This window comes from Bidens hawaiensis, unplaced genomic scaffold (assembly GCF_021521415.1).
Source record: "Bidens hawaiensis isolate Kalapana, Puna unplaced genomic scaffold, B.hawaiensis_p1.1 tig00009327_1, whole genome shotgun sequence".
Lineage (NCBI taxonomy): Eukaryota > Viridiplantae > Streptophyta > Magnoliopsida > Asterales > Asteraceae > Bidens > Bidens hawaiensis.
The window spans coordinates 879,014-951,102 of record NW_027491688.1 but is presented as its reverse complement, the minus strand read 5'-3'; the positions used below and the strand labels follow the sequence as shown (position 1 = coordinate 951,102).

General features: G+C 38.6%; 3 protein-coding genes and 2 pseudogenes across 4 annotated transcripts; 2 read left to right on the top strand and 3 right to left on the bottom strand.

Moving 5' to 3' along the window:
- Window positions 1-525: 525 nt before the first annotated feature.
- On the top strand, window positions 526-4,051 carry LOC143532023 (uncharacterized). Its single transcript, XM_077027180.1, has 6 exons — window positions 526-658; window positions 2,310-2,451; window positions 3,006-3,182; window positions 3,267-3,365; window positions 3,448-3,693; window positions 3,776-4,051. Exons 2-6 carry the CDS (start codon window positions 2,371-2,373, stop codon window positions 4,034-4,036), a joined length of 864 nt encoding a protein of 287 aa, XP_076883295.1. The 5' UTR covers window positions 526-658; window positions 2,310-2,370; the 3' UTR covers window positions 4,037-4,051.
- A 34,615-nt stretch (window positions 4,052-38,666) lies between these two features.
- On the top strand, window positions 38,667-39,915 carry LOC143531997 (uncharacterized; annotated as a pseudogene).
- A 17-nt stretch (window positions 39,916-39,932) lies between these two features.
- Window positions 39,933-41,834, bottom strand: LOC143532022 (uncharacterized). Its single transcript, XM_077027179.1, has 6 exons — window positions 41,618-41,834; window positions 41,424-41,534; window positions 41,225-41,355; window positions 41,056-41,156; window positions 40,192-40,251; window positions 39,933-40,080 (listed from the first exon to the last, which is right to left on the bottom strand). The coding sequence occupies exons 1-6, from the start codon at window positions 41,805-41,807 to the stop codon at window positions 39,996-39,998; spliced, it is 678 nt and encodes a 225-aa protein (XP_076883294.1). The 5' UTR covers window positions 41,808-41,834; the 3' UTR covers window positions 39,933-39,995.
- A 12,670-nt stretch (window positions 41,835-54,504) lies between these two features.
- LOC143532034 (putative LRR receptor-like serine/threonine-protein kinase At2g16250) lies at window positions 54,505-63,420 on the bottom strand (annotated as a pseudogene). Its single transcript, XR_013135108.1, has 5 exons — window positions 62,578-63,420; window positions 55,918-57,092; window positions 55,710-55,838; window positions 55,586-55,608; window positions 54,505-55,492 (listed from the first exon to the last, which is right to left on the bottom strand). The product of XR_013135108.1 is annotated as a putative LRR receptor-like serine/threonine-protein kinase At2g16250 (transcript).
- Window positions 63,421-66,799: 3,379 nt separating this feature from the next.
- LOC143531996 (uncharacterized) lies at window positions 66,800-67,216 on the bottom strand. The gene has a single exon (XM_077027161.1). The coding sequence runs from the start codon at window positions 67,214-67,216 to the stop codon at window positions 66,800-66,802; it is 417 nt and encodes a 138-aa protein (XP_076883276.1).
- Between the last annotated feature and the right edge of the window lie 4,873 nt (window positions 67,217-72,089).

Sequence of the window (72,089 nt, the reverse complement as noted above, 5' to 3'; positions counted from 1 at the left end):
AGTTATTTGTACGCTTGATAGCTCAATATTATTTGTACATGATATGTATATGTGTGTCAAATTCACAATAAAAAAGGTATAAAAACATAAAAAAACACGTCTAGTCCACATCTACATCATAAAAATATCATTATTTAAAGTTTAAATTAAAATACCCAAAATTCACACACTGAAAAATTATATAATCATAAAAAATGTTGTCATATCTTTTACATCCAAAACTCCCTCCTGCCCCCATCTCCATCTCTTTTTTTTCTAGTTTTTATCCAAGAACTTCTTTTAAAAACGAGTCATAAAAATCATGCTTATAATAGATAAAAACTAATGACATGTAAACACACCGTGACACAAAACTTAAAAACTAATAATTTTCTAAAAACGACGTACTTTACCACGTTGGAGTTTGTAATTAGTATGCACATATTATGCGTATTTAGTGATTGTTTATTCTCAACTCTTAGAATATATATTTGCCACGCTAAATTGAGAAAAGGATACCCACAATTTCAACGCTTTCATTTATAAATTGTGAAAGAAAAAGCTCTTTCGTCTCCTTGTCTAAAGAGTGCTAGCTCCAACAAACAAACAGAAATCGATATTACATCTCTCTCCACTTCTGCTAGCTCTTAAGGTTGACTTTCACAATCAACTGATCAAGGTACGATTTTCGTTATAACAATCGTGTGTGTCTCGTTTTTATTATACGTGTCTAGCTACTCGATCGATCTTTATGAATCTGTTAAATCAGTGTTTGATGATGATCCCATTGATATATATCATCCATGATTCATGGGAAATCAACCAGTTAGACAAAGTTTGCATGACCGTCCGTGATTATTATTATTATTATTATTATTATTATTATATTTATATTTCCTTTCAATTCGATATTTAATTCTGGTTAGATCAAGACGGCAAACATTTTAATATGTTTATTAAATATTTATTTATTAATTTGTTTATTTTCTTATGTTAAGTCAAGTCCGGTGGCCTCGAGGCAGACTCTATAGACTATATATAGGCAGGCCATTCATATATATGATTCATATATAGGACGTTGGCGAACAACCCTAGTTTGTAACGACTCCGTTAATCAATCTTGTTAAACAGTTAAGCAATATAATCTAGAAGATACATTAGTTAAATGTGTTATTCATGTAAACCTATATAAGAGTTAAATGTGTTATTCGGGTTAATCTATTTAGGCATGTCATGACTAGTGTGATACTGTGATGTTATCAAAAAATTAGTATCAACTAATATATAAGTATAAGATAAGTTAATATGCAAATTTTTGAGTTTTTATTAAGTGAAACTGAATTTATAATTTGCTTTAAATTTTTCGTGGTATTTCAAACCAACTTGTAACCGGTTTATTAAACGGGTAGCTATATTAACTTATTTGTGAACCTAGAGCAGTTGTGTTAACTCGTTTTTGAACCTAGGGTAGTTGTGTTAACTAGTTTACGGACGTAACACTCTAAACCTCAACCTCAACCATAATAAGTTAAAAATATATACAATGTTGTTTTGAAAATGAACGCCTGTTAACACTTTAAACCTCAACCGTAACAAGTTAAATATATATTCAATGTTGTGTTGAAAGTTAACGCCCTAAGTAATACTGTAACAGTAAATTTGACTTATGTTAACACTTTAAAGTTTAAACCTTATATTCAGTGTGTGTTGAAAATTAATGTCCTAAGTAATGGTAAATTTGACTTATGTTTTAAATAAATTTAGTCACGGTCTTAATTTTGTGCAATCTGTCATGATAATAATTTTAAAATAGTAGATTTAATGTTATATCGACGACTAATTAAATCAGTTTAACGGGTTAAAATTAGAAAGTAAACCGTCAAAATAAAATATAATTACAAATCAAAATAATATAATAATTAATTGGTAAATAATTCTAACATGTAGCTTTGTTTGTTTGTTTTTGTCAATAATTCACACCATCGTATGAGTTGGGTGCAATAAACTTTATTTGCTGTCATCATCTTACCTAATATCTATTAGTCATAGTAATGTTTAAAATAATTTATTTTAATTTTATTGGAGTCGTTTGTAAAGACTAAAGACCATAAGAAACAGTTTTCCAAGTATCATATTTTTCCACATTGTTTTTCGGTCATTTGGTCAACTTCGGTATGCTTCACCACCTTCCTAAGACTTTCTTGTCCACGTGACCGTTGCCGGATATTACTATTAAATAAACTTTGGTTACATAATATAACTTCCTAAACCCTATGTGCTATTTTGTTGCTATTGTTGGGTGTTTTAACAAAAAATTTTCATCCGTTTAGTTATTTGGTTTTTCAAGGTGATTTGTTCGTTCGTTCATTAGTTGCAGCAACATTATTCATCATGTCCATGTTTCGTCTTCGTGGGTCTCGCCGACAACAACAACAAGAACAAGAGCATCATGAGCAGCATCCCGAGTCTAAGGTACTATATGTTGTCATTGGTTCGTATGTACAAGTCTCGTAGCTAATTTATTTGTTATGAATCATAGCAAATACCTGTTTGTGTAGATCATATATTCCCAGAGTTATCGTGACCACGTTGGTTTCTAAATATCTTTCATTTCTAAGGATAAACTAGGAATGACAAATATATCCGTAACCAACGAGAAAACTCTAAAGATATGGGAGGAGGATTCAAGTATAAGACCGCATACGAGGGTTTTGATAACTTATTAATAACCGAACTTGTTTCTTCGGATATATTAAAATATTTTTATAACTTTAAAAGATATAATAATTAATAAATAGTATATTTAACTTTTAGAAATTTTCATAGTTACTATAAACTAGTACACCACTTGTTGTCACATAGCATCCTTGGCTTTTCTAAGGATGTGCATTACAAATAATCTAATTATGCTGTCAATAAGACACGTTATATGAATCGAATACAATTCGATTCTTGCGTATATAAGCGAATCGGACTCGTTAGTACCCATCCAATATTTGCTCTCATTGTTGAATCTATGGTTGCAGATAAATGAGCTTAAATCAGCTCTCGGTCCCCTCTCCGGACGCAGTTCACAATACTGCACTGATGCATGCTTAAAAAGATATCTGGAAGCTCGAAACTGGAACGTAGACAAATCCAAAAAGATGTTGGAAGAAACACTTCTATGGAGATCAACCTACAAACCCGAAGAAATCCGTTGGGTAGTTAGTTCATCATTCCTCTATATTTAAATCATGTTGTTAAATCAACTCAATACTAAAATATCATATCATTCATCTTGTCAGCCCGAGATTGCTGTCGAAGGTGAAACCGGGAAAGTGTTCAGATCAAACTTTCGTGACCGTTTTGGACGGACTGTTTTGATAATGAGACCCGGAATGCAGGTGATCAATTGATAACCCGAGCTTCTAAGTATCTACACGCGTTTTCTTCTTTGTAACTAATTATTAAACCGAATGTTTTCAGAACACAAAAGAAATGGACAACCAGATTAGACATCTGGTGTACTTGATAGAAAACGCGATCCTTAATCTTCCGGAAGGTCAGGAAGAAATGGTGTGGCTCATAGATTTCACTGGATTGTCTTTAAGCACCAACGTGTCGGTTAAAACAGCCCGTGAAACGATCAGCATATTACAGAACCACTATCCACAGAGGCTAGCCGTAGCGTTTCTCTACAACCCACCACGGATTTTTTACGCGTTTTGGAGGGTTTGTACTTTATATCATTGCTGTTTATGATTGAATACAACCGGAAGTTGAATAACATGATTAATATTATCATATTATGCAGATTGTCAAGTACTTCTTGGACCCGAAAACAATCCAAAAGGTGAAGTTTGTGTACCCGAAGAATAAAGAAAGTGTGGAGCTCATGCAATCATGTTTTGATGTGGATAATCTTCCATCCGAGTTTGGTGGGAAGGCGACTATGAAGTACGACCATGAAGAATTTTCAAGATTAATGGTTCAGGACGATGCCAAAACCGCTAAATACTGGGGTGGTGTGGACCAAAAGACTAATGGGGCTGCACACGAGCCCGGGACATGCTAACCAGGGTCCAACCATGGCTAGCCTCGACGCTCGTTTTAATCTTCTTGAATTTTGTTTACTCCTTGTATTATATGCGGTTAAGTATGATACGTTTACTCTTCCTAGTCGACCTTTGTACTCGTTTAAAGTACCACAAGTATTACTGATTCGGAATTATGATAAGTAATTTTCTTATTTTCTACATTGTTTATAACATATATGAGCTAAAGGTAAAATGAGGAATTATTAAAAGCGTCTTGTAAAGGTTCGGGTGGTGGATTGGTATGTCCGAACAAGAAGACCGACTCCAAACCCGACCCCAAGACAAACACCGAGCCGTTCCCAACACCCACCCGAACACCAGCATTGAACCACACGAGTGCACACCATCTTCACCTTCCATGTATTCTGCCTCATAATATTCTCATTTTCAGGTTTATAATTGTAACTGCTATATCCCATCTTCAGAGTCTCAAAACATATACAATTAGATTCCAAGATTTATAAGATCTTGACCATCAAAAACCTCAAATTTTACACTACCAGATCGACAACCTTATACTGTCCATATATACTAACAAATGTAGCTTCTTCGAATTGCTTGTCTACTTGATCGGTTTCTTCTTAGTTCTTAGACAACAAGAACCACCCTTTGATTGCAGGGTGCATCTTTTACCATTTACTTCAATAGGAAAGTGGTACCCTGCCACCTCACCATAACACATGATCTGAGATGCAATTTTAAAATTTGTAGGATGTCCATGGTGGCTCTACACTAGGTTTAGTAATGGGTTTGGTGGTGAGGTTATGGATTGATTTCTGGTTTTATATAAAATGGACTCAAAATTTAATACATTTATGCATAAATTTTGTGTTAACAACTTATTAGTTTACTATTATTATATTTTGGCTTAGTGAGTTAGTGGTAGGATGTTTGGGTTCTCCAATAAAGACCTAAGTTTTATCCCTATCTATGCCACTTTGGGTGTATATTGACAACAAAGAATTTGAGCTAGACATTGCGAGGTTGTCAGTTCGAATCCCAAGCCCACCCGGGTTTTAGTCTCACCGTGTGGTACACCAGAGAGTTATGCTCCTTTGGTGGCACAACAACTGTCAAGTGGCAGCCGATGATATGGTTTCCTGGGGGAACGCACAAGCAAAACTCTGAAACCAAAATATGTCCGGTTATGACAATATAGTCTAGCCAGAGTAGGACAACGATACTCTAAATTTAAGAGTACGATAACCTAACACACAAAAAAAGTCCTAGTTCAAAAAAGAATTACACATATCAAAAATTTAGTGTTACACTTATGATATATTACTTGGCATTAGAAAAATCATATAATAACAAATATAATAAAATATTTTATCCACACATTTAAATCAAAAAGTTAATCGAATAACAAATGTTCAAACAAAACTTAAAAGTACTTTCAAACAAACTTAATCTAGCAAAATATGCCTTTGCAATTTTTGTATTTGATCATGATCACAATTCTGTCTTTCATTTAAAGAATCTTTTGCACAGTTTTTTCTCATTAACAAATCTAAAAAAAAACATTAAAATTTAAGTATAAATAAATCATATTATACAAAAATGAAAACATATTTATCTAAAAAAATATATACATTAACATTTTTAATATTTAAGTAAAACTAAATCATATATTTCAAAACTGAAAACATATTTATCATCTTCTAAAAAGGCATATTTTTTCACTAAATATGTAAAGAGACAAAAAAAACACCCTATACTTATTGGACATAACTAGATTTAACGGACAAATCTAATGTTCGTTAGACCTAAGGTCGAACATTATCTAATATAAGTAAAATAGACAGTCGGCGCCACAAGAAAGAAATTTAAGATTTTTTATTATTGTTTTTTTTTTATTTTTTGCAATTTGACTATTTTACTGTTATTTTTCCTTTCTGTATATATTATATATTGAGTAAATAAGACCCAGTGCCACAAGATCAATTGTAAACTCTTATTATTTTTTCTGATTTTTGAAATTTGACTGTTATTGTATTTTGTTTCTTTTACCGACCGATGTCGTGTAGACTAGCCGCTTTAACGTCGGTCCGAAAATGCTCGGGTTACACCAACACCCTTTTTTGTGTTTTTATTCTGGCACTGAAATTGTCGCGTAGCCTAACCGCTTCAACGTCCGGGGCCGATAATGCTCGAGTTTTACCAACACCCGAGTTTCATTGACTGATGTCCCCCCATTGGGCCACCTCAATGTTTTTTTGTTTTTTGTTTTTTTTATGTTTTAGTTCCAAAACCGTAACAAACGTGAACGAAATCGACTGATTTCAGACAATGTTGGTGTCGCAGGCCCGTGATTGGGCCAAGTGACGGTACCACATTAGTCTATTAATTTTGTTTATTTTTTTTATGTTTTTAGTTTTAATACCATAGGAACGTAGAGGTAATCGACCTAACACCAAAAGAATATTTAGTTCCGGTAGCGTAACTAACGTATATGAAGTCAACCGAAACTTTAACGAACATGATGGAAATGCCCGGGTTTTACCAACACCCGAGTTTTATCGACCAACGTCACCCTAGTGGTCCACCTCAATTTTTATACTTTTTTTTTGTTTTTGTTTTATTTCCGATATCGTAACGAGCGTAATCGAGACATACCGAATTCACGTCGAATTACCGCCTCGACGCTCGGCCGCGAGCCTGTGATTGGGCTAGGTGGCGGGACTACAATTAAATTTGTTTTTTTTTTAATTTTGATGTCGTACTAAACGTAACGGTAACCGACTAAACACCAGTTAATTTTTTTTTGTTTTAGTTTCGGTACCATAACTAACATAACTTAAACCGGCCAAAACTGTAACGAACATGACGGAAACACCCGGGTTTTACCAACACACGAGTTTTATCTACCGATGACAACCCTATTTGGTCCACCTCGATTTTTTTACTTTATTTTTGTTTTTGATTTAATTCTGATATCGTAAAGAACGTAAACGCAACCGACCGAATTAACGCAAAATTACCACCTCGACGCTCGGGAACAACGCTTTGGTTTTACCACCGCCCGGTAACTGACTGAATAAATGTCGTTTTAAATATTTAATTTTATATATGTTAATTTGATGAATTTAGTTGGGTTTCAACGCTTGGGGTTTACCAACATTGTCTATATTGTAACGAACGTAACCAATAACGACCGAATTCATGTTGATTCACTGTTGTAACGCTCGGGTTTTACCAATGCCAAGGAACTAACGACCCGCTTTACCGACCGAAAATATATGCTAATTTTTTGTATGATAGGCTATACAAGTGCCGCTATTTCTTTTCTTTTTTTTTAGTTTAAACATGTTAACTTGACGACTTTATATTTTATGTTTAATTCGGGTACCGTAACGAATGTAACAAATACTGTCTGAATTCGCGTTAACACGCCGGTATCACACCCGGATTTACCGACAAATTTCACCGCGCAACGCGCGGGTAAATTACTAGTTGTTACAATATATGAAGTTTAGGGACGATCAATGTACTTACTAAAGTAAACAAGGAAACAAAGTAATATGTAGCATACTCTTTCAGAAAACCATAACCAAATCATCAACAACAGACCGAACTTCATTTGTCCACTCAACATAGTGGATACAAGGAACGTACTGGACTTTATGTCTTTTTATAAAGTTAATCATTAAGATAATTCTACTTAATGAATATTGATATTTTTAACCTTGTGAGGGTCAGAGTGATCCTATTATAACTATTGATGTCTTTTAACTCATAAAAGATCATGTACTGCATTAATTGTGTGTTTTTCCTTAGTATTCATTCTTGGTAAAATATATAAATTAGAAAATTATATGTGTAAGTTCTACGTGGGTCTAATTGTAGGCTTACTTAGGTTTCTTGTGTACATCTAATTATCATTTTGTTTTTTGAAAACTTGAGAAGATTAGAAGAAGTTCGATAGTCGGAGACAAGCACCTGGATTTTTAATGTGTATATATATATATAAGGCCATAAGTATCTTTTAATACTCGACCCGAAACCTAAAAACGAATCATAGTTCATTATTTCCGTTCTAGAGCGGCTTTGGATGGTGTTTGGATGGCTGTTACTTATTTAAGAAAATCAGAACAAGGATTATTAATTTTTAAACTATATAATACTATTATTATTATTATTATTAATGCACTTTTTATTTAGTTATAGACTTGTATACAAAGTACACAAAGCTTAAATTTTAAAAAAGAAAAAGAGAAGCTGAGTGTTTTATACTTTTCTCCACTTTCCCATGAGTATTCTGACCGGCCCAGAATGAATCACATGCTCCAAATAACATCTTGTACATCATACACCAAATAATCACCGTACGATTATAATATCCAAACCTAGGGTACGCAGTTGCATGGAATCTACGGCTGAGAAACGAGGAAGGCATGGCACACGTAGGAGATAGTGCGCCAACTCAGCCACAGCTATACGGACTGGCGACGCGACAACAGAAAACGTTATACTGAGACACTGACTGCTGTCACTCCTTCCTATTTTACATATTGACCCCTTCTAGTTCGGATATTTGTTGAAAACTATCACTATTATAACAAAGTTATGACAAAATAAGGCTCTTTGGCCATGCGATATACTTACCGTTTCATCATGTTTGTGCCTACGTGGAGGGAGGGCCGCCATAGGCACAAATCCATGATGAATACTGAAGCTAGTCATCGTCAAATCAAATCCAAGTGGTGTGAAGAGAACAAGAGAGTCGTGAAGTTTAACGGTGCCTATTGTAATACCTTGAAAATTTCATACCAAATTAATAACTTTGGAAGTAGAATGACCATTTGGTCATTTAGCCGAAGTTAAAGTTCAGGGTCCAATATGAAGTTTTACTAAATTTGATGATAAACCACATATGAAGCGGACCATTGCATCTAAATTAACCCAATTTTCCGCCGCTTATCCCCAAAGAAAACAATCAAAACTTGAAACGTGGTTGAAAACTAATTGGCAAAGACTGATACTCGTAAATTGAAAAGTGATGCAGATAATCCGCTGGTGGCTTGAGTTATCCGATGTCATAGGAGATGGGTTGAGAATGCTCTAACATAACACTACAATTATCAACTCTGATGTGTTACAAATCAACACCGGTAAAGTCATACTATATAAATTGATCTTTGTTAATAGTACACTTTGAACGACACATATAGTCATATGAATCACGAGAAACACTTAAATAATCAAAATAATCCAACAAACACGATTGCATTCAAGTCTACACAGGTCGAAACTCAAATTAAACAACTAATATAAATCCCATGCTTGTTAATTAGATAATTATAAACATTATTATTATTATTATTATTATTATATTTAGTTTATTATTGTAACAAACTTATGAATATTATTATTAGATAAGACTTAAGGTTATTTGAGATATTATTAATAAACAGAAAACCGTCATTAACGGTTTTACCTGTTTAACTGTCATCTCTCTTTAGCCCTAGTCTATATAAGATCAAAACTTTGTACGATGTAAATCACCAAGATTGATCTTACTTTGATTAATCCAAGAAACTATTGTTTATCAATTTATTGTTTATATTCTCGTGTGTGTGTTCTTTGATTCCAATAAACTAGTATCAGAGCCACGCTTTCATTCGATTCTCAAAATACAAAATTGATACAGATACTACACAATCCTCAAATATGAAATCCTGCCAACACTGCATAATGGAACAACAGAAGATTAAACGAAGAAGGAACAAGAAGGATCAACGCCGATGCTATTACTGTGAAGACACTGGACATTTAATTGCCCACTGCCCAATTAAAGAAGATGATGAAGCCGCTCAATTAGTTCGACAGTCCTTGACAATTGAAAAGCATAATCAATTCACTACAGACTACCATTATGATGATCTATTAGTTGCTGGGTCAGACAAAGGCTTATGGGCAAGCATGTGGTACATAAGTTACAATTCCAAACATCATGTATCGGGTAACTTGTCTATGTTTAAGTACATTAAAAATTCATATGGTGTAGAAACATGTTTAGAGAATACAAGAACCATGTTTATAAGGGGTATAGGAACTGTGATTGTTGACACAAATCAAGAAAACTTGTTTATCCCCGATGTATTTTATATCCCCATCATTGATAGAAACATTCTAAGTTATGATCAATTAATTTTTCAAGGATATGTTAAAAGAAAAGAAGGTTGTATAGGTTATATACATCATATGTTTAGAGCATCAAATCCCAATCAAAATTTGAGTACAAAAGAGGGCAATAAGACTGAAAAGGTTATCCGGGATGAAGGGAACAAAGTAGTCAATCAAGACTATATTGACAATTGTAATAAAGATTATGAGAATTTTTTAAAGATAGAAAAAGCAAAGTTTGTGAAGGATAAAGATGATAATGTGTTAGAAGAATATATGGAAAGTATAAGTCAAGATCGTGAAAGCTTTGATTGGAATAAAGCAATAATACTTGCCTTAGAGTTTAACAAATTTAAAGATTGTATTGCCCTCATAAGTTTACTTGATGATACCGAGTATATACATGTTCATAGGAATCTTTTAAGAAATAAATTTGAAGAAATGATACATTGGTTTCTGAAGAAACACTAAGTGAACCCTGGACAGATTATAGATAATCTGGGGGTTAAGTAATGTTTCCCACGAGGATGAGGTCTAGCAGAGAAAGCTGTTCTTCAGGGGACCTGCAAAACAGACACCGTAAGCTCGTCACTGAGAAGGGGGGGGGGGTTCCTCCTTGTGACCACCCTCCGGCGTGAGAATCATACTAGATTGCTCTGAATATAAGTGTATATTAAGAGATTGCTAGATAAGATTGAGATATCAGATGATGTCCTTACCATTCCAAGGTGTTGGAGTATTTATAGCCGAAGGTAGGTTTCCTAGAAGGTACAGCCGGCTGAATAGTATTCCTGTTCCACCAACAGTGGACTACGCACAGGCCATACTGGTTGGTGGATAGGCTACGGCCAACAGTAAAGGTCGGCTGTATACTGTTCCTTTACTGCCGGCTACGCACTGTTCCACCAACTGTAGGCTGCGCACGTCCCATCGTAAGGGTTGGTGAGTAGGCAGCGGCTAATAGTGACAAACAGTACTAGAGGGTGCTCCTCCTCGTATTGTTGTCGGTGAGCTGTCACCCTGTGATTGGTTCATGGGCTGCTCTGGTCAATTTGTCTGTTCCGCCCATACCTTAGTAGGTATAGTACGAAAGACCTTCCAGAAGCATACGGACTGGCTCATTTAGGCGAGAGTGTTCCCGCCTTGCTCATTCCTTCATGTGACTACTGAAGTAACTAATGCCTTGTGCGTGTAGCCTTGCTGTTAGTGCGGGTAGCCTTCCCTGATGGCTTGTATCCGCAGCTGCGGGAACAGGCGGGGTACTTCACCATTGGGAGGCTTTCCCTGCGGGTACAGCTGGCGTACTGCGCGTAAGGTTCTTTGAGCATAGTGGGTCCTGCTGGAGCAGTTGGTCATTGCGCAGACGTCCCTGTTCATGGTGAGTCTTGCGGGTCCAACTGGGCTCTGCTGGGACCTACCTCTTCAAGTCCCCCAAGTCCAATGTTCTTCTCATGAATTATTAATAAGTGAGGTGAACTTTTGGACTTAGCAAGGGGTTTTGAAAAGGGTTTAGTTTTTAGGTTTTCCGTGGTGATTCTTCCCGCGGTTTTCCTGATGTCACGCAGAAATTCCCGACTTTTCCGCTTGATCTTTGGGTGTGAAGCGGGTAGGTTTGTAACCTCCTCGCACGTCAGGAGCGTGGAGTCCCACTTGTGTGGATTCTCCATGGGGTCTTTGGTAGTTTTCAACATAGTGATCAATTATGCTAAAACCACCAATTCCATCTTGGAGTTTCAAACAATATAGTTCTCGACGTTCCTTCATGCGGGGATGTTATTCCCGTTTCCGCAAGCATGGCCCAGAAGATCCTTCTTGGTTTGAATTCCCTGCAGAGTGCTAAGTATGTGAAAGGTTTTGCCTTGACACTGTACCCGCACTTGTCTTACGGTTACTTTACTTCCAAGGTATTCCTGGCGTCAATTCCCTGCGGGTGCTAAGTATGTGAAGGGTTTTGCCTTGACACTGTACCCGCACCCGTCTTATGGTTACTTGGTTGCCAAGGTAAGGGGTATTTTCCCGCTTACTTTTGAATCTTTTTGAATTTTTAATTTCGAAATTCGAAGAGTTGGTGGAAAGATAAGAACAGTCCAAACATCTGAAACGTCGTGCGACGGTTTCTTCTGACTGTGTCAGGACGTGCAGGAAGTTATGGTGACGTGACAGTACATGGTCATTCCAGACGCTTTTTCAGGCGCGTGGGCGCGATTTTTCGGGCGCGTGGCCGCGAAATTAATGGTATGCGTCCTGTCAACAGCTGTTGCCAGCTTGTTTTTTGCCACGTGTCATAGTTTCGTTGCACCTTCGTTTTCTCTCTCTTCCGCATTAATTTCATCGCATTAATTGCGATTAGTATATAAAGGGGGAGAGGGTTCTTTATAATCCACACTTTCACTCTTCTCTTCATCTTTTAAGCGATTTCCGGCGAATACTCCCCTTTTCAGGCAAGCATTCTCTCGAAATCGCTTTCTTCTTTCCTTTGCAAGATGTCGTCTCGTGATCTTGATTCTACAGCCGATGACAAGAGTACTGCTGGCGAGTGCCAGTGTGCTCTGCCTGGCGATCTGTATCGGTACGTCGTCAGGAAGTTCATGCTCGAGTCTCTCGAGCCTGAGTTTCCTGAACCCCACCAGACGGTGTACGATGCCCCCAGAGGCAAGATCGGGGTTTATGCTGCATTCTTTGTTTATGGAAATCTTAGGTTCCCATTGACAAAGTTTGTTTACCGTGTCCTTGAAAGGCACGGTGTTCATTTGACCGAGTTGCACCCCATGGCGATCGCCAAGATTCGCCACTTTGAGTGGGTGTGCCGGATTTTGGGCGTTGAGCCCTATGTTGACCGCCTGATGACCTTCTACACTTGGAGGTGCATCCAGGGGTGGTATACCCTGATAACCCGAATCAAGGGTTTGAAGATTTGCGCGACCGAGCGCAGTCTTCGCGCGTGGAAGCGGGAGTTCTTCTTCATATCCGCTCGCGCCATCCCCCTTGCCATGAAGTTTAAGAACGGGCAAGCTCTTCCCAGCCTTCACGCCTCCAACTACGAGGAGGCGGAATGGTTTTTGAGGATTTCCCGGGTCCAATCTCCGGTTTACCGGTTTGCGGAGTCCGGGATGGTGATGTTGGGGATGAGCCGGGTGTGGAAGGCGGCGGATGCGCAAAAGGTTCCGATCGTCCTCGAATACGGTTCGAACTCTGTTCCTTACGGTATGCTTTGTTTCCTTTTGTTGATTCTGAATTTCTTCTAACTTTTTTCCTGTTTATTTCAGAGGGGAACGACCTACAGTCGCTCCTGAACCCGCGGGAGGCTGACGGTCCCGCTCGGATGGGTACTCGCGCTCTAGACGAGAACGAGTTGCCCATCCTAGAACAAACTGCGGATCGGTTCGTGGAGGTCTACCCGCTAGGCCACGAGATCCTGAGCGCCAGGCGGCCAGGTAAGGCGCTCTTCAACCCTCGACCCCTCAATGTTGAAACCTCTGCTGGAATTCCTCTAATCGTATGTTCTGATGAGGAATCCGCTGATGGTCCTCCGTTGGTGCGGAAGAAGAAGGCTGCCGGCGGGAAGGGAAAGGAGGTGGCCTCCACTGCTGATCCGGCGCCTCGGTCTGATTCGGAGACCGAGAGCGAAGAGGTGGCGGGGAATCCCGGTGGTGATAAGACCACCGCTCCGGAGGCTGCGACTGTCACCTCCGGAGAGCCCAAGAAGACGACGGTAACCGGCGCAAAGAGGCCGGCTCCACCGGGTTCGTCCCCGCCTCTCCGTACCTTTAGGCTCAAGAAAACCCGTAAGTACAAACTTCGTCTTTTAACTTCATAGCTTAATATCATTTAACACTTATCTTCTTTACGCAGGCGTGGATGTTGACGCATTCCAGGGTGGAGCGCAGAGGAGTACCTCCCCGCCAATGACGGTAGGCTTGGTCAGCCTACCTGAGGCGTCGACCCAGGCGCCTGCGCCTGCTTCCGCTGGTTCAGTTGCTCACTCCTTTGAGCCGACTGTTCCAGCTGAGATGACGTCACCGCCGGCTGTGAGTGCGATTTTTACAGCATCTTTCACGGAGCCGGCGGTTACTATTGCTGCAAATTCCGCGGCGGCGACTGCGGCGGCTGCTACCATGCCCCCGTCATCGACGGCCGATCCATCAGGTACGCATGGGGCTTCACGCCAATCTCTGCCACCTTCCCATCTGCCTGACCTCTTGGATGGATTTCCCTTGGGTTCAGGTGATGGGTTCGGCGGCTATCGGCCTGTTATTGACCCTACAGGTGCGTAGGGTTTTTTTGGCCCTTTTCATATAATTTTTTTTTCTTTTCTTTTTTTTCTTTTCTTTTTTTATATATTATCTTTTCCTAACTGCTTCATGTTTTTTGCAGTGTCGGATTCCAATGAAGTGTATGTTCCACGATGGAACATTCCCCGAGGAACAACCCTTCGCACCCCTGTGGAGTGCGTGGAATGGGCTCGTCACGCTGCTCCCAGTGGTGCGTTGGGGGAAGCCATGGCTAGCTACCAGGAGGGTAGGCTAACCAATGAGCTTCGGGTTCTCCTGGCCCGGATGCAGCCGCGCGTCGAGCTGCTTTGTCGTGAAAACGACAAGTTAAAAGCAGCTCGCCTTAAAGAAGTGGCTCAGGCGCGGGCTGTCCTGGAGGAGAACCAAAGGCTTTCCGCAGTGGCTGCGGTAAAGGAGAAGGCCTTCAAGGCCCTCGAGGTTGAAGTTCAGGCTCGACTCGAGGCCCGTTCCAAGGCTGCCCAAGCTGTTAATGAACAGCTTCGGCTGGCTAAGGAAACTGCGAGGAACGCAACCGAGAGGGCCACAAAGGCTGAAGCTGTTGCTGAGCCTCTACGCGTGGAGAATGAAGAGCTTAAAGCCAAATTAGAGGCTCTCCAGCAGGCTCATGATGCCTTGGCGAAGGAAGACGCCAAAAAGCTCCAGGAGATCTTGGACCAGAGGGGGGTGCTTGACCATACTGAGCGGAAGCTAAAGGGCGTCGAAGAGGCTGCGGCTAAAGAAGTGTTGCTTGCCAACCTCAACAAGAGTGAAGCCGAACGCGCCCGTAACGAAGCTCAAGCTGCCCTCCAAGAAGCTCTGGTTGCCAAGGAATGGCTTCTTCGAGAAGCGTTGTCTCAGGTAAGCTTTCATGTCTTTACGCTTTTCTTTGTAAATAAAAAGGGTTCTGATACTTGTATATTTCCTTGTAGGTTGTGCATCGGGTCTTCTCAGAGACGTCTTATGACGATGCTATGAGCGCAGCCCTCAACGCTTCTCATGAGGATGGGGAAAAGGCCGGCTTCCTGCTTGGTCTAAGGTTCGTTGAGAAAGGCATCCCGCCTTCCAACTTCCCTTTGTATGATGTGGATACTGAAGCTGTTTATGACCAAGCAGTGAACCAGTATGCCGCCTTCCCGCATCCGGTGGTGGAGAAGGTGAACGAAGTCGCTGCTGCTGATGATGGGCTTGCTATCCTTAAAGCTTTCCTTGAACCACCACGCTCTACTGATGGAGCGGGTCCAAGCGGAAGTGGTCCTGAAGCTTGATTCTGAAGATCCCTTTCCACCACTAGCGTAGATTTTTACTTTTGTATAGCTCTTTGTAATATTTGAATTCTGATGAAATAAAGATTGTGTTTGTTCTTTGCCTTGTTTATTTTACGCATGTTTTGATCTAACTTAGCAATTTCTTTAGTACTTAGATAAGTTAACTTTTTAACGTGGTAAATTATAAGTTTGTTTCGCTTCCTCTTTCATGATTGTGCGGGTATGACCGTCACTTACACTTAGTAGGATGGCTTAACTTTACTTATATCTGACCTGCGTGGAAGTTTTCCTCATCCTTTCCTTTGAAATTTTCTAAGTGTTCAGAATAAGTTAACCTTTGAACGTGGTAGATGATAGGTTGAAGTTTTGCTTCCTTGTTCGTGATTGTGCGGGTAAGACCGTCACTTGCACTTACAAGGATGGCTAAACTTTACTTACATCCGACCTGCGTGTAGGTTTTCCTTAAAACTTTAACATTTTTAGCGTTGTGTTTATGCGGGTTTTGCCGCCTTCCACACGTAACGACTTACTTCTTCCCCCATTTATGCGGTGAATACCGGCACAATAGTGTGGGAAGTTCATAAGTATAAAGGTAAGGCTATCAACACATTGTGAAAGGAGAATCATTTTCATTAGAAGTGGCTCTAGGCCTTTTCTTTACAAGTTTGGAATTGATCTACATATAACATTTGCGTAATTGAGCTCCATTCCATGTTCTTGGGATGGGAGTGCCATCGAGCCTTTCGAGCCGGTATGCGCCCTTTCCCAGGACTTCATTGATGATGTATGGCCCTTCCCAGACCGGGGCCAACTTTCCTGGGCGTTCTTGGTTCGAAGCCTCGTTGTTACGCAGTATGTAGTCTCCTATTTTGAAGTTGCAGAGTTTTACCCGCGTGTTGTAGTACTTTTGCATTTGTCGCTTGTAGTTCTCTTCACGCACTGCGGCTAAGTCTCTGCGTTCCTCGGTTAGCATAAGGTCTAACCGTCTTTCCGCATCATTGTCTTCTGGCTGAATCAAGACCCTTGGTGAGGGTAAACCAATTTCGACCGGGACCATGGCTTCAGTGCCATAAGTGAGACTGAACGGGGTTTCTCCCGTACTGGCCTTCTTCAGCGTTCTGTTTGCCCAAAGGACGTGCGGAAGCTCGTCCACCCAGCCGGATCTGTGTTCCAAGAGTCTTCTCTTGATGCCTTCGACGATGCTCTTATTTGCTCTTTCCACCTCACCATTACCTTGCGGGTGTGCCACTGAGGTAAAGGTGTGGGTGATTTGAAGTTCTTTCAGCCACTGTTGTAGCTTCTTGTCAGCAAAGTTGGTGCCGTTATCGCTCACCAAATTCTGTGGAAGTCCAAAACGACAAATAATAAATTCCCAAATAAATTTTTTGATATGTTTTGCGGTTGTTTGGGCTAAGGGTTTTGCTTCTATCCACTTGGTGAAGTAGTCGATGGCTACCACTAAGAACTGAACATTTCCTGCTGCTGTAGGAAATGGGCCTGTCACATCGATGGCCCACTTCTGAAATGGCCATGAAGAAGTGACTGGAACAAGTTCATTCTTCGGGCGGTGCGTGTTGGGTGCGTAAAGCTGGCAAGACCTGCATTTTCTGATGTATGCCAGTGCATCCGTATGCATCCCCGGCCAAAAGTATCCCGCGTTGTTTAGCTTAGCTACAACAGCGCGGGGACCTGCGTGTACTCCACATATGCCTTCGTGTACTTCCCTTAGGAGGTAGTCAGCATCTTGGTTGTCCACGCATCTTAAGAGTGGGCCAAGAAAGTTACGTCTGTAAAGGATGTCATCGATGAGTTGATAATTTAGCGCTTTACAGCGTAGTTTTCTTGCCTGTGTTTTTGATTCCGGTAGGGTACCTGTCGCAAGGTATTTTATTATTGGTGTCATCCACGTTTCCGTGCCGGTTTGGATGACACAAATTTCCTTGTGCGGGACCGAAGGTGCCTCGAGGAGTTCAATGCGGATATCTTTTCCTAAGTGGGTGAAGGCTAATGATGCAAGCTTGCTTAACGCATCCGCAGATTTGTTTTCACTTCGCTTGACGTGTATGACTTTGCAGTCATTGAAATCGCGCATAAGGGATTTTGCTTGTGCGAGGTACAGGGCCATTGTGTCGTTCACGGCCGTGTACGTCCCGTTGATTTGATTGGCTACCAACATGGAATCCACGTGGGCTTCCAAGTTTTTTACCCCCATCTTACGCGCAATTCTCAGCCCAGCCAAGAATGCCACATACTCGGCTTCGTTATTCGTACTTGTAAAATCCAGTCGAATAGCGTAAGTGTATTCTTGGCCTGCTGAGTTGGTTAGTTTCAGCCCTGCGCCTGAACCCTCGTTACTGGCTGCTCCATCAGTGTAGAGTCGCCAGACGTCATTGATGTCTTGTGCCTGAGAGGGTTGAGCCTCTTCCTGGCACTCTTTTTCCCGCGATGCAGGCACTTCTGCAATAAAGTCGGCCAGAACCTGGCCTTTTATGGCTGGTCTTGGCTTATACTTTATCGCGTATTCCCCCACTCGATTGCCCATTTGGCTAGGCGTCCCGATAACTCGGGTTTGCCTAGGACGTTTGCAAGTTTGAAGTTGGAGAAAATGGTGATTGGGTGACCCTGGAAATATCGTCTTAACCTGCGTGAAGCATGTATAAGTGCTAAGACTAATTTTTCGAGGGTAGAGTACCGGGTTTCTACGTCTGTTAGGATACGGCTGACATAATAGATTGGCATCTGGATGCCTTTTCGCTCTACTAGCAGTACTGCCCCGGTTGCTCTATCTGTTGCGGAAAGGTATAGGATTAACTCCTCTCCCGCTTTAGGCGCTGTGAGCGTTGGGAGTTCGATCAAGCGTGACCGAATCTTCTGAAAAGCTGCTTCCGCTTCTGGTGTCCAGCGGAAGTGCGTTTTCTTTAAACAGTTTCTCAACGTTGACACGAAAGGAAACGACTTTTCTGCGTGGTTTGCCAAAAAGCGATTAAGTGCCACTAGTCGTCCATTCAGTGTCTGAGCCTGTTTGATGGTAGTAGGTGATTCCATTTTGATAATGGCTTCGACCTTTTCAGGGTTCGCTCTAAAGCCATCTTTAGTGACGATGACCCCCAAGAACTTCCCTTCTTCCATTCCAAAGGCACACTTGCTCGGGTTGAGCTTCATGTTTATCTTCCTGAGCGTGTTGAAAGTCTCTTCGATGTCTATCAACATCGCTTCTGGGTCAGGGCTTTTGATGACCAAGTCATCCATGTAGACTTCCAAGTTCCTCCCAATTTGGGCATGAAACTGGTTGTCCATCAGGCGTTGGTATGTGGACCCGGCATTCTTAAGTTCGAATGGCATCATTTGGTAACAAAATGTGCCATCGGGCGTCCGAAATGCGGTTTTGTCCTGATCATCAACGGCCATGTGGATTTGATGGTACCCCTTATACGCGTCCAGGAAGCATTTAAGGCGGAACGGTGCCAATGAGTCCACCTTAAGATCAATTTCGGGTAACGGATAACAATCTTTGGGGCATGCTTTGTTCAAGTCCTTGAAATCTATGCACATGCGCCATTGTTTGTTATTCTTCGGTACCATAACGGGATTTGCAACCCAAGTTTGATATCTACTAACGCGTACGATGCCTGCGTCAAGGAGTTCCTTGACTTGGGTTCTACACGCGTTAGTTTGTTCTGGCCCCATTACTCTGCGCTTTTGTACGATCGGCGTAACAGCCGGATCGCATTTGAGCTTATGCTCTGCCTTACTTCGGGGTACACCAGTCATGTCAGCTGGTGTCCACGCGAAGATGTCAGCGTTTTTTTGTAATAAGCGCTTGAGTAGGGTGCGTGTGGGATCAACAATTGTCGGGCCAATGGTGACGGCCTGGTCAGGGTACTTGCCATTGAAGGCCCATCTTTCTGGTTCAGTGATGGTTGGTTTAGCCATCTTTGGTTTGGGTTTAGATGAGACAGATGCGATGCATACCTGGGGAATGCCGGTGATCATCGCTACACCCTCAGCTGTTGGCCATCCCATCATGCCGTGGACTGATGATACCACGGCGTTGAATCTTGCCATCCCGTCTCTTCCGAAGAGAATGTCGTATGTGTGGTATGGCTTCCTTATCACGACAAAGTCCACATCTTCTGTGCGGGAGTGTTTCCCATCCGTAAGAGTGACGGGGAACGATAGGATACCCAGGGGGGTGTTTGTGCTGCCATCAAACCCTTCCATCGAGGCGCAGATCGTTTCCAGGCGTTCCTTGTCTTCGTCATCTAGCTTGTCAAAGAACTGCCTGTACATCACCGTTGACGAGGCGCCGTTGTCAGCAAGAGTGCGAGAAGTGATGTAGTGCCCCAGCTGGCTTTTGATGACGATAGGGCCTTCTTTGCTGGGTCCTCCTGGCACTCGCGGGAAGCGCACCTCAGCTTCCTTCCACGCGCATGGTTCTGTTGTTCGCCTTTTTCTTCCTCTGATCTTACCATGAACCATGTTGATGCTGATGTCAACGGGCTTTCGTCCGTTGCCTCGGTACCGGTTGTCATTTCTTCATCCCTTCTTGATTGATGCCACCAGGTGTGCCAGTCTTCCATCCTTGACGAATGCTTCAATAATATCCTTCAAGGATGTACACTCTTCCGTACCATGACCTTTTGTTCCGTGGAAGTCACAGGATTTACTCTGATCCGCATTAGGTCGCTGCCGGATCATTGGAGCCTTTGGCCATGGTAGCTTTTCAGTGGCAAATATCTCCGTGACGCTTTTGGTGAGTGGCGTCCACCGGTGCTTTTGGCTTGAGGGGTGTGTGATTTCTTCCGCCAACAAGAGGGTGAGAGCTGGATGAGGTGTCAAAGTTTACCCTTGACTGCCAGATACCTAGCTTCCTCTTTTTGTTCTGCCGGGCAATCCGAACATTGTTCTCTCTTGTCCTCTGCGTGTAGAGGTGTGTACTCTGGGGAAGGTCCCTTCCCAGTTGCTTCTCCGTCTCGGCAAAGCGCTTTGCCGCCGTCATGATGGCATCCCATGTTGATGGCATGCCATCCTTACCCGTCAATGTGCGGATAAGCTCTGGGTATTCGGCGCCTTGGATGAAAGCGACGCGAACAAGATCTTCACTTATGTTGCCGAGACTTAGCTTTTTGGAGTTGAAGCGGGTGATGAAGTCTAGTAAAGATTCATCCTCCTCTCTAACGCAGTTGAGGATCGTCCACTGTTCTTCAGTATATTTCCTCTGCTGGCTGAAGTGCTGGCTGAACTTATTCTGAAAGTCCGCCCAATCATAAATGTGGTGGACCGGTAAACGGTCGAACCATGCCCTGGCCGCTCCAACCAGAGTCATCTGGAACATATAACACCACGTGGGTTCCGTCCAGTTACTGACGGTTGCCCCCGCAATGAATCTGTTCAAGTGGTCGTCCGGGTCGGATAGACCATCATAAGTGCCAATGTTGGACATTTGTTTGGCACTTCTCGGGGCGATTGCTTCCGCAATGTCCCTTGCGAACTTTGACTTTCCTGCATTTTTAGCAGTTGGTCTAAAGGTTTTGGAGAAGTCACGCGGGTTTCTCTCCGCATTTGTTGGTTTAAAAGCTTCCCCAAAATTCCTTTTTGGTTGGAAGTCCGTTTCCTTACGCTTCCCTTTCGCCTTATGGCGAGGGTTTGCCTCGGTATCGGATTCTTCCCTCTCGTCGTCTGAGTACTCGCACTCACTGTTCATATTGAGATGTTGGCGAGTACTGCCGAATTCGTCAGCCTGTTGAACTGAACGCAAGCGTTCATCCAATTCAGCTTGGAACTCTCTCTGACGTGCTTCGGCCCACGCCTTCACTTGATCTAGTGTTTGGCGAGGGACCCTCGTTCGTTTTTCCAACTGGGCATCAGTGAACCCCAGTGGAATATTTACTGCACTTGCCCCGGCTTGGGTAGCCGGGGTAGTGTTCGTAAGATTTGTATAACCGCCGGTGTTCCCCGTTACTGGGGTTGTGGTCACCGGGGTTTCTTGGTCACTTACTGGTCTTGGGACCGGAGTAACGTTAACCATTTCTTCAGAAACTTTGAAAAAACTAAGAATTAGTTCTAGCTTTTATGCACGGATGGCGCCAATGAAGAAACACTAAGTGAACCCTGGACAGATTATAGATAATCTGGGGGTTAAGTAATGTTTCCCACGAGGATGAGGTCTAGCAGAGAAAGCTGTTCTTCAGGGGACCTGCAAAACAGACACCGTAAGCTCGTCACTGAGAAGGGGGGGGGGGGTCCTTCTTGTGACCACCCTCCGGCATCAAATCCCAATCAAAATTTGAGTACAAAAGAGGGCAATAAGACTGAAAAGGTTATCCGGGATGAAGGGAACAAAGTAGTCAATCAAGACTATATTGACAATTGTAATAAAGATTATGAGAATTTTTTAAAGATAGAAAAAGCAAAGTTTGTGAAGGATAAAGATGATAATGTGTTAGAAGAATATATGGAAAGTATAAGTCAAGATCGTGAAAGCTTTGATTGGAATAAAGCAATAATACTTGACTTAGAGTTTAACAAATTTAAAGATTGTATTGCCCTCATAAGTTTACTTGATGATACCGAGTATATACATGTTCATAGGAATCTTTTAAGAAATAAATTTGAAGAAATGATACATTGGTTTCTCAATAATCATCTCTCCTTGAATCGTCTGGTACCCCCATACAATAATCAAAACAAGAAGATTGAATTACTAGATCAATACATATTGGTGAACACAAAAGGAGGACATGAAAGAGTGGAAGAAAAGGGTCTATGGATAATAATAGCCAAAGACATGGGGTTCGACTGGTTTGAAGGACATATTATGAAACTAATCTATGCAAGATACTTGGATGTGTTTGAGTTTGAATACAGGTTATATAAACGTGATCTAGAATCATGAGCAGAAGGAAGCATTGAAAGAAAAGATGGTACAAGTACATTACAATCGGAAACAAATGATCAAGAATGTAAAGATGCTATGGAACCCAATTCGGAGATTGATAAGAGACTACGAGAAGCACATGAATATGCTTTGTTTATGGGGAATGATTGGATTGGTGCAAAAAGAATGTTCAAGAAAAGAAATGAAGAACACAAGAAACGGAAAATCGACTTCAATGCTGCAAAGATTGCTCTTGAATAATCATTTCACAGTTCTCCAAAGACGAAGAACTCTCTTAAACCTAACTATGTTTGAAAGAGTTTATCCAAGAACCCTCTTGGACTTAATAATGTTTAATGGGGAATATTAGATAATTATAAACATTATTATTATTGTATTTAGTTTATTATTGTAACAAACTTATGAATATTATTATTAGATAGGACTTAGGGTTATTTGAGATATTGTTAATAAACAGAAAACCGTCATTAACGGTTTTACCTGTTTAATCGTCATCTCTCTTTAGCCCTAGTCTATATAAGAACAAAACTTTGTACGATGTAAATCACCAAGATTGATCTTACTTTGATTAATCCAAGAAACTATTGTTTATCAATTCATTGTTTATATTCTCGTGTGTGTGTTCTTTGATTATAGTCATATGAATCACGAGAAACACTTAAATAATCAAAATAATCCAACAAACACGATTGCATTCAAGTCTACACAGGTCGAAACTCAAATTAAACAACTAATATAAATCCCATGCTCAGCTATGGTCACGCCCTGACGGGTGATTTAGCCCCACATAGTTATGAGTTAACTTTAAAAAAAGTTAATAACTCTTGGTTATCTAATTCAGCTAATATATACATTTCAAGATGTTATAAAGAAATACATATAACACAGATGGCCACATATACAAACATGAACAAATTTTGTGGACTAGTATTGAAATTTCAAAGGGACAAAACAAAAAAGTAAAGTAAAAGAGACACTAAATCAAGACTAATAACCAATAAGGACATTGGATGGGATGATATATCATAGTCTTCTCACTATCTCCACTTTATCATATCGTTCTTTTTCAACTTCAGCTTCTCTTCTCTCTCTTAACCTGTCTTCTCCTTCAACTTCAAACCATTATTGCTTTACAACACATGCATGTTTATTAGTTCAAGATTCTCTTGGTGTCACTAAAAGGTGAAGGCTTCCCATACATATTTAAAAAGATTGAATCTTTCATCTGGGATTGTGTTTTCTTGAAGATCAATGGTTTTGTTTTGAATAAAAGATTTAGGAGATGGGAAAGAAGAAGATACCCAAGAAAGTAAATGAAATAGTAGTACCAGTAGCTGAGTCATCAGCACCAGTAGTTGAAGAACAAATTAGTCCCAGAAAGAGAGGCAGGCCAAGAAAGATTGTGGAGAAAAAGGAAGAGCTGGTCAAAGAGTCAAAAGAAGAAAGTCAACAAGATTCAGATGAAGAGCATGAGTCAAAGAAGCAAAAGTCAAATGAAGAAGTGGTTAAAGTAGAAGCAAGATCTTCTACTTCTGGTACTAGTATTATTAGTCAAGATCAACTAAGAAGAAGTAGAAGAAAAAGCAAGCCTAGAAAGAGCAGCTAAAAAAAAAGGTAATTTTGATTCATTTTGTGGTTGGGATGATTGGAAAATGGAAAATTATTGTTTTTTTAGGTTAATTTGTAGGATTTATTTGATGATGAATGGAACATAATTTGGTTTGATTTATGAAGATTTTGGTGTCTCTTGAATTTATTATTTATGGAATTCTATGTTTTCTGATTTTGTAAACTACAAAAATAGATGAAACCATGTTCTTAGGAACAATACTGTTGACCTATATTTGCATTAGTCATTAATTGCAAATATTTAAAATTAAAAACATAGATGGTGATTGGTGAATCTGGGTTATAAATTAATAGGAAAATAAGAGACCCATATTGAATTTATGATGAGATTTCATAATTGACTTATGACAAAAGGTTTAGGTTGGCTTGTGTTTCGAAATATATTATCAGTTATTTTATTACTTATGATATTTTACTATACATTCAAGCATTAAGTGTTTGTTCTAACTTGCTTTGTGTGTTGGCCGGGTCACATCTACTAAGCAGCCACCGTTACAACTCATTAGATATTTTCGAAAATCGACACCAGTAAAATTTTGTTTTTGTCATGTGTTCGTTTATTTATGTTTCAGGGCATGGCGAAGCATAATGAGGGCCGGGGTGGCCCCGCGCCCTCTGTTTTCTCGCGCAGTAGTGTAAATTTAATCAATTTTCGCTTAAAATTTTTTATGTTTAGTGTAAATTTACCATTTTTGACGAAAAACTTGAGCCACCCCCCCCCCCCCCCGTTCCCCCCGTTTATGGTTTTTTTAAATACATTTTAAGCCCCTGCTCGTTTTTCATCATTGATATGCTCCATGGGACCCAGTCGGCCCAGATTGAGTTATCTGGCAAGCCCAATCATGCAAATCCATTAATCCCATTAAACGGACACATTACATAAAGTCCCATGGAGGCTCCTGCGTTGGAAAAACACACGACTTTGAGCATTGCACACTCCCAAAGATTCAAGCTGCTAATTCCTGAGTTCACATCCACTTGTTTTAACTTTGAAGCCCAATAGCATCAGCTCAATCCAATCCCAATCGCCAGAACAAGCACACTAAAGTAACCAAACACGTGAGGACGCGTGGACTAAACTTGGTAGCCCAAGCGCTGATTTTAAGAACATTGGTCAAATACTGGCCGTTGATTCACATGTGTGCAATGCACTCACAATTCCAAATTACGCGAGACATTTGCATACATCACCCCCATCATATCCCTTGGCACGATAGGACAACGAAACCGTACGGGAAATATCCCACTACCCATGCACCACAATTTCATCCCCTTTGGAACTACAATGTCTTGTTGGAATTCTATTGTCCCGAATACGATAGGATCTCACCTTTCCAACTACATTCTCTTTAGGGTCGTTAGTCATACCAAACCGATCGAACACAACAAAGGAGATCAAGGTCACTCGGATCACTTCTTCATTTCTTTTTGTTTTCTCTTTAAACAAATTGATATAAAATTTTAAATGCTTAGATCTTCGACTTCCATTGAATTCATATGTATTTATCATAACGTACGACATACTTTATTCTTTAAACCAACCCGATTCCACTCCGTATACTTTATTCAGCACATCACGATGACACGTTGACTCAACTTCTCTGAAGCCCTTCCAGCCCAACTCGTTATTGTTGTTGACTTAGGTGCTGTTTGTTTTTGAAGACAAAAATTGTCTGCAATATGATTTCATCTGATTTAATGTATGCAACTGAAGATGTGGTCTGAAGGTCTGCAATCTGAAAATATAATACTGTTTGTTTTATAAACTGGATATCGTCTGCATAAGCTGAAAAGTAGTTACCTGAAACAGGATCAAATACATTTTATTCTTAACATGAAAACGGTGAGAACCAATTTGTTGTTATGATTAGGTTTATTTTTATAGGTGCTTGCTGCTATTTTTTGTTCATATTTGCTAATTTTCGATTATGAGACGTTATAAGTATTTGTTTATTTATATTTTGTTGTTATTATTCGATGTTTTCTTTTGCTGTTATAAGTATTTGTTGATATATGCTGTTATTATTTTGTTCTTGGTTTTGATTCTTTTGTTGTAGTTTTTAGGTTCTTTTCTTTGTTATTATAAGTCATTGTTTATGTATATTGGTATTGTAGTTGGTATTGTTTCTTACGTTCGCATTTTTAAATAAATTGGCATTATTTCCTACATACTCATGTTAAGATCAAAATGTACATGAACCTTCCCTGTAGTTACCTATCATATATATTACAGTAGATAAAAGTCATTTAACGTTTGTAGACTGCTAAAATAATTGGTAGTGGTGTAAGAACTATGGAAGTGGGTGATGGTAGACAATTGTGGTAGGCGGTGAACGGTGGGTGGTGGTGATGGACGGTTATGGTGGTGGGTGGTGTACCGTGATGGTGGCCGACAATGGGTGGTGTTGGTAATGAACGGTGGTGGTGGGTGGTGGTGGATGGTGGTGGTGGCGGACGATGGGTGGTGGCAACGGCGGGTGGTGGTGGCAGGTGGTGGTGGTGAGTGGTTGACAGTGGTGGTGGGTGGTGGTGGCGGCGGATGGTGGTGGTGGTGGCGGACGGTGGGTGGTGGTGGTGTTGGACATTGGGTGTTTGTACTTGGTATGATGTGAAGAAGTGTGAAGATGGTGAAAAAAAGCTTATTTTTCATAAAAAACAGTTTTCAGATATTTTTTTAAAAAAACATACAGTCTGTAAGAGCTTATGTCTGCGGGCAGGCTCATTGCAGACCTTATAAGCAAAAACAAACATAACCTTATTGAGCTATTTTTATCTTTTTTTTAAAGGCCGATTATTTTTTTTTAAAAAAGGACACCCAATAAAACATGGGAAAAGTTAACATACAAATTAAATTAACATACTAATTATACGAATCAAACAGTGTAATTTGTATATATAATTACACTACTTGATACACACATTTAACACGTTAATTTAATTTGTATTCGATCAAAGCCCATAAGACACATGGCCCCAAGTACAAAAGAAAACAAATATAGGGGGTTGTTCGGGAATCCTTATTTTTACCTCCTTAAAACTCTTAAGTTACAATAATGTAACTTATCAACTTATCCCCATACAAATCAAACAATCTCAAAAATTTTTTTTAACTTTTCATTAAGTTATAAGTCATAAGTTGACTACAATAAGCAATCCCAAGGACCCAAACACCCCATAACCCGGGAATCAAAAGCGAAATTGCAAACACTACAAATTAAACGAAACTCAAACTGCACCATACTTCATCTCCAAATGCTTATTCCGGCTAGTGATTCAAAGATATGGAGACGGGTTTATATCACCCACCAATTTGATTAAAATTAATGGTTTGTTAAAAGTTATATTGTTTCGAGCTTTCCAAATCATCCACCATGGCCCCTTTGGTAGATGCGGACAAACTAGTTTTATACTTCAACCCTTCAAGGTTTTAAGAATTATGGGTTACGGACTTAAGGTCGATGATTTTTCATATAAAAATTCAATTAAATAATTTCAACATGTCACTATATGAGTGCTGCATTATCCATTTTATAGACTTGTATAGGCTGCTATCCACTATTAATTAAATATTAATCATCTGCCCACAAATGGCCCGAACCGTGATTAGCTTTATACACCACCAAAATGGCAAAAAAATGGAAAGGAAAAACAAAACAAAACTACAAAACAGTACTTGAAAACCACAGGTACAACAACAGTTCACCATGAACAAAAACCACTCAATATATGATCTACAAAACCATATTATCCATAATCCATAAGTTGCATTATCTATGTGGGACATCTCAGCATCTTTTTGTTAACCTTAGGAAAAATTAAGTAAAGGAAATCACATGTAGACCTTCTCTGTTAATATTAATTAATCACATGGACCATATTTGCATAAAACTTAAATCACTTCCACGTATAAGCACAATCGTTTTAATCAGGGTGGTAAATGAGTTGGGTTGAGTCGAACGGGTCATAGCTCTAAACAACTTAGAGTCGGAATGAGTTTCGAGGTTTTTTTTATTTTATTTTTATGAACGAAGACAACGGAGGAAACATATTAATTTTTTTAGTTTTTTTTTTTGTTTTTGATTTATATTTTGAGTTATGATTTTTTTTATTTATTTTTAAAAATTTTTTGAGGGGTTTTCTATTAAGATAAAAAAACCCTACAAAATTTTTTTAGAAAAATTAATAAAAAAATCATAACTCAAAATAAAAATCAAAAGCAATAAAATAAAGCTAAAATATTTCATCCAACTGTCTTCGTTAAAAAAAACCCTCGAGAAATGAATTGAAACTGAAAAAATCGACGAAAACAAAATAAAAAACCAAAACCGAACCGAACCCATCCTGTGTGAAAATTCGTATCAGCTCGAAACCTGAAATGTTCCAATCCAAAACCTGTTTTGAGCGAAACCTGTCTCGTGTGGAAAACTGTGCCACTCGAAAATCCATTCCAACCCGAACATGCTACATTTCGTTAGGACACTAACCCAAATCGACCTATTTCTTAAATTTGTTGACCCATTTTGACCCGAAATAACAAGGTTTCCTTTAAGTGGCTTATATTGATCATTTTAGTTAAAGTATTTGAACCCAAATCAACTCATTTATTTTTTAAAGCAACAGGGTCAATATTACCACCTTTACTGAGAGGGTTGTCATACTCAAGTATCATGATTCATGAGTAGAGGTAGACGATCAGAACTGAGAAGGTTGTGATGAGTAATGAGATCTCTTGTTAATTTGTTGTAGGAAATAAGGCATTTGGGAGTGGTTGCAAAACAAGGGTGTGTGTCATGTCATGGTCAAGAACATAGGTTGGGTGATGATCCACAAGTTTTATTTTCAAAGTGCATGTTTATTGTTATCACATTTTATTTGAATAACCATTCTTTTAATGTCTAATTATTTTTTTATCTGTGTTGTGTTGTATTACTATTATCTTTATTTGAATTTTAGTTGTAGATAAATTCTAAGTATTACGACTCTACTTTCTCAAAAAGAATTCCACCTCGAAATTGTTAGCTTCGGATAAGAATGAGTATAAAATAGTGGTCACAAAATCTAACTTCCAGCTTCTCAACTAGGCCTGTTCACGAGCCGAGCCGAGCTCGAGCCAAGGCAAGCTCAAGCTCGGCTCGATAATCAATCGAGCTGGCTCGGCTCGAGCTCGAGCTCTTAATCGAGCTAAAAATTTGAGCTCAAGCTCGGCTCGGTTTTTATCGAGCCGAGCCCGAGCTCTTAATCGAGCTAAAAATTTGAGCTCAAGCTCGGCTCGGTTTTAAATCGAGTCGGCTCGGTTCAGTTCGATTTGGCTCGAGTTAACCTGTAATAATAAAACTTATATGCAACCATCAAGCTAAACTACATAAATATGACGTTAAGATCAACACCAACCAAATACAAACAAAATAAATACGTCTAATAACACCATCGAAAACAAAATATGTTCAACAAGTCTAAACCAAACCAAATACAAAATTAAGCAGAGAAGTATTATCTATGAGCGACGGCCGATGGCGGGGGTGAATATGAGCGGCTAGGGTTAGGGTGGAAAATGGAACGTATACTGATTATTGAGTGTGTGAACTATGAAGTCTCATCTCTCAGTTACTCAGTATATGGAATTATGAATATGAACTATGGAGTGAGAAAGGAAATTGGGCTGGATTAAAGGAAAGCCCATGTGTTAAAATAATCGGGCTCGATAATTATATGCATGTATGTGTGTGTATATATATATATAATAAATTAAAATATAATAGTTCGAGCCAATCGAGCGAGCTCGAGTCGAGCTGGGGCTAGCTCAGGCTCGGCTCGTTTAGAAATCGAGTCGAGCTAGGCTCGGCTCGTTTACAATCGAGCCGATTTCGAGCGAGCTTTCACCGAGCTTTTTTCGAGCGAGTTTCGAGCGAGCTTCGAGCCGTGAGCTTTTTGAACAGCCCTATTCTCAACTTAGATATGCGAAACTTTTAACATACTAGAGTAAGAAGTTTCTAATATAAAAGATAAATGATAACTAATCTGACAATAAAATCTGATAACTGATAACTAAAAACAATTATTGATATAAACATTTCACAAGTATTCTAATGATCATGTACTTAGTTTGAATCGACAACAAATCATGTACTTAGTTTGAATCTAATTGGGTTTCTACCGTAATACACGTAACAACTGAAATTTAATCTAACCTACCCATATGAAAACTAGCAGATAAAAATAATTTATATACTGCTTCAGCATCTGCTAGGATGGTCCACGCATAGGCTACTTAGTGTTGACCGGTGAGGATTCTTGCATTATATAAGACCTCTAATTGATCAAAATCTTTATAATACTTCATCAACATCCCATCCACACTAAAAAAAGACTTCAAACCTCCTGAAACTCAAATGCAAGAGACTTCACCTCATCCTCTTTCCACAATCCTTCTTCATCATACCTATAGTCCTATACCACCTCAGCAGCCCCTCATCATTCCTTGTCCTCTGGCACATGATGCATGTAACATCCATGAAGGTCAAGAACTCACTTAACCGTTTACCCTTTTATAACCAAATCATCAAGCTTCTCAACCACTTTTGTAGTGGTAGGCGTTTGGCAACGCGTCTCCAATGATACAGTGAGATATGTTAAGCACCTCAAGGTTCTTTAACCCGTCTAGGATAAGTAGAAGCGCGTCCAAGTAAACAAACGAACAACGAAGGCTTAACACTTTGAGGTTTGGGACACACCGTATGAGGGTCTGAACAAATAATATGTCACACGGGCCCATGATTTTAAGTTCTGAGAAGTTCTTGCAGTGTTTGGAAATCTTTTCCATGAAGTCATGTGGATTTAATATGCTTGGCATCGTGAGTGATTCTAGATCCTTCCACATGCTAATTATAGCCTTGCATATCCCCGTAATCCTATTTGATTCCATGCAGGTAATACCAGATGCTTGAGATTTGGGCACCTACGTTATTTACAAGCATAATAAATAATAAGTAAATCATAGGATGCGTGCATATAGGGGAGTAAACGAGCCGAGCCGAGCTCGACTGCATGTTATTAGGCCTGCAAACGAATTGAACGTTCGGTGAATTGTTCGTGAACCGTTCAACGAGAAGTTCGTTTATTTAAGAAACCAACGAACATGAACGAAAATTTGTGTTCGCTTATTAATTAAATGAACGGACATTAACACGTGTTTCGTTCGTTCATTTATGTTTGTGAACGTACGTTTGTGTTCGTTTTTTATGTTTGCCGTTTATTTATATTCATTTATGTTCGATTTATTAACGTTTTTTTAATATATTATGAAACCACAAATTGTTCAATTACAATGAGAGATATAAATACAATACAATAACTAATATGTATGGATACTATTAAATACAAATTATATGCAAGCTAATTGTGTGGAGACAATCACTCCAATATATTGACCAAACTAGATTTGCTCTTTCATAATCAATTGATTTGATCACAATCCTTAATACGATTATGTATTAATTGTATTAATAAAAATAATTAAATATTATCTAGATGAGTCATTTACTTCGTTTTTATATTTGTTCATTTGTGTTTATTTAAGCGTGTTCATTTATGTTTGTTTGTGTTCATTTACATTTGTTCACATATGTTCATTTATATATGTTTATCTTTGTTCAATTATGTACATTTATGTTAGTGAACTGTTCATTTATGTTCATGAACTAGTTTAGAGTTTAAACAAACGAACACCGACATTTTCATTTTCTTAAATAAAAAAATATGAACACAATATATGTGTTCGATTAAGTTTCCGTGTTCGTGTTAATTTAAAGTTAAGTGAACAAACATCCCCTTATTCATGTTCGTTCGGATCGTTTACAAGCTTACATTTTTCATGGACAACACCATAGACCTTCCAACCAGCATACGCCATTGCCATTGACCCGTCTTCATTTGGGTCAAAACACCCTCCATAGTGATAAATAGCTATGAACAATCGATATGTTATGAGCGCTTGATGTATGTGTTCTTTACTGCCCTGCATCATGAAACCGATTACAAGTAAGCCTACTATATTTGTAGAAGAAAATCGAAAACATATAATAAAATCATAACGGATTTCTCGCGCAGTTAATAACTCCAAAGAAGATAGAAAAGATACAAGTAACGAAACAAGAATTAAGGAATACTTACCCTGAAATGATATTTCTTTTCCTCTATCATTGTCAATTAATCTTTACCATTTAGGGTTGTAGACGACAGCGGCTATGGTACTAATAAACCATTGAATGGAGAATTAGGTTTATAATAGCGTGTTGAGTGTGGTGTGATATTTAATAGCTTATATTATGACCCACTAAAGTAAATTGGGCTTTTTTTTGGGCCTATACGGTCCATCCACTAAAATTAATACTAAAATGTATGAAAAGTAAGTGTGGGTGGAGGGTTTTGAACCAAGATCAAGAAGGCCATGGTCTAGAACGCTTCCAATAAACAACATTATTATCTATCAAATAATCAAGTTACATAATAATATCCTATTACATGTATATCTTTTACATGCGGCCCAAATTTTTATAAGCTTAGGATTTATCTATGTATCAAGTAAAAAAAATTACACTTTAATACATATGTAATTCATATGGACTTGTGTGTGTATACTACATGTTATGTACCATATATGTATCTATAAACAAATAAATGAACCTACGCCAGCAGAGATATATGCATGTTCGTGTATATATAGAGAAAGAGAGTTCAAGGATCAGTTAATGAATAATAGTGTAATTGTTGGTAAGACAAAACTCAAGGAAACCGGTATCGTCTCTATATTTATTTAATCAAATCTTACCCATTTTTTATATCACAAGACATCATTTATTGCTTAGTGACTTTACTTTTATATATAACTAGTTTTTATATTTGGCGCGTTGCGCCGGGGCAACTTGTAAAACCTAATCACTGAAACTCGAGCGTGGTAAAACTTGAGCGTTACGACGATGAGTCGACACGAATTCGGTCAGTATCGGCTGCGTTCGTTACGATATAGACACCATGGGTAAAATTTGATCATTAAAACCCAAAAGTTTAATTCGTAAAATTAACATATAAAAATATCAACATATAAGAAAACAAAATATTTAAGACGGTGTTTATTTGTTTGGCAAACATGGGCGGTGGTAAAGCCAAGTGTTGTCGGTCTCGAGCATTGAGGTGGTAACTTGATACTAATTCAGTCGACTTTGTTTATGTACGTTACAGTACCGGAACTTAAAAACGAAAACGTATAAATATTGAGGTGGACCAAGTAGTACCAACAACCAATTTGGGGGGGGGGGTCGGTAAATTTGAACACTGGTAAGACCTGAGCATTGACGGTCATGTGCTATAAATAAGGCTGCGAGTATGCACGAACTCGGTCGATTTGTTTCAGATTTGTTATGGTACAAGAACAAAAAAAAAGAAATTTAACCTTTGGTCAATTTGCATTACGTTTATTATGGTAACTGAACTAAAAAATAAGAAAAAAAAATCACCAACCAATACCAAAGTTGTTCTTTATATATATTAGTGACAGTAATAGTAATTTATATATATAGTAAATATTAATAGTAATGATATCCTTCCCGTACATTCATCATTACATATACATAATGGTGGTGCTACAAGAAAAAAATGTAACTACGGAAAAAGAATAACTATATTATCACTTCGAGGCTTTATTTTTTGCAGCTGAGGTTTGAATTTTATCCGAATATCTGGTTTAACCCGTACCGGTCTAACCTATATGTTTTTCTAAAAGCCATGGTTTAGAATTTTATCGAGTTCTGTATCATGATTTATTTGATTCAATGATATGAGATTGATGATTAAGGCTTGAGATCCGTGATATGAGATTGGTGGTGCTACAAGAAAAAATGTAACTACGGAAAAAGAATAACTATATTATCACTTCGAGGCTTTATTTTTTGCAGCTGAGGTTTGAACATTATCCGAATACCTGGTTTAACCCGCACCGGTCCAACCTATATGTTTTTTTAAAAGCCATGGTTTAGATTTTATCGAGTTCTGTATCATGATTTATTTGATTCAATGATATGAGATTGATGGTTAAGGCTTGAGATCCGTGTTACATACTAAGGACACCCGTAGTAGGCGTGGACTTTGGGCAAAAATGGGTGAATTCCGGCGAGAACACCCCCACTCCCCACCCCGGCGAATTGTGGGGCGATAGGGGAGGGGGGAGGGGTTATTATCGCCTGCTTGTTTGTTATTATTATTATTATATATCTATGTGTGTGTGATATCTATACTATATAATAAATAAAGGTTATTAATGCACATGACATCACATAAGATAACTTTTTACAAAAATTTCCCGCCTCTCTCTCTCTCTTATTAAATTCATTTCCCTTTTTATTAATATATATTTAACTCTTTTTTTCCTTCTTAATCAATTATTCTCTTTCTAATAATTAATTTTTAATTTAAAATTTTAATACAAACATAGATATATATTATTTAGTTTTATATAAATATGTTGTATTAGTTATTAATATTAAGCTTTTATAAGTAACAAATTTTCACCTTAATTTATATAAAATAATTAATTTCAAAATAAAGAAATTTTAACTTTGTCTTTGTTTTGCAATAAAGATTAATAAAAGCTAAAGTCAATCACTATAGATGGTTTGATTTGTTTTTGAGACAATCTGGTTTAACGTATTATAAGTGAGGTGTTTCATTATCTAAAGTTGAAATAAAAAACAAAACGAAATTAGTAATTTTGATATGTAGGAAAATTACAAATATATTTTGATATGTAGGTTAAAATTACAAATATTGTAAACAAAAAAATGTTTAGAGATTTATTAATTTTCAACAACTTTTTATTTCCGTATTGTGTAATATGCAATTTATTCTACCATATATTATATCTTTATATCATTTAACATATTACATTATGTTATTATCTAAACAAATTTATTTATTCTAACTCATGTTCTACACGGGTCTTAATGCCATATGCCATTACATATGAGTGATCCTTACAAAATTTTCTCATTTCTCTCATGTTAAATATATATTTCTTTTTCTTATTAATAGTTTCATATTTTATCTTTTTTTTTTCTTTTCAATCTATTATTATTGAGTGAAATGTGGTTTTCGTCCCTATGGTTTGTTGAAATCTGCGGTTTTAGTCCAATAGTTTTCTCCCGTCTCTATCACATTAACTACATTTCTCTTTTTAATATTTCATTTTCAATTTTTAATAATTCCATCATAATTTAAAAGAATTAATACCATCATAAATATGTTAATTGTTTAATATAAAATGTATTGCATTAGTTATTAATATTAGATTTTTATAAGTAACCAATACGAAACGGGTGAGTTTCTTTAACCGATAAAATATCAAACATTGTTTATATCAAAACAGTTTAAGATTAGAATGGGTTTTGATCCACGAGTTGGTTTTAAAAAGTTGTAATTTGGTTTTAAAAAGTTGTAATTTACAACTAAGTTTTGATATAGAAAATAACAAAGAGATAATTTATGATTTATGAATTTTTTAACAACTTTTTATTTCTAAATTGTGTAATGTGTAATTTTTTTACTGTATAATATATCTTTATATATGTGATACATATTTTTGTTGTATTTCACATTATATTATTATTTAAAAAAATTACTTATTCTAACATGTGTGCTACACGGGTAACTAACATAGTGTGTGTGTGTATATATATATATAGAGGAATGTTAACGTACAAATGAAATTAACGTACTAAACAATGAGAATCAAGTAGAGTAATTATATATACAAGTAGAGTAATTATCATGGAGTAGTTATGTAATTACTTTATGATAATTACTCTACTTGATTCTCACGTTTAGCACGTTAATTTCATTTGTGTATGATCCAAACCCATATATATATTGGGCTACAACACCATTACATCCCAAAAACAAAAACCTACCATTTACTGACTGGGCGCCACATGACGCAAATCGCCTCTTTTGTAGTCCCTCAAATACACATAGCCTAAATAGTAGAGGGATTGATCTTCGCTTGATTACCAGTTGTATCGTAACAATTTGTGAGATCACACTAGTTGGTTTCCTCCTTAATGGTGCTATAGGATGAATCAGTTATGGAGCGTCAAAATTAGTATGGACAGTTGATATCCCGTCACTAGAAAGCTCACTGATCGGGTGTTTGGGGTAGTTCCAAACGTTGTTAAAAAACCAAAAATAAATTGATTTCTCTTAAATGAATACATCTAATTGAACACTACGACATTATTTGTGTGCGTAGTAGGAAGCAACAATTAATGGGGAGCCAATATGTGCGGGTTCAAGAACAGCGGATGACGTGGTGGCCAGTGGTTGGTGCTCCGGCGGGTGGTTGCGGCATGCACAGCGGCGGACATACCATATATCCAGGGGTAACCTGGGTTACCTCTCAACTTTGTTGCGTAGTTCAAAATTTTATTTACTTTCTACCGTTTTATATATTGGGATACCCCTAAACGAAAATTAGGTTACCCCTGACTGAGCAAACATTGTATAATGCGAGAAAGTGAGAAACGCTTCATCGGAATTTTTTTTCCGGCGATACATAGTTGCAGGTTCATTAAAGTTAGGTAGAAGATGATAAGGTAGAAGATGATAGGCTGATAGGTTTTGTTTTGTAATTTTCTGAAGTTTTTTAAGTTAATCGAGGCAAATGAATATTAACAAGTACTATAACTCTTTCCTTCATGTCCACTCATTTGATCTTTATTAAATTAATATTTTTAATTGATAATAGAGAAAATTTATCTTGAATTTGGATTTCTCCTTATTATGTATTTATACACTTGTTAATATATTTATTTTAGTTAGTCTTATTTGCTTTATTTTTTTTTACTTTATTATTTTATTTATATATTTTTAATTCAGTAGAAGTGTTTATCACGTTGTAGCAAATATAAATAAATATATATCATGCTACTCTTGTTAAAAATTAATATTTTAGCCACAGTTTCGACACATTGATTTTATTGTTCTCTTGTAACTTTAAAACATAGTGTCTTCTATATTATGATATATATTGTTACGACGTGCTTATTTTTATATAAAACAATCCGGTCTGCATTTCAAGTTAAATGTTATTCAATTTATCAGTCGACCGGTTATTCATTCCATCTATTGAAACGTTTTTCAAACTTTTTTGATTGGGTTATGTGGTTTGCTATTTAACTTATGTAAGTTAAAACTTGAAGATGATACAGTATATATAGTTTTTTAGGCCAAATACTCGAAACCCAATTAACCCCTACTCATAAAACCCGAATCTGAATAACCCGAACCCGAATAACCCTGGGGAGATTAGGGTCAGGTATGAGTAATTGAAAAAAAAATTCTCGAACCTGAGGAACCCAACCCAAAAGTGCAACCCGAATAACACCCCTACGCGTACCGGCCTGAGAGTTTTTTTTTTTGAATTGTCATAAACGGTCTAGTATGAATGTATGGTATAAAAAAAACTAGGTTACCCCTGAATTATTTTTCTAGATCCGCCACTGGGCATGCATCCCCTCCACCCCAACTGGTTTTCCTTTGTAAGTGAAATATGCTATACGTGTAAAATTGAGAATTTGAAAAAATAAAATTAAAAAGCTATATTTAGTGAACTCATCTAGTAAAATGTTTATTCTTGTAGCATTCACAATGTCTTTTCTCTCTTCATCTCTGTTTTTTAGTTGATAACATACGTTTCTTTATATTTCATTACCATTTTAAAAATTTTCACGTCTCATCATTTATATTTATTTAATTCTATAAGTATTTCTTTATTATTTTTTATATTACTTTTAGTTTTCTTAATATCTATTCAATTCTATAAGTATTTCTTTATCATTTTTTATATTACTTTTGGTTTTCTTACATATACAATAACGAGTAACAATCAATGAATCGCTCATCAACATTTATACAGATGCTTATGAAGGATGAATACTGATCCCTTATATTTAAAGATACATTGTAACATCTCTCTCTCTCTCTATATTTTCTCTAAACTAGAGAATGAAATGTATGAATGATTTAGTTTATTTCTATAATCTCTTATTCTCTCTAATTATGGTAAGTTTATTTTAAAGATGGAGTATGAGATAAAGACCATGCAACATATTACTCAAATGGTCATTGACTCCTTAAACTTACCAAAATCTAAAGGCATAGATTATGATAAGCTTAAACCTTTTACTTCAAATGTGCTATTGGTTGACAAAAGTAGTATACTAAAGTGATATTTGACAAAAATGTTCCACGTGTCCAGTACTCATGAAGTCCCTTCTATTTAAAGATTAAATCTATAAATTTAAGAAAATGCAACTATTTTGATCAAAATGGCTATTGATGTGATTTTCCCTCAACAAAATTGGGTGGTCATCGTGGACTCCTTCACTACCCTATGAGAAGAACATGGATACGGTTGGTTCCTTATCACATAAAACTATTCATTTCAACAAAATCAACCCCACTTATAATTCATATTATAAATGCATTACCCTCTTTCTTCTTCATATTCATCTCCATCTCCTATTTACTCCTTCAAAACCCATCAAATTAAACCAAGCACAACTTTAATCATGAATGGCACCCTACCTGATCACCACACCTGGCCACAACCAACCTTGTCATACAGCAAAGCTGTTCGAGACCTCCATGCAACCATACAGACCAACTGGGACTCGGTTAAGCATCTGCTTGCCAGACCGCGGCCGGAAGGGCACTATGGAGCCATGCTGTACATGACCCATTAGCCAAGCTGTTTGCGGGTGAAATGTATTTGAAAAACCTTTATGAGAAGATCAAGAAAGACCGGTTGAACAATGCTAAAGAGGTTTCTGGTGTGATTCTTGCAGTTAGAACTCTATGGTTCGATTCAAAGCTCGAGCTAGCGGTTAACTCTTTCGGTGGTGGAGCTCAAGTTGTTCTTCTTGGTGCAGGTTTGTCTAGTTGCATTTTAACTTATACTATTGTTACTTGTTTGCATGAAGAATATGAAATGTGCAGGAAAGAATACACGGGCATATAGGTTAGATTGCCTGAAAGAATGTGATGTTTACGAGATAGATTTTGCAGAGGTGATGCAAATGAAAGACACGTTACTTAAAACAGCAATGGAATCACTAGACGAGCCGAAAGTAATTGCGAAATCACTTAAAAGAATAGCAGCAGATATCCGAGATGAGGACTGGTTCAAGAAGCTTTTAGAATCCGGGTTCATACCTGAGAACTAAACCGTGTGGATTCTAGAAGGAATCATCTACTGTCTCCCTCATTCTCCAGCCATGAGAGTATTGAAAACAATAGCCGACGGTTGCAGGACCACGCACACGGTTTTGTTAGCTGATTTCATGAACAAACAATCAACCACACTTTCGGTTTCAAACTTCCAGTTTTACAGTGACTGGCCTGATCAGCTGCTTCCATCTCTAGGGTTCTTTGATGTCAAACTTTCACAAATTGGGGACCCGGATGCTGATTATGGTCTGTTACATGATCCACATAATCTGTTTAACAAGCTGCGCAGTTTGCCACGGTCCGTTCAAAACCACCCGGATGATGGAACCCCGTGCAGGCGGTTGTATCTGATGCAGGCTTCTGGTTCGCCCAGCTAAACTATCTCATACATGTAGATTTGATTGCATTCATGTGATATTTTAAGGAAGCAATTAATAAACACAAAGTTGCAGGTTTACATCAAGAAGTAAATAATTTAAATTTCAAGGCAATCTTTGATCCCCTGCTCAAAAATGTTTAGAGACGATATGGTGTCCATTAGTGCATCAGCCACCTTCTGTCTGTATAGCAAAGAGATGTATCATGAATATAATATTATTATTAGTATTACATGTTTGATTCAAAAGCAATTTTGGAAACTATTATTCATGTTTGATTCAACAAAAAAGTACCTATCAGATGCTAGCTGAGGGGCAGATCCATTTGCCACACTATTAAGAGAACTAAAAGACCTGCAATCAGCAAATGCAACAATGGTGTAAAACTGTAACTTTTATGAATCCAAATCTTAAGAAACATGAATAAACTCAAACTTTTGATGACTTGATTCACTTAATACATACACCGACTTTTTATTCAAAAAAGCCATATGTGTATGGCGTTTGCTACCTTGTGCCATGACGTGTTGACATATACCATATGTGATGAGTTAATCACTTAATCCATTAGTTAACAGGCACTTTATCTAGATAAATAGAAACAAGGCAGAAACGACCTAAACTTCAAACTAGCATAAGCTGGGCTAGAAATGGCATTACGAGGGCTATAACCAACGGACAGAATGTCTCAACGAGCAAGACTATTTGGCAAAATGCTATAAGCAGATGCCACGGATTGGCCCAGCTGTCATACCCAAATTCCTTCATTTAGAGTGCCAATTTCATCAAGAAGCGCTCTGGCCCTTCCCTGGCCTCTACGCAAATGCGAGAGCTAAGACAAGCACTAGGTACGCACTTTTAGAGTTCCGATTCACTCAAAATTTTCCCCTAAGAAATCTTCAAAATTTCCCTTTTTTATTCTAAAATGCATGAATCCTTGATTGTCCTAATTTATGCGTCCATCTATGGTTTTAATTTCAGTAATAATCATCAAAGTTTCTCGGGAATTCTATCTATGTGTTTTTTCTTGCTTCCGCTCTACGTCAATACCCGATCCCAGAAGCGTTAACAAACTACATAATCCTAAATTCCATCACCTGAAACCCCTAATCTTGACAGTTATTTAGCTAACAAACGGTTATCAAAACTGCAAAGTACCTTTCTAGATCAGTGAGCTTAGCTTCTGCCTGCAACTTTATCGGATCCTTATCTTCAAGCAACGAGGCTGCATTCTTCAAAACCAACTTAAATGTGCAAACCTGCAAGTTAAAAACTGAAATGATCCTGCAGTTCATTCTGCTAATTCAATAATTAATAGAAATAAAACCTCAACACCGGTATTCGACTGAAATGTAACGATAGAATTCCTCTCCTGTGGAATACAATCCCTTGCGGCCGATATAAGCAGCCGTTGAACCTCCTCCAAGTCCTTTTCCGGTGATATTGTTTCACCGCATGCTGCGAATCAAATCAAACACTTTCTGTTAGTCATGTAACCGAAATTTGTTAGTTAGTTATTCTGTTACAACTGATTAAGAGATATGCAGCTTGAAGAGTGTTGCGAGAGGCGTCAATTGGAGCTAATAAATACTTAGCCGCCTTCTTCTTTTGATCTCTAAGCCAATCCTTTGGTCCTGCTGAGAGACAATTAACATATTGGCATATTGTATAAACATATAACGATATAATCGAAAACATAGAATAATAATGGAAAACGTACAAATGCCGAGTGAGAATGCGGTGGCGACTGGAGGCTGGTGAAGGAGTGAGGTTAATGACGTTAGAATGACGGAGGCGGCGGCGGCTCTGCGGGTGGTAAGAAGGTGAGTGGAGTTTGAAAGTGGTGGTGGCTTGGGTGGGAATAAGGTGGTGGTGGTGGAGATAAGGGTGGAAATTGACGGTGGTGACATCTTTGCGGGTGGTGGTATAATATATCTGTTTATTATTAAATTTAATTTGAGAAACTAGATTGATAAGTTGTAATTAACCCCCCTGCACTATGAAACTTTACATATCGCCCATCAACTTTCTTCACGAATGACATTTATTTATTATAAAATTTTTCCTTCTTCGTTTTGTTTATCGGGCTATCGGCTATCTCCAAACAAAATTTGTTTATCCATGTTACCCCTCATTTCTTCTTTTAGATTCACTACTGATGAAGATAAATTACATATATTACATTATAATACATATAGGTAACCTTTCACCTCCCTATTTTCTCTCTCATGAGACGCTTGTATATTTAATGTTGGACTGAATGCTACCTTCAATTCCATTCATTGCTTTGTCATTACCACATTTGTTTCTTGAGTCATTGAATCTTTCATTTGAATGCAACAGATGAATACTTTAACCTTTCCATCTACCCGCTATTGAATCTCAGATCTGTTTCAATTGAAGCCTACTTTAAGACCTCATCTTCAATTCCCAAATCACATCTACGGATTCTAGGGTTTGCCTCCATTAGTTCAGTTTCTTATATAAAATGTTTTCCTTCGATGTATAAACGCATCGACCGAATTTCTATTGTATCCCGCCGCAATACGCGGGCTCTCCCACTAGTATGTTTAGAAAAATATATGACTACCAATTTATCACCATCTCTGCCCTCTAAACTAATGTTAAGACATCAACAAGAGCTATATGAACACAAACATTTACAAGGGCATGATGGAATTGTTTGTGAATATCTTTTGTTTCTAAGTCATTATGTTGTAATACGAAGATAATATATACACATTATGATACATGATATAAATAAACGGTAGATGATGACTGCCATCAAGTTATTCAAGAACCTAATTAATCTTTGACAACTAAGGTAACTAGGTATCGTATCCATGATAAACGTGTGGTTAGAATTACACGTTTTGCTTGATTTTAGAAAATTAAGGACATCAATTTGATAGATTGTGAATTAAACTAATATTAACCTAAATTGCAAGCAAATTAAAAAGATCCACCAAAAATACAAGATAAGAAACTAACAATTATTATAGTCTAACTTAGTTAACGATGTAAGAAAGTTACACATACATAACTTTGTTTGACAGTAATATATAATGAATAACTGACGTTGTAAAAGTATAATTATATCTTGTACAATTGAATTGATAGATTTAAATTACACAAAGTAATCATTATCAATTATCAGCATACTAATGCAAATACAAGAAGTGACCCTAGTTAATGTCTTTGGCAACCTAATACGCACGTTAAACATGTGAATTTACTCAACTTATTCGGTAGAATAAAAATTAAAGAACATATTCATGTCTACTAAAGATTCAATAGTTACATTTGCATTATCAAATCGTCAAATCGAGTTGTGATCACATAATAACTTGCTAATCATAACAAAGAAATCTGATAAAGAATCCAAGTTGCCAATATTCACTCCTTCTAAGTTATAACCCCTTAACATTTTTCATTGATTCAGCCCTGACCCAACAGCCCACTTATTCCTTGACTTTTTTCTTTACCAGAAAAAAATAAAAAATACTCCACATTATATATATATATATATTAATTCACAAGTTACGGTTTACTCACATATACATACTGTTCATAAAGGGGGTATGGGCGTAATTAATGTGGTAAATATGGGTTATGGGTGTAATTAATGTGGTAAATATTTATGCTCCGAACGATGCGGTTGAGAGAAGGGGGTTATGGGCGGAGCTTCTTCATCTGAAGCAGACGTTGGGCGGATTATGGGTTTTGGTTGGAGACTTTAATGAGGTGAAGTGTGTCAGAGCGTAGAAACTCTGAGTTTTCGGCGGTAAATGCGGCTGAGTTTAATGATTTCATTGATGAGGCGGAGTTGTCGGAGTATCAAATAGGGGGGGGGGGGGTTGTTCACCTACATCTCGGACAGAGGGGATATGAGCAAACTGGATCGTTTTCTGGAGTGTCAGGGGTTCTTGAATCTCTGGCCTACGGCCTCGCTTACTGCTTTGGTAAAAGGTACTTCGGATCACCGTCCGTTATTATTAGAGGGTGTTTGGGATTCCTTATTTTTATCTCCTTATAACTTATTGACTTTTGTAAGTTAAAAGAGTGTTTGGATAATGTGAATTTTTTAAGTTTTTAAAGAAGGAAAAAGGAGTTTTGATAAGTTAGGATATTGTAACTTATCAAAAACTCCTTAAGTCAAAAGGAAGTGTAAATAAGGAATCCCAAACATGGCCTTAGTGTCGGGGTGTGAAGACTTTGGCCACATTCCGTTCCAGTTCTTTAATTCGTGGCTAGATTTGCCGGGTTTTGTGGAATTTGTTGAGAGGAAAAGTAGAGTCTTTCGGTTCTCAGGCCCGGCTGACTTGGCATTGGCGACCAAGTTGCGGTGGTTAAAAGGGTGTATAAAAGGGTGGGTCGCTAGGAGTAAACCCCAAGCCGAAAGGAATTATGAGTTAAATAAAAAAGAGGTTTGCCGGTTACTCTCGATCTCGGAAGTACGAGACCTGTTACCAGGTGAAGAGGAGCATTTGTTGATGTGTAAATCTATGGTGGAGGATTTTGACCGGATAAAATTACAAGATTTGAAACAAAAATCACGGGTTCGGTGGGAGGTAGACGGGGATGATAATACGAAATTTTTTCATGGAATCCTCAACTCGAATCTAAGTAACAATCGTCTTCATGGGCTGTACTTAGGTGGGAATTGGGTCTCTGATCCGCCGGTAATTAAGGACGAGATATTTAATTTTTTTCGGTGAAATTTACCGAACAAATTCCGTCTAGGCTGGTCTTAATCTGCCTGGATTTTAACCAGCTTTCGGAAGCATAAGCTTCAAGTCTGATCAGGGTCTTCTCTTTATCTGAAATAAAGGATACAGTGTGGTGCTGGTGATAGGGCTCCGGGTCCGGACGGGTATAATTTTAAATTTTTAAAGAGGTGTTGGGGCATTTTTCAGTACGATTTCCTTCAAATTTTTGATGATTTTCACCGGGGTGCGCCGTTTAACTGGGGTTGTATGTCGTCTTTTATTGCTTTAATTACTAAGATAAAGGACCCAGTGGGTTAGCGGACTTTAGACCAATAAGTCTGATTGGCTGTATTAATAAAGTGGTGTCAAAAGTTCTTTTGGCTCGGTTAAAAGTGTATATTCACAACTTGATCTCGGAGGAACAGTCGGCGTTTTTGGCAAATCGTAGTATCCTCGATGGCCCGTTTATTCTTAATGAGCTTATTGCATGGTTATGTTAGTCAAGGTAGATATTGACAAGGCCTATGATGCGTTAAATTGGGGGGTACGTGGATTCTATAATGGGACAAATGGGGTTTCCTGACTTGTGGAGGAAGTGGGTGATGAATATTTTGAGCGCTTCAAGGGCTTCGGTCCTGGTCAATGGGTCGCCAACTCAGGAATTCCCATGCTCGTGTGGTATACGACAAGGAGATCCGCTATCTCCTTTTCTTTTCCTCATTGCCATGGAAGGCTTGACATTGATGATGAAAAAGGCATGTTCCATTGGGTTATATGAGGGTTTGGAAGGTGGTTATAACGACCCATCTTTATCTCAGTTATACGAATCCGTGAACGATTAAAGGCAGCAAGAGATCGACAAAAGAGCTATGCGGACGTACGCCGCAAGCCTCTAGAATTCAAAGAAGGCGACAAAGTGTTATTAAAAGTATCTCCTTGGAAAGGTATAGTAAGATTCGGGAAGAAAGAAAAACTGAGTCCACGATTTGTTGGACCATTCAAAATACTCGAACGAATAGGACCAGTTGCTTACTGCCTAGATTTACTCGATGAGATGAAAGGTATTCACGACGTGTTTCACATATCCAATCTATGCAAGTGTTTAGCGGACGAAACCCTTGCAATGCCATTAAAAGATGTCAAAATCAATGAAAAACTTAAGTTTGTAGAACAACCGATTCAAATAGAAGATAATATGATTAAGTTTCTCAAGCACAAGCGACTCAAACTCGTAAAAATCAAATGGGATTCAAGACGAGGACCCGAGTATACATGGAAACTTGAGTCAGAAATGAAAAAGAAGTATCCCTATCTATCCCAATAAATCTCGAGGACAAGATTATTCAAAAGGTGGGGAGGATGTAACACCGCGACTTTTACCCTCCTTAATTTTAAGCCTAAATGTACTAACTTAGAAAGTATAGGGATTGATTTGCAATTTCTGAAAATCTTGTCCCGTCGCGATACGCGACAGGGTAACATGTAACCCATCACGTAGCGCGATGGGGTTGCTGAGTCGGTGGACACGTGTTGAACACTGTGTCGACACGTGGCGCAAAATGACAGGCCACGTGTCACCACCGCATAAGGCGGTGTAAAAAGGCGGCGTCGAGATACGCGAAGGGCCACAAGGGACACATCGCGTACCGCGATGGGGTCCAAAAACGGCTATAAAAGGGGGGTGACGGGCTTGAGCTCATTTCATCCCAAACACACCTTCTTTTACACACACTTAACTTCGTAAGGCGTGCCCCTTTTTCCGTAACAAGCCGACGTGCTGTTTTCTCGTATTTCGTGCAAGAAACGAAGTTATAATCAAGTAGCAATCACTTAAGCGAGTAGATCAAGATTCTGCCTTTTTCTTATTATCAATCTAAGCATCAGAATTAAGGTAGGAGTTATGTTTAAGTTATTTGAATTATAGCTTAGACTATCAATCGAGGCTATGGCCTTTAACCTTGATCGTATTTTATAAATCATTCACAATCATGTTTTCATAAACGTTACTTCATAAAGAAGTAATGTCAAATAAAAAGATATATTTTGACGGGCATGTAGTAACTGGAAGGGGGATATCACTAGTAGTAAGTTTCTTGCCTAAGGAAAAGTAATTCGCATAAATCCCAATCAACCGAGGAACTCGTTTACTTACCTGGAGAAACTTACCAACGTGTTAGAACCTATTAGGCCAAAGCATGCTATATCAAACGTCACATAAAACCAAGTGTTTTGAATCACAGTCAAGGATAAACGATTTCAAGGTTAAGCTTACAATCATAGCTTAATCATCATTCAAAACATTCATACGAACCTATTGTGTATAGGTTAAGTATCATTCATAATCAACCAATCAGTCAAGGTTTTCCAACACCGACAGTACAGGTGAATATGTTAACCTTTTCAATCAGTCAAAACTTGTTTATACTCAATAAGACGAACGAGTGTTTGTCTTAACGAGACAATCAATATCTACATGAGATAATGAAATCTCTAAAAACGTTATAATACAAAGTAGAGAATAATATCAACTCAGACCGAATACGCATGTGTATGGATCCAAACATAACTGTTAAAGCTCAATCAATCAATCAAAGGCAATGAAGCCGCGAGCTTAAACGGTCATGAACAGTTCTCAGTTCAGGGCCGTTTGGCTCGGGGAATACCGTTGTGTGTGTAAGGCAGTGGTACATATACCGGAAGTAGAAATGCTTCCGCTGAGATTGTCAAGAAAACTACATTTGTATTGTAATCGTCATTCAAAATGTTTTATTGAGTCAAACGTGTTCACCAACATATAGCTGACGTATTTTTCCACCCTTTGCAGGTAACTAAGTGTTAATAGCATTAACAAGGATTGGAGTCTTAAATATAGAAGTACGTACAAGATGGCTGTTTTTGATATATAATCCTTGTAAAATGAAAACATATCTTGTGTAAACTAACACTCGGGTATTTAATTCCCGAGTAAAATTTTCAATGTAAATTAATATTATATTCATCATAAAAGTCTTCCGCTAAAATTAAACTCTGATATATTTACAAAACAGGTACCAACTTGTGGTCACACGCTTAGGCCCTAAGTGTGGGTGTGACAATAAATCTAAAATTAATTGGGTCGCTTGGCAAATTGTTATTGCTCCCATCGAAAAAGGGGGGCTTGGGTTCGGATCTCTAAAAGACGCTAATCTCGCTTTGCTTGCAAAATGGTGGTGGAGGTTCAAAAATAAAAAGGAAGGGTTGTGGAGGAAAGTAGTGTGGTCAATTCATCATATGGATAACTACTGGAATTTTATTCCTTACAGTTTGTCGATTCTGAGCCCGTGGAGGAGTATATGGAAGATTGATTCAGATTTGGATCCAATGGGGCTTAGTATGCGATCAGAATTGAGATCTGTAGTCGGAAATGGGGTAACCTTAATGTTCTGGTCCGATATATGGGTTGGGGAGGAAGCATTTCAGGTTCGGTTCCCGGGTCTGTATTCATTAGAAAATAATAAGGCGTGCCAAGTTTCAGACCGTTTGGTTATGTATGATGGAGAAATATGTGGTGTGTGGGATTGGATAGTAAACCCGATTTCGGCAGACGAGATTGAGGAGCTTAGAAATCTGTTGAGGATTTGTGAAGGTATTCATTTAAGCAATGAGGGTGATAAAGTATGCTGGAGTTTAAACGATAATGGGATCTTCTCTGTTAAAAGCATTAAGGGGAAGGTGGAAGAGATCCGATACCCGTCGCCGCTAAACACATTCACGTGGAATAATTGGGTTCCAAAGAAGGTATCTATACTCGCTTGGCGTGCAGGTTTGGAGAGGCTACCAACTTTGGTGGCTTTAGCAAAAAGAAATATATGTTACGAGTCGGTTCTTTGTCCGATATGTGGGGAAGTGGAGGAGACTGTGGAACATATGTTTTAATTCTTGTCGATTTGCACAAGACGTATGGCAGGTGATATTGATGTGGTGTGGGGCCCATTTAGTTTACGCGTTTTGTATACAAGATCTGCTAGATCTGTTTAAATATTCGAGGTTCACTTCTTTTATAAAGAAGGCGTTCCACGCGGTTTGTCTTATAACTATGTGGAGTATTTGGAAGTTGAGAAACGATGTGGTGTTTAATGGGAAGCCGAGTCAACTTGCGAGGGTGGTGGGGGAAATCAAATCTCTTAGTTTTCTTTGGATTAAGAACCGCTCAAAAAAGCTTAACATTTCGTGGGAAGATTGGACGAGGTTTCATTTGTAGTTTCGTATGATGTTTGTTTGTTTTTTTTTATGGTGAGTTGTTGTTTTGTTAGGTGTATCTTTGGGTTCTATTTATATATATATATATATATATATATATATTTTAGTTGGTTGTTGGAAAAAAATACTATTCATACGGGAAGCCAGTTACTTTGTGACACATGTACAAGGCATTGCAAATTTCAAGGAGACAGATAACTGAATGCTTCGTTGTCTGTATCTGTATCCTCTTTTGACTTTAACTTTCATAGGCGACGAAGATGAAAGAAACGAAAGCCGTCGATTGATGTTGGATCTTGACCACGCTAACATTGATTCCGGCGCTGCTTGCTAATCCCGACATCACTGATTATCGACTCTCTCCATGTTCGTCTCTAGCTTGGTATGAATCCTGATTTCAGTTTTTCTTTCGACTTCATCACCAGTAGAGTAGTTGTATGATTGTGGTGTCTTTTTTTAAGGCTTTCCTTATATCCTGTCTAGATTCGTAATGTGCTATGTTTGCACTGTATTATTTCTCGCTTTACATATTGTTTTGTATTGAGTTATTATTATTTGGTGGCTTATCGACTTTGGTTTCTTCTTTGAGTTGTTTGACTCAATAGTTGATTATGCCTTACCTTACTTCAACTCTTTAAAGTGTTCAATTGAAAGCATTTCATTCATATATGGGCAGTCACAATTAGGGTTGTTTTTTCTAATTCTTTCATTGACTTTTTAGATTGTTGTTATACATCGTATATTTATAATTGTTTGTTTGCTGCAGTTGGTTCTCCAATTAGCCCTTTCATTTCTAACTGGAAGCGTTTGATAGTTGTTTATTTTTATTTTTCGTTCTGTCTATGCATTTGTTGTTCTGATAAATAGGTTTTGTGGGATTTGTGAGCCATTTTTGCCTTTTTATATGGGAACAATAAGAAGGATGAAAATAAGATTATAAATTCATCTGTGACCACTTTGGCTTAGTAAACATAGAACATGTTTTTCTTTTGTTTTTGTTAGTTTGTTCTCTTTGTGTAAGTTGTTTTATTTGAAAGCTATAAGTCACATTTTATTTACCACTGCTAATTCTATTTATTTTCATAAATTCATATTTATGTTGCCTATTTGGTTTACACAAGAATGCGAGTGAGTTTACAAATTGGTTGACAAATTTTAGGTTTATATATGCTTTAGTTGTAATGTAATTTTGATTGCTTCTTTTGTTTCTCAGTTGCATAAAGGCGTGGCAATAGTATTATCTAAATGTTTGAAACACTAAGTTGTTCAAGGTTTATTGTTTGGTCCGAAGATCCGAATTCCATTTACGGAAAAGAATCAATCGGGTGGTGGATGCGGTGTCATCGAGTGGTGGATGCGGTGTCTAGGTGGTAATTAAATAGTATGTAATTATATAAATATCTTGAACAAATTTTAATATTTTTCAAGTAGAAAGATTCAACTGACTGTTGTTTTGTTGGCTGCTTTTTCTTGACAGAATTATAACGTGAGATGTCCAATATGTTCAAACAAGGGGGTATACTATCACACACAACAGATAATTATAACAACCTTTTCTTTAACTCATGGCATAACTAAAAGGGATATATCTTGATGGGCCAAAAATGAGTAACGTGACAGCACGCAGGTTCCGGTTTAAATTAAAAAAAAACCAGAGCCGGTTTGTCGGTTTTGACAATAGTAAAGATCGGAAAGAGAGGAAATGGGTCGGCTGCCAATTTAATAGCGGGTCAGATTTTTCAAGAAGGGAATTTTGGCTGTTTCCGCAGTTTGTTCTGATAATAGGCAGGTCAGCACCAATGTAACATTCAAATCTAAAACATAACCTAACGCATGTTGTTATATGAACTTGAAACAACTTCAGATGCAAACAAGCAACTCATGAGTGCCATATCAGCTAGACGTTTTGGAAGAAATTGAAAATGGTCGGAGAAGTGCATTGTTTTAAAGTTGTCACTTGTAATTTTTTGGCTTTTGTATTTTAGATGCTTATTATAAACAATGTAATTCAATACATACATATTTACTAAATTCAAATAGTTTACTTAGTAGTTTAATTTTATATAATTTTGTATAGTTAAGGCAGGAAGGCTGAAAGAATGGAACCGTCAGAGTACCGTCGCAACATGCGGGTAGGTTAATTAGTTGATCGATAGTTGGCGCTCGCCGCAAAGCGCGGGGTAAAAATCCTAGTTGTTTCTATAAATGCAACAAACAAATGTCAATAATCTTATAACTTGTATCTTCACTTCACTGCCATTTGATCATAATTGACACGAGATTTTTAATTATCTATTAATATCTTTAGCAAAATATTTTTAATCTTTGTTTTCTTTTTATCTCAACTGTATTAGCTCTAAACTTTAAAATATGAGAAGTGATAAAAGTGAGATTTTCTAACAATGCCAATGCATTTAATATATGATCAGTATGGATGTCAAATGCACCAATCAGCAGGCCTAGGCTTAGACCTTTCAATCCGTAAACCAGACAACATACTTTTGATTGGTGATTTCTCAAACTAGTCTCCTATCTTGTTCAAAGCCTTGTTACGTTAATACAATTTAATTTATTTCAGACCTAGGGAAGATCAACGAAACCGGTTCCTGGAACCGAACCGGTGGACCCGAACCGGACCCGAACCGGTTCCTACCCGATTTTTGTAGGAACCGGACCCTATCTGATTCAACCCGATGATCCGTGACCCGTTCTTGCATTTCTGAGTGGGGGCGGGTAGGAACCGGAACCGAACCGGAACCGGTTCTGGAACCGAACCATCCGGAACCGGTTCCTAACCGGTTCTAGCCGTTGGAAATCGTTTTTTTTGGCCGTTTTTTGACCGTTGGGGTCAAAAATAGCCCTTTTTTTGGCTCCCCCAAGCACCCCACTACTAGTATAAATAGGTATTTGGTGTCATGGGTTCATCACAACACTCAAAACGCAAACCCGAACGCAAAAAAATACAAAAAAACGCTATTACAACGTTTTGAGTTCTCTAATCTCTTGTTTTCTCTTCTTCTATATTCATATTTGTTGTTATGGCTGCCTCACAATCATCGGTTGGTCAAGGTTCCAATGCCGAACCAAGTTTCGTTCGTATTGTACCTCATAATCGTAATCAAGAGATTTGGTGCAATTGGGATTTGGTTGAATTGAGTGACCATTCATTGAAGGCTCGGTGCAAGTTTTGTGGGATTTATTTAAACCCACTTTCGAATTCAAATTTGAAGAAACACATCGAAAAACCGTATTGCAAGGCGTTGAAAAAGAACGTCGATTCGCAACAAACGCAAATGGATAGTGAAGGCGGAATATTTACATACCAAATTGATCGAGTTCAAGATCGTATGGCGAAGTTTGTGATTCAAGAAGCTTTGCCGTTTAGCCACTTCGACAACCCTCGCTTAACCGCCATGATTCGAGATACGCTTCAACCACAATACACTCACGTAAGTCGTCATACTCTTAAACGTTATTGTTTAAAATTGTGGAAGAAGGCCAAAGAGGTACTAATTGCATATTTTGAAAATATAAATACGGGAATAAACTTAACTAGTGATGTTTGGTCGGCTCCACATGGTCTACCCGAATCTTATCTTTGTGTCACCGCTCATTGGATAGACCCGTCATCGTGGGAAATGATGAAACGCATCATTGCTTTCGAACTCTTTGAGTATCCACATACGGGAGATAATTTGTTTGAAATTTTAGATTATGCTATAAAAACTTATAAACTAGAAAATAAAATATTTTCAATGGCATTTGATAACGCGTCGAATAATACATCGGCGGTTGATAAATTAAAATTAAAATATACGCCGATTTGCAATGGTGTATTTTTTCACTCAAGGTGTGTTGCACATATCATTAATTTAATCGTGCAAGACGGACTTGCTTTGGATGAGGTTACATCGGTTATAAACGATTTTAGACTAGTGATACATGAAGTTTTTAAGAAAAGTAAAAAAAGACAAATGGAATATAGAAAATTTTGTAAAGATACGGGAAAAAAAGCTTTGGGAGCTAATTGGGATGTACCTCATCGATGGAATTCCACTTGCATAATGTTTCAAAGTGCTTTGAAACAAAGAGAAACTTTACAAATGTTTCATTCTAGTCTTGCCGAGAATGATTTGGCAATCCCTTTTTCAAATGAGAAATGGGAAATTATCAATGACTTATCGACTTTTCTTGAAGTTTTTAAAACATCAACTACGAAACTATCGGGAACGTATTATCCGACAAGTCCCTTGGTTCTTTCGGAGTTATTTTTAATCGTTAACAATCTTAAAGAATTTGAAAATAAAAGTCCAATGTTTTCAAACATCATATTACCAATGAAGTTTAAATTAAAAAAATACTTTCTTGAATTGCCACCGGTTTTTACTTGCGCCGCCGCTTTAAACCTAATGTTAAATGTTACGGGGGTTGAATGTGTGATAGACGAAATTTTTTCAGCCTTAGATATGCATGAAGTTGACCCAAACTTTTCAACAGAGGCAAAAAATGATTTTAACTTGAATTTTAAATTTATGTATGACTTTTATTTAAATAAATATGGGTCAAACATACGCATGCCTATGCCGGGGGGGGGGGGGGTCTTCATCAAGTTCAAGTGCTACTAGAGTACGAGATCCCATGATTAGCCTTATGAACGCCGTTCGCAACGTAACGGCTAAAAAACAAAGGGGTAACACCCCTTCAAGCGAACTAGGAAGGTATAGTGCAAATGATTACTCTACCGGTTTATCCGAAGAGGAATATGGCACTTTTGATGTTTTGGCTTGGTGGAAGGTAAAGGAAACCGAGTTTCCGATTCTTGCCACCATGGCCCGGGATTTACTAACCGTCCAAGCTTCTACGGTAACTTCGGAATCCGCTTTTTCTCTTAGTGGCAGGGTAATATCGGTGAGAAGAACAAGACTAAATTCGGAGTCGGTGGAGATGTGCATTTGCTTAAAGGATCACTTGGAGTCAATCGATCATATTCAACACGTAACCACTCTCGAAGATGAAACACCACTTGATGTTCGAGTGCACGACGAACAAGAAGACATTTCTACAAGTAATTCCGAGGAAGAAGTCGCCGCTCAATAATTACGACGAACAAGAAGGCTTTTCTAGAAATAATATGTCACAACTTTATATTTATAAGTTTAATGTTTTGTTAGTTTGTTTTTGAAGATTTTAAAACATGTAACCTTTTTTTTTTTGAACTTCTTAAAGTAAATAAAATGAATTTTATGTTAATTGTTTTGTTTATTTTTCATGCTATACAAATACGAATCGTAGTTTAGAATCCAAATCGCAAACGAAAAATGAAAAAAAAAAAAATTTTAACACTGTAACCGGTTGGAACCGGTTACGGTACAGGAACCGGTTTAGGAACCGGTTAGATAGGTTAGGGGTCCGAGGGTGGGAGAACCGGTTCGGTTCCCTAACCGGTTCGAGCCTGGAACCGGTTTAAAAGGGGGTTTTGAATATAGGAACCGGTTAGGAACCGGTTCCGGTTCCTAGTCCCAAACCGTTTTGAACATGCCTATTCAAACCAACCGTTAGCGACTCTAACTTGACACCGGTGTATTCAACTACACTTCAGTGGTTTTAAAAGTTAGAAAAAACACAAATCGCTTTACTGAAACAACATTGAAACTTCTTTCACAACCTCCGGCAAATGTTGAATAGTTGCATGATTTTTGGGTGATATAAGTTTCCCAACAATCTAAAAAGGTATCTTTGTCTCCCCAACTTTAACCTATAATGACTTTGATTCAGAATCTAGTCAAACACTAACATTAACTTGATAAGTTCTACTCTCAAGTTTAATGTTTACAACATCCCTTAATTCAAGCTTTGCTCTTTTTCTTTCCCTTGAATACTTAGGTACAACCATATTACATTACAACAATAGCATGTCACAAAACTACACTCTGCAATTTACACTTAACTTCAAATGGATCTGGATCTATAACAAGCACAAAATCTCAGAACCATAAAAAATTTGGCTTCAAACCAGGCTTTTATATAATCTTACCACACACCGCGGAACCAATCACCTCAAACATGACAAACAAGATGAAGTTTATCAAAATTTCAAGACTGTTTAACATCTTTTCATCATATAGTTTCATCCTGTCCCTCCACTTCCCTGAGAGTTATCTCTCCCAGAAAGCTTTGAACCACCGTTACCATCTTTGTTTGTTTGACTTTGACCTTGACTATGCGCGCTCCCTGAAAAGCTCTGCCTCCAGTTACCAAACAAAGTACTCCACGACGTTTTTGATGAATTGTTTCTCAATATTTCAGCACTAAAGTCTTCTTCCCGTACAACCCGAAAAGGGTTTTCCAATGCTTTCAAAACATGAGCCATTTGAGGGCGTTTTGCGGGCTTCGGGTTTAAGCAAGACTTAGCCACTATGGCTACAGCCCATACCTTTTCCAGTAAGTCCTCGTCTATACTAGAGACTGATCAACAAATTTGGATACCAAATCTCTGTCATAGTTGTTGACCAAACTCAAAGTTTGGTCAATCCATTCTTTCGTGGATGTATCTTCTGAATTGCTGATTCCAAGTCTACCCGTTACCAGCTCAAGTAAAACTTTTCCAAAACAGTATACATCATACGCACAATTAGCAGGTAGCGATCCTGTTTGGTCCAAAATATAACAAAAAATTTAAGTTCCAACTTAACTAAAAATTTAATACAAAAGTAGTCGATGTGATAAAAATGTTCACATACCAGAAGGTGTTGATTCAGAACTCCTGCAACATTCACAAAGAATAAAAAAGTTATAAATATGTTGCATTCTCAAGATTGTGATAACATTCTGCTTATTATATAGAACATAAGAAATAACACTTACGATGAAATTCGCAGCAGCTTTGTGATGGCATTCTGATTATTATCAACTTCTTGAGCACACACTTCACTTAAGCTTCCAAGGCAAACTTCATATTTATTATCAAGTAGAATACTGCTTGCTTGAATATCTCTGTAAATCAAGAAAACTTGATGTCCCAAATATTTTTGTATAAACTATTAGTAACTGAAAAATCGAGTTGTTAAATTACCTATGAACAAATGGAGGATTGCAATCATGATGCAAGTATGCTAACCCTTCAGCAGCTCCTGTAGCAATTTTTAACCTCGTGATCCAATCCAACGACTGCAAACCGTCATCTTCCAAATCTGTACATCTGTACAAAGAATTTGATAGATCTCCATTTGGCATGTACTTGTACACCATATGCTTTTCAGTCTCATGTTCTAAGCAATGTCCCAGAAGAGGTACCAATCTGGTGTGCGTACCCTTACTGTACAACACCAATTCCGACATGTAACAATCTTTTCTCGAAGATCGCATATCAATTCTCTTAATAACTACTTCAGTTCCATCTTCTAACCTCCGTGAAAATATGTCTCCACTGTGTCCATGCTTAATGAGGTTTGCATCATTGAAACCACTTGTGGCTTGCAGCATTTGCTCATATGTAAATGAGTCCGTGAAGCTTATTAGATCAATTGAAATATTCTGATCATCAATCGCGGTTCCTTCTTCTTGAACCGGCTCTACATTTGCACTTCTTTAGCTTGCACTTCTCTTATAACATGGTTTTAGTATCAAAACCAATATTATAACTACAATTACAATGACTCAAGTCCACCAAACACTCCCGCGAACACATATTTCAAATCTTTGTTGCTCTTTCCTGAGACTGGAGGTGGCACTGGAGCTATGTAATCTTCATCAAAAGGAAGACCACTCAGAACATAGAAAGTATTACAATCAGTCAAACTCCTTTGATCCGGCTGTCCACGAAAGCAGTTTGTTGATAATAAAGTGTTATTTCGATTAACTTCTAAACCCTGAAGATAATTGTTTGAAAGATCAATCAAACTAGCATTTGGAAGACTGGAACTCAAGTTTCCATAAAACTTATTATTTGAAAAGTTTAAAGTGACGCCAGAGGCATTAGAAAACACCGTCAGGTCCGGAAGATTGCCAGTGAAGTTGTTGCTAGACACATCAAAAAAAACGATATCTCGCATATTCATCGTCAAATTATCAGAAAACTCACCACCCAAATCATTAAAACTAAGATCAAGTTCAACCAAATTATGAAGGTTCGCAAGCTGCAAAGGTATATCAGCAGCAAGAGTATTGTTAGAAAAATTCAACCTTTACAAACTCGAGAGCGAACCCAACTCGGGAGGGATCCTACCCGCACAAAGGATTTACATGCCTCTATAATATGCATGAGCAAGTCGTATAACGTTTATAAAGCAAGAGTGACGGTCCTACCCGCACAAAGGATTTACATTCCATAAAAATTCAAGTATTACAAGAATGGCCGGGTATCTACCCGCCTACAAGAGTGTAAATCTATACAAAAACATAAACCTATCCTAACAGTGGAAAGGGATCTAAAGGTTCAAGCTTCAGGATCACTCCCTCCAAACCCACTTGTACCCGCACCATCACTTGGCTGTGGCGGTTCAAGGAAGGTCTTGAGAATGGTTAACCCATCATCAGCAGCAGCAACTTCGTTCACCTTCTCCACCACTGGATGCGGGAAGGCAGCATACTGGTTCACTGCTTGGTCATAAGCAGCTTCAGTATCCACATCATATAAAGGGAAGTTGGAAGGCGGGATGCCCTTCTCAACGAACCCTAGACCAAGCAGGAAGCCAGCCTTTTCCCCATCCTCATGAGAAGTGTTGAGGGCTGCGCTCATGGCATCGTCATATGATGTATCCGTGAAGACCCGATGCACAACCTACAAAACAAAAATACAAGTATCAAAACCTTTTCTAAATACAAAGAAAAGCGTGAAGACATTATGAAGCTAAGCTTACCTGCGACAACGCTTCTCGTAGAAGCCATTCCTTGGTAACCAGAGCCTCCTGGAGGGCAGCTTGAGCTTGGTTACGGGCGCGTTCGGCTTCACTTTTGTTAAGGTTGGCAAGCAACACTTCCTTAGCAGTAGCCTCTTCAACGCCCTTTAGCTTACGCTCAGTATGGTCAAGCATACCCCTCTGGTCCAAGATTTCTTGAAGCTTCTTGGCGTCTTCCATGGCCAAGGCGTCATGAGCCTGCTGGAGCCTCTCTAATTTGGCTTTGAGCTCCTCATTCTCGGTGCGTAGAGGCTCAGCAACAGCTTCAGCCCTGGTGGCCCTCTCAGTTGCGTTCCGAGCGGTTTCCTTAGCTAACCGAAGCTGTTCGTTAACAGCTTGGACAGCCTTGGAACGGGCCTCGAGACGGGCCTGAACTTCAACCTCAAGGGCCTTGAAGGCCTTCTCCTTCTCCGCAGCAACGGTTGAGAGCCTCCTATTCTCCTCCCGGACAGCCCGCGCCTGAGCTACTTCTTGGATACGAGCTGCTTTTAACTTGTCGTTTTCACGACAAAGCAGCTCGACGCGCGGCTGCATCCGGGCAAGGAGAATTCGAAGCTCGTTTGTCAGCCTACCCTCCTGGTAGCTTGACATAGCTTCTCCCAGTGCACCACTGGGGGCGGCGTGGCGCGCCCACTCGACGCAGTCCACAGCCGTCCGAAGGGTGGTTCCCCGGTGGATGTTCCACTGCGGAACAAACACCTCATTCGAATCCGACACTGCAAAAACAAAAAGCAGTTAGGAAAAGATGATAAAAAAAAAATAATAATAATAATAATAAAAGGCCAAAGTAACCTTACGCACCTGTAGGGTCGACGACAGGCCTGTAGCCGCCAAACCTATCACCCGAACCTAACAGATATCCATCCAAGAGGTCAGGCAGATGGGAAGGAGGCAGAGATTGGCTAGACGCCCCAACCCCGGACATACCTGAAGGACCGACCGAAGTCGCCGGCGCCGGAGGAGGCATGGCGGAGGCCGCCGTGGTAGCGACCAACGGAGGTGAACTCACCGGCGGTGAACTCACAACCGCGGTCGTCGCTGCGGAAGAGACCACAGAAAAACTCACCGCCGGCTCAGTGAAAGAATCAGTGAATATGGCACTGATAACCGGCGGAGACGTCGTCATAGTTGGAACAGTTGCCTCAACCGAGTGAGCAACTGAACCAACTGAAGCAGGCGCAGCCGCCTGGGTCATCGCCTCAGGTAGGTTGACCAAACCTACCGTCATGGGTCCGGAGGTGCTCCTCCCCGCTCCACCCTGGAATGCGGTAGCATCCACGCATGCACAAAGAAGATATATAAGTATAATGGCGGAAAGTTATGCAGTTAAGATAAAGGAAGTATACTTACGGGTCCTTTTGAGTTTGAAGGTGCGAATAGGCGGGGACGAACCCGATGGAGCCGGCCTCTTCAGGCCGGTCACCGTCGTTGTACTAGGCTGCCCGGAGGTGACAGCTGTCTCAACCTCCGGAACAGTGGTCTCATCACCACCAGGGTTCCCCGCCACCTCTTCACTCTCGGTCTCCGACTCTGACCGATTCCCCTGATCGGCAGTGGAGGCAACATTCGCCTTGCCCTTCCCGCCGGCAGCCTTCTTCTTCCTCGCCAAGAAAGGACCATCTGCGGATTCCTCATCAGAAGATGACAAAATTAGAGGAATTCCCGCAGAGGTTTGAGCATTGAGAGGGCGAGGGTCAAAAAGTTCTTTACCTGGCCGCCTGGCGCTCAGGATCTCGTGGCCTGGCGGGTAGACCTCCACGAACCGATCCGCCGTTTGCTCAAGGATGGGCAACTCGTTCTCATCTAGAGCACGAGTACCCATCCGAGCGGGACCATCACTCTCCCGCGGCTGCAGGAGAGACTGCAAGTCGTTTCCCTCTGAAAACAAAAAGAAAAAACGGTTAAAACAAAAACCCTAAATTAACGGATAATATGAAGCATACCGTAAGGGACAGAGTTCAAACCGTATTCGACGACGATGGGAATCTGTGACGCCTCCTTCCACACCCGGCTCATCCCTAGCATCACCATCCCGGACTCCGCAAAGCGGTAAATCGGAGACTGGATCCGGGAAACCTTGGAGAACCATTCCGCATCCTGGTAGTTGGAGGCGTGAAGGTTCGAGAGAGCTCTCCCGTTCTTGAACGTCATCGCTATGGGGACGACGCGAGCGGAGATATAGAAGAACTCCCGCTTCCAAGATTGAAGACTGCGCTCGGTAGCGCAGATCTTCAAACCCTTGATCCGATTGACCAAGGTATACCACCCCTGGATGCACCTCCAGGAATAGAAGGTCATCAGGCGGTCAACATGGGGCTCCACACCCAGAATGAGACACACCCACTCGAAATGGCGGATCTTGGCGATCGCCATTGGGTGTACCTCAGTCAGATGCACACCGTGTCTCTCCAGAACACGGTATACAAACTTCGTCAATGGGAACCTGAGATTCCCATAGACGAAGAATGCAGCGTATACCCCTATCTTGTCCTTGGGGGCATCGTACACCGTCTGATGAGGTGCAGGAAACTCAGGCTCGAAAGACTCGAGCATGAACTTCCTGACGACGTATTGATAAAGGTCGACCGGAAGAGCACACTGGCACTCGCCAGCAGTACTCTTGTCATCCTTGTCCGACGTGGACGACGGATTCTCGAGGTATACATCGGACTCCTCGACAGTAACCTCAGGATCATGAGAAGACATGTTTGGGAAGTAAACAAGAACGATTTCAGGAGAATGCTCGACAGAAAATTTAGAGTATTCGCCGGAAATCGTTTAGAAGAAGAAGAGAGGTGAAACTGTGAGTTGAGATGCAACCTTTCCTCCCTTTATATACTCATCGCAATGAATGCGATGAATTTAATGCGGAAGAGAGAGGAAAACGCTGGTGCAATGAAACTATGACACGTGGAAAAAGCAAGCTGGCAATAGCTATTGACAGGACGCGTGCCGTAAACTTCGCGGCCACGCGCTCAAAAACTCGCGCCCACGCGCCTGAAAAAGCGTCTGGAATGACCATATACTGTCACGTCGTCATAACTTCCTGCACATCCTGACACTGTCAGAAGAAACCGTCGGACGACGTTTCAACAGTTTGGACTGTTCTTATCCTTTCACCAACTCTTCGAATTTCAAAAAGATTCAAAAAGATTCAAAAGTAAGCGGGACTATACCCCTTACCTTGGCAACCAAGTAACTATAAGACAGGTGCGAGTACAGTGTTAAGGCAAAACCCTTCACATACTTAGCACCTGCAGGGAATTGAAGCCAAGAATACCTCGGCGACCAAGTAACTATAAGACGGGTGCGGGTACAGTATCAAGGCAAAACCCTTCACATACTTAGCACCCGCAGGGAATTGAAGCCAGGAATACCTTGGAAGTAAAGTAACTATAAGACGAGTGCGGGTACAGTGTCAAGGCGAAACCCTTCACATACCTAGCACTCCGCAGGGAATTGAAACCAAGAAGGATCTTCTGGGCCATGCTTGCGGAAACGGGAATAACATCCCCGCATAGCGGGAACGTCGAGAACTAGATTGTTTGAAGCTCCAAGATGGAATTGGTTGTTTTAACATAATTGATCACTATGTTCAAAACTACCAAAACCTCATGGAGAATCTATACAAGTGGAACTCAACGCTCCTGACTTGCGAGGAGGTTACAGACCTACCCGCATCATACCCAAAGATCAAGCAGAAAAGTCAGGAATTTCTGCACGTGACATTAGGACTTCCGCGGGAAGAATCCCCATGGAAAACCTTAAAACTAAAAACTTTTCAAAACCCTTTGCTTAAGTCCAAAAGTTCACCTCACTTATTAACAATTCATGAGAAGAACATTGGACTGGGAGGACTTGAAGAGGTAGGTCCCAGCAGAGCCCAGTTGGACCCGCAAGACTCACCTCAAAAAGGGACGTCTGCGCAGAAACCAACTGGATCCGCAGGACCCACCATGCTCAGAGACGTGACGTCCTTACGTGCAGTACGCAAGCTGTTCCCACAGGAAAAGCCTCCCAATGGTGAAGTACCCCGCCTGTTCCCGCAGCTGCGGATACAAGCCATCAGGGAAGGCTACCTGCGCAGCAAGGCTACACGCACAAGGCACTTAACTCTTAAATAATTCAGTAATGTCACCTGAAGAAGGAGTGAGCAAGCCGGGAACATTCCCGCACAAAGCCGGGAACACTCCCGCACAAATGAGCCAGTCCGTACGATACTGGAGGATCTTTTGTACTGTACCTGACAAGGTATGGACAAAAGATCTGACCAAAGATACGACAGCTCACTGACAACAGTATGACGAGCAGCACGCTCTTGTACTGTATGTCACTATCAGCCGCTGCCTACTCACCAACCTGTCGGAGGACGTGCATAGCCTGCAGTTGGTGGAACAGGAATAGTACACAGCCGGCTTGGTCACTATCAGCCGCTGCCTACCAACCAACCACCAGCAAGGCACGTGCGTAGCCCACAGTTGGCAGAACAGGAATACTATTCAGTCGGCTGTACCTGCTTGGAAACCTACCTTCGGCTATAAATACTCCAACACCTTGGAATGGTATGGACACATTACATTACCTTATCACATCTTATCTTCTCTAGCAATCTCTTAATATACACTTATATTCAAAAGCAATCTAGTCTGATTCTCACGCCGGAGGGTGGTCACAAGGAGGTACCCCCCTCTCAGTGACGAGCTCACGGTGTCTGTTTTGCAGGTCATCAGAAGAACCATCTTTGCCGGACCTAACCCCTCGTGGGAAACATCTATTTAACCCCCAGATTATCCGTAATCTGCCCGGGGTCAATTAGTGTTTCTTCAGGGCTCGACAAGGAATTCGAAGATAAATCAAGAATCTTGATTCTTCTAAGAGCCGAAAGTGAAGAGGGTATTGACCCGGTAAGCATATTAACCGAAAGATTCAAATTTGACAACAAAGAAAGCCGGCTCCAAGAATCCGGGATACTCCCGGTAATCGAATTACCCGAAAGAAGCAAAACATTAAGTTTATCCAACGAACCAATCGACGGAGGAATTGGACCGGAAACTGAGCTAGACCTTAGGTCGAGCACCTGGAGTGCACTAAGATTTTGACCCAACCAGACCGGTATTGACCCAGGGAGATAAAACCCAGATGAATTAAAGGAAATTAACCCAGTACAGTTCATCAAGGAGTCAATCGCAAAGCTAGGGTTTCGAAGGCCGTATCGTGTTCGTCGTAAACCGGACAGGTTTTAACCGGTGAGAGTGCCGTTGGAGCATGTAACCCCGGTCCAATTGGTACATGGGTCGTGTTTCTTTGGCCAGTACTTGGCTTTAATTCCTAAAGAAGCTCGGAGATTGAGTAAGGCGGCTCGTTCTAGTTTCGAACTCAGTGGCAACGACTGAGTCGAGACCGAGTTAACCAGGAAGAAGAGGAAACAGAGATGGAGTGGTAATAATAATGATAATAATAATAATAATAATAATAATTTAACCATGATGAGAGTGAAAGCAAGGGGGTGTTGTTGATCATAGAGTCATAATAATAATAATTAGTATTATATGATGTTGGGTGTAGAATTTAGGCGCCAAAAAGAAGGGTGTTTTAAGAAAATGAAAATAAATGGAGTGTTTTGTGGGCGTATGTATATGTATGTATAGTGTGAGGCATTAATGGAATGACAACAATAATAATAAAGGTGAGTGGAATAAATAAGGATGTGGGAACACAAGAGCGTATAAGTGTGTGGAGGAGGAGGAGGAGGAGGAAGAAGGAGATTAAGTTGCTGGTTATAGTTAGTTGACTGACTGAACAACAATAATAAGAAGAAAGTAAACACATAATTAGTAAACCTTTCTAATCTGAGTAAGGTTACTTTTGGGGGATATATATATATATGTGTGGTTTATTTACAAAAATAACAAGTATTTTATTCAGGTATTGCGGTGGATCAGGTTAACTACATTATATATTTGAAAGCTATCGAGTATTGTGGCGGAAACATGGTTGGAAGTCGGTCGATATCGATTCGATTCGTTATGGTAAAAATTTTGTGGCAAAAGTTTCATTACCAAAGTTGAGAGACTAAAAGGGAAATATGTAAGTTGAAAGGTAAAAGTTTGGTTACTAAAGTTGGATGACAAAAAAAGGTAATGTATGAAACCAAAGTTGGGGCTAGAAAATATTTAAGTGAAACTTTTGTGTTAAAAGTCTAATAAACTAAAGTTTATAACTTAAGTTCAGAGCAAAAAGATAAATATTTAATATTTATATAGCAAAACTTTAACGAGCTAAACTTTTAAAGGCTTCTTTAGTTATATATAATTTTTTTAATGTCATACATTTATCTTAAAATAGAAGAAAAACGGACAAAACTAAATGGGACGATTTCCATCTATATTCCCTTCATAAAATTGAATGAGCCTTTATATCAATCAAATGTTATGTTGGATCTTGATTTTAGCTCTCAAATAATGTTTGCTTCTTTCTTTTCATATACACCACACGATTATCAGGATTATCACGATGATTACTTGAGCTAGATTTTGATCATACGATTTTACCAAGTTATTGTTAATCCGTTTTAACTTGTTACAAATGATCATTTCCCATGAATGGACTAAGTTGTTGCCAATTAGTAGTAAAATATTACTGATAGTTACCATTAATAATCAATTATGACTGATGATTAGTTTATGTGCTAATTTCTGTTAATCATGTAAATCTGAAACAATTTCTGGTAGCGTTTTAATAAGGCAACATACTTTTTTTCCAGTGAGACGCCACCAACTGCAAACCTCGCATGGGGTGTTAGTCAATGAAGTATAATATGGGGTTCATTTATTCCTGAAATTACAATAGCTTCTAACAAGTGTGTGCTTCACACATATCAGGCAACTAACTTATATCGAAGTATAATATCATATTTTGGTTTAAAGCAGATGTAGTTATACTTAAATGATTATGTTTACTCAAATATCACCAAAACATAGTATTCCAATAAGCAAATTATATTTTGGTCAAAGGTTATATTCACACTCCAAGAGTGAAGTGGATGGACTTGGTTTCTCCTATACCAACAAATTAATCTCAGTAGAGTTTTATTCATCCTATCTCAATATGGTTAAACTTGTGTTTCATTGTGAATGTCCTAAAATAGTTAGCATAATGCATTCATGTGCAAAATCCTATGGAGATATTTTGATTTAGTTCCGGATTATTTTATGGGAAAGAAAAGGTAAGGTCAAAATATGTAAACCAATACCACTCATGTTTTATTGTACTTATGTTTCTTTTAGTGGCCACTGACATTCATACAATGGTTTGTTGTGTTTTTGTTTTATTGGTACCAAACAATCAATATTGAGGTCATAATGGTAAAATGCATTATTTACTTGTACTTTTTGGTTATATCTTTCTGTTGGTAGCAATTACTAAGAAACCATATTGTTTGGTAAGTTTTAAGTTTCATTTAATATATTAATTATTGAAACTACTCTGTTAAAATAATATAATGCCATTATAAAAAACTTAAAATTTGATTTTGTGGTTTAAAGTGCAGCTATTGAGTACTATTTTAAACCTTTTTGTTAGAAAAACAATATTTAAAAACTTTAATCAATCTTAATGTTTTGAATTTTGATAATTACTTAATTAAGCTTGTATAACATGAAAAACACATGTCACTTAACACTTAATTGATCATCATTGGTCATAATTAAGTAAGATGAAGTAGTTAACGAAGATTACACAATCAAGATCAAAGATGGTGGAATTAACAAGTTTCAATCCACAAAGTGTTACATGAAGATATCTACATCAACAATGAAGATAAAGAAATTACAAGATTAATCTTTGAAGGATTATAAGTAACTTAGTCAAATTAAGCTGTTAACTTATATAAGCTTGGGAAAAGTTTACAAACGTAGAGTGAATTAGTTAACATTCACGTGACCTTTATATATCGGTTGTGTCTTCTCTAACCATAAACAACATATTTTAAAAAACATTAGACATAGTTAACATAATAAGCTAATTAAAGAAAAGATGATTTATTAATAATATTTTAGTAATTTCCGATTACGGGTGTAAGCAGCCTATTTGCTTTACTCAAAATCAATTTTTTTTAAACAGGTTTTAGTTTGTACTTTATAGAACGGTAGACTCACGAGCTAAACAATCCTATTAAGTTATATAAATTTGTTGTTTTTATAGTGATTTACCTGATAAAATCAAGTTCTACGAACTTTAATTTATAATAAAAATATCAGACAGTATGATTGATTAAATAGCGACAAAAATGATAGATGGAGACAATTTTAGGGGAAATTTGTAAAATATCAGACAATATGATTGATTATATAGCAACAAAAATGAAAATGGTAGTTAGACAATTTTAGGGGCAATTTTGCAAAAAGTAATCAATACATGTGAAAGGAGAGTGATGTGTGGATGGAAGGGCATTTTTTATTTTTGAAATAATGTGTGGAAGGGTAATGATTAATGATTTATGGTCGTCGAGAAAGAGTCAATGATTTATACATAAGTGTCCACTAGTATATTAAATTTTAATCAATACTGATAATCATACAACAAACTTGGAATAAACCATCTTATCTTATTGGTCCTTTTTGAACGACCAACAAAATTTTTTATTAAACTAGCAAGACGCTAGAACCGTCAAATACAACCACCAAAAACGAAGGCAAAGAGTGAAAAATACAAACTAAGCCTCTCCACCAAAAGCAAAACCATACAACACTAACAACAAATTTATAACCGAAACCTATACCAATCCTCCCAAGTTAACCCTCTTTTTTTGGATCTATTCTTGATCCAAAGGTAACTTAGTGATTTAATCTCTTCGAAAAGACTTTGAAAATGAACCGAGGCCCCATTGTGGACTATATCATTTTGTTTCTTCCAAAGACACCACATTGTAACTAGACAAACCGCATGAAAAGCTTTAGCTTTATCCTTTGGAGCCGACATATTCCTATGAAGTTCCACTAAATCTTGAACTCTAAATGCATAAATTGTAGGTACCTTGCACCATTGGGAAATCAAACATCACACCGCTTGAGCTACTTCACACAAGAAAAGAATATGATCGGCCGATTCCTCCTGCATACCACAAACCGGGCACTCGGTTGAACTTATCGGAATGCTCCTCCTAGCCAGAGCTTCAAAGGTCGGAAGTCTATTAAGCACGACTCGCCAAGCCACAAAACCCACCTTTTTTGGAATCCAATTTTTCCATTCAAAAACAGAAACGGGCTTGACTAATTCTTTCTCCACCAATATGCTTTTTAGATTGCGGACCGAAAACTCACCTGAGGGGTCACCGCACCAGAATATTTTATCCTTCCCGGGCTCGAGTAACACCTGTTGACACATAGTTAGCAACTCCCTAAACTCCTCCAAGAGAACCGGACCCACCGGGTTTCTACTCCAATCCCATCTTCCGCAAATCACCCCATCCACCATGAATAATCGATCAGCCACCGTGCACCTCTTCGACTTTTCAATTGAGAATAGGTTTGGAAAAAGGTCTTTCAGCAGCCCAACATTTAGCCAACAATCCAGCCAAAACCATGTGTTCTGCCATTTTTCACATCACTTCGAATCATCTGATTTAACTCTACTCCGGTTGGTTGAAGATCCAACGAAACTTTACCAATCTGCCCCATGGACCAGCCCAAGAGAGTCTAGCCGGAATACAAGACCACGACCGTGATAAGTGATGAAAGGACCATATAATCTTCCACCAAAGTTTACCTCTTTCTTTCTTAAACCGCCACCACCATTTAGTTAACAAGGAAACATTTATGTCTCGCAAAAAACCAAATCCAAGCCCTCCATACTCAACTGGAGCCGACACTTTATCCCAAGCCACCCAATTAACTTTCGACTTTTCTTCCGAACCCCCCCCCCCCCCCAAAAAAAACATCCTCCGCAGCCGATCTTACTTTCTAAAACCCCCATTGGCGCTTTATATAATGAAAAATAATACGTAGGGAGAGAGTTTAGAACCGACTTAAGCAAAGTAACCCGACCCCCGTATGACAAGGTTTTAGCTTTCCATTTAGAGAGTCTCTTCTTAAACAATTCTACGACCGGGTCCCACGAATCAATTAAGTTCATGTTAGCGCCAATTTGTAGACCCAAATGCTGAAAAGGAAATGACCCACCTTGCAACGTAATAGCATAGCCATCCTCGCTAATTCAGCCCCTTCCACCTTTATTCCAAAGATTCTATTTAGATAAAATAATTTTTAATCCCGACACCAAGTAAAAACATCGCAGAATTCTGCGTAGATTCAACACGTTTTGGTCATTCCAATCAGCAACAAAAACCACATCGTCCGCGTATAGAAAGTGAGATAAAACTAGCCCCGCCTCTCCACACTTCAGCCCCGAAAACAACCCCTTTTTAACAGTGGACTTCATCATCCCCGACAAACCTTCCATAGCAATGATGAACAGAAAAGGAGATAGTGGATCGCCTTGTCTAAGACCCCGAAAACATTGAAATTCCGGGGTTGGTGACCCATTATCTTATTGGTCCTAATGTTTTGTTTTTCTTTACATCTAAATTTCATATAAAAAAAATTAAATACACATCTGTCTTCTTTTAATAATATTTAAGCGATATATATAATAGTCAATTCCGAATGTACAATGAGAGCTTTTTAGAAGTCCTTTTCTCTTTATTATATATAGTAAGGCAAACAAAGGAAGCTCGTCTAGTGGGTATGGAGTATCGACTATGGCGTGGTTTGAACAAAACGTCTTATTTGTTTGTAGTTAGGCCTGAACTCGAACACAAAACACACGATATTTGAATAACTTGTTTGATTCTTTTCACTTTTTAGTTATCTATAATGAACAAAACTCACACAAAATACCAACCAATGCCGGTTTTGTTGAAGTAGGACAGGGTGGTCGACGGTCCTCAGCCCAATCATCACAGTAGGCCCGAAACTTTTATTCAATTGCTGGAAGAAGTCGATATCCTGCTACAACTGCAAAGAAATGGGACATCTCAGTTTCGAGTGCCCCAAGAACAAACCCGCTACTGGAGGCGCGGGAGGAAGCAGTCAAAAGAGCGAGCCAAAGAAGGGGAACGACAGAGTCTTCGCCCTTGATACGAAGAAAGCGGCTGACATGCCGGAAACCATCACCAGTACGTTCTTAGTTAACATCACGTATGCTAGAGTTTTATTCGATTCAGGCGCCAATCCAAGTTTGATAGATTATAACTATTGTAGTCTATTAAACGAACCTCTAAAGAAATTAAATAAAACTTTAAGCGTCTAGACCGCTAGTGGTGAAGTAGTTAAAATTTCCGAAGCCTTAGAAAACTGAAAAATCTTATTAGCTGGTTACGTTTTACCTATCCAATGGTTACCTATGACTTTTGTTGGTTTTGATATAGTACTTGGTATGGACTGGTTATCCGATAATAATGCTTATATCATTTGCAATAACAAAACCATAGAACTTCGAGCCCCCGACAAACGAACCATTCGAATCGAAGGGGATAAGGACGCTGACTGTCACACCCCGACTAGGTAGTTGCGGAAGCGTAATACGGGAATGTAACAAATAACACTGGTATCAACCACATTGTTCATAAAGAAATTCAACAAACTAATTTACATCATATTACATGGTTTGGTACTAAGTTTACAAACTAGATGAAAATCACATAACCAGTTCACGGGCTTCTTATTCATTACTATGTATTTGCATCTATTCATAGCTATTCAACTTTGCTTCTAACACCAAGCACGTAAGCATTTCATTCCAACTTCGGCTTACCTGAAAAGCATGTTAAAACGGGTCAACTATGTCTAGTTGGTGAGTTTCACGTTTCACGAGTACGAACAGAGTCAATATACGAGTTCGTAAAGTTCATAGTACGTATGTATATAAGTATGTGTATGATGTATTATACTAAGCCACAAGTGAAACCGAAACGAGCTAAAACACATGGTCACCCCTGCCCATGCACTCCCGTTGGCATTTAACAGTCACTTTGCCCCAAGTATGTACTATGTCTAACACCACATAGCAGAATGTAATAAGTATAAATGACAATGTGCAACTGGGTTAAAATGTTCTGGCATACCCCACCGGCCCTGTCAGTTGGGTTTGTCAAACCAATGGTACTATCCACACGTCACCGGCACGAAGTTAATCACTTGTGTTTGTGGGGACTTTCAAGTGTTAGTACTTAGATAATTCACATCATCACACGTTTTCAAGTATATAAGTATATGTAAACATGCTTTCCACCCCAAAAGTTCTTAAAACAGTTTAGAAAGTGGGGTCGTGAAACTCACTTTATCGTAGTTTGAGCGGGTAATACGTGTCAGTAAGCAATATGCCTCGATTATAGCTTGAATCATATAACCGGTATTGTACTGTTAATACTAGTACAGTGTTTAAACTAAATCGAGCTGTATAACTAGTCTAGGTATAGCTGTTAGGCCCAGAGCATGACCATAGTCTTAGATTGCGACGTTGTATACTATGAAATGTTCAAAAATCAGATTTGGCACAGTTTCACCGTTTTCCGAGCCTAGCCAAGTTGATCGTTTACGCGTTTCGGAAATAGGTAAGATCACATAAACTTAAGTAAACATACTTATTGATAAAATGATTTGATTTATAAAAGAATTTTGAAGTTTCGGTATCTCGATTGATCGCAGGGTTCGTGTCCGTTTTCTTACGGAATACAAAACGTGTAAAATCCATCCGAATTGTCCGGAATTCTCGTAAAAAGTTCGTTTTATCAAATCCATCTAAAACTATGATATTTTACCAGTTTTGACATTTTGACATACCAGTCAGTCCGTTAAACAAAAAACTGACGGTTTCGTTAAAACAAATTTAGTGTAAATCTTTGATTATTCATATTTAATTATGCACTTATATATAAATTAAGGAAATTTTTGTAAAAATAAATTAAAATATGGAGAATTTTATAAAAAATATTTTCAGAAACTTTATCATTAATTATCTATTTATAAAAATTCATTTAATGTGTTATAATTAAGTAATAAATAGCCCGTTTATACCAAACGACATATGAAAAATCCAATAATTTTTCCAAGTGGTCTCAATATCATCAAATAGCCCCTAAAAAATCTCCAGAATCTAACACTTTAGCCAAAATGCCTTTTTGCGTGTTTTTCGACTGTTAAAACTTGATTAAAACACAATTGCACAAAAAATACTTAGACATCTCCAAATCATCCCAAACTTTTCCAGTGATCTTACCATAACATATATGTGTTCCAACCCAAAATTCATAATTTTTCATGAAGTTTACCTATTTTTCCTGAATAAACGCCAATAAACGGTAATAAATTCGCCAAATATTCTCCGTTGATCGAAAAATTACCAAATTTTGAACAGGAACTCATTTACATGAACCCTAATGTCCTTGAAAATTTTAATAACCCAACAACAAGCACGTCACAATCGAAGCACAAACAGCCCCTCAACGAGTAATACGGTATTACCTTGTCGGTTTTCGGTGGTTTCCGATGGTTTAAACAACTCTCCGGGTCTTGGATTGAAAACTCAGTGTTTCTACATATCATATAACATCAAACCAAGCATAAATCATCCATTGAACAACCTTTGTAACTAGGGTTTCAGTTTTGGTTTCAAACCGAACTTTCAAACCGTAAAAACGTTATATTCATGTTCTAATCCGCGTTTTTGACCAAAAAACTATATGATACTGATTTGTAGACATGTTAACATCAAAAAGTGATTTTACTTTATTTTTATGGTTTTTTAATGGATAAACATGTTTAAAACTAATCAAGGGTTAATTTTTCATATTTAAACTTGATTAATCAAGCATGAAAATCATATAATAGAGTATTTACCTCTAGGTTTTTGGGTGTTTGATGAAGAGGAACAGAAGAATAATGATCCAGGTTTATCCTTGTGAAAAATATCTAAAAGTACTAGCTTATACAAGAAGCTAGAAGCAAAAGGGGTCCACTCCTTTGATTTGCGGCCGCAACATATAAAGGCCCATTGGGCCAAAAGGAGGCCCAATGGTGCCTCGGTATTCGTGCCACGCATAAATTTCGGTCCAAAATTTAATTCGGGTTCGGTTTTTCGCGAGAAAATTAAATCGGGTGCGAGAAATAGCGCGAAAACGTTCGTTTTTCGACTCATTTTTGCAAAATAATAAAAACATACTGACTCGTAGAAATTCAAAATATTTTCACAGATTGCTTAGAACACGTCATATAAGTGTTTTATAAATATTTTTTGGCTTAACGGATGCTACAATGCTCGTTTTGATGTTAACGATTGTGTTTAAGCTTAT

Coding starts and splice junctions, on each gene's coding strand:
- LOC143532023 (XM_077027180.1), top strand. CDS start 2,371: ATGTCCATGTTTCGTCTTCGTGGGTCTCGCCGACAACAACAACAAGAA. Junction 3,183..3,266: donor AACCCGAAGAAATCCGTTGG/GTAGTTAGTTCA, acceptor TCATCTTGTCAG/CCCGAGATTGCTGTCGAAGG. Junction 3,694..3,775: donor TTTTTTACGCGTTTTGGAGG/GTTTGTACTTTA, acceptor CATATTATGCAG/ATTGTCAAGTACTTCTTGGA.
- LOC143532022 (XM_077027179.1), bottom strand. CDS start 41,807: ATGTCACCACCGTCAATTTCCACCCTTATCTCCACCACCACCACCTTA. Junction 41,535..41,617: donor CGCATTCTCACTCGGCATTT/GTACGTTTTCCA, acceptor ATTGTCTCTCAG/CAGGACCAAAGGATTGGCTT. Junction 40,081..40,191: donor CCTCAGCTAGCATCTGATAG/GTACTTTTTTGT, acceptor TTTGCTATACAG/ACAGAAGGTGGCTGATGCAC.
- LOC143531996 (XM_077027161.1), bottom strand. CDS start 67,216: ATGGTGGATGGGGTGATTTGCGGAAGATGGGATTGGAGTAGAAACCCG.